This window comes from Tinamus guttatus, unplaced genomic scaffold, assembly GCF_059628265.1.
Source record: "Tinamus guttatus ecotype Peru unplaced genomic scaffold, ASM5962826v1 Tinamus_guttatus_pri_ptg000244l, whole genome shotgun sequence".
Classification (NCBI taxonomy): Eukaryota; Metazoa; Chordata; class Aves; order Tinamiformes; family Tinamidae; genus Tinamus; species Tinamus guttatus.
Window position 1 is genome coordinate 642,391 of NW_028288778.1, and position 72,089 is coordinate 714,479.

Genomic DNA, 72,089 nt, shown 5'->3' on the forward strand with positions numbered 1-72,089 from the left:
TCAAATGGCAAAGGGAAAGTACATCCAGGAAGGAAAGGACAAAGCTGAGAGAGAAACAACACAAAACAATCTGGGGGAAAAGAAGAAGAAAAGAGAAAGGAGAAAGGAAAAAACCCGAGTCAGGGCACGCTGCTGGCAAACACAACTTGAGTTCCACAACACGATCTCCGTGCAGGATAGAGCGGAGCTGGCCCTTTCCAGCTGCGCATCCCGGCCTTCTCCCAGCGCCAGGGCGGAATCACTCACACTCACCCTGGAGAAGGGGCGGCAGTTGAGCAGGAGGGATAAATCCCCCCGCTCGGCAGCGAGGGGCAAGCGGGGTGTCAGGGAACCAGGGCTCGCAAGCTCGCTCCGAAAGCGCAGAGGTGTCGGGAATGAAAAAACAATCTGTTGGAGGAAAGAGATTCCAGAGGGGCTGCAGGGCACAGTAATAGGGTGCAAATTTTTGAATACCTCATGGTTTATGGGCAGTTTCTAATGCTTCTGCCGAGAAACATTACAGCATTTCCATTGGCTCTGATCTTTATTTTCAGTTTTATTACCCACCGCATAACAGGTTTCTTCAAGAGAGAAAGAAAGAAAGCAGATCCCTCCGTAAACAGAAGCAACTCCGACTCCCGAGCGCTTCACGTGGCGACGGTTCCTGCGCGCGGGGAGCTCCGGGGCAGCCCCTCCGCGCCGGGCGCGCGGCGGCATCGCGGGGCCCCTTCCTGCCAAGGGACACTGAATCCAAAGGGGACACCACAGCGCCCAACGCTGCGCTACAAGGGCTGCAAACTTCCCATTTCCATGGCAGATGGGATTAACAAGTCAATTAACCTACAGAGTTACGGTACTGTTAATTGCAAGAAATCAGCACGAAGCGCAAGCTATTTTGCTCTGTGGGGAGAAGGAAAGGCTGCTGCAAAAGGTGCCGCATCAAACAATCTCCAACAAGCAGCCTTCTCCTCGGCAGAAACTGGATTCCTCTGCTGCCTTTTCTAAAATGCAAACAGAATATTGAACTCAATTTGCAGTTCAGAGGGGGCAACAAACCTTCCTGTGTTCCCTGCACTGGAAGAGCCTGACAACAGCTGCAGCCACACTGAAATGTTTAATTTTACTTAAAACATTCTCTCAGGCCTACGTATTATTTGAAGTATAATGTACAGAATTATCTAATGAATTCTCAAATCAAATACTCTCATTTTGCTGCAGGCCATTTCCCGAGAACAAACTAAAGGCACACAGGCTTCTTTCTGTGCCTGAATGTTGAATTTAAACAGATGTCCAGTGGACATCAGCTTCTTTCAGATTACCTCTCCCATTCATTCTTCTGTATCTCTGGCCAGTGCAAACCCCCTTAAATTAAAAACAAACAGAGAAGCAAGATAACAAGAAATATGGCAGGACTACCGAGAACAAAAAGGCCGGCGAGGAGGGCGGCTGCGCGGCCGCGCTCAGAACGCTGCCGAGCGGCAGCATCTGGCTCCGATTAGGTAACAAGCTGGAGCATCTGCAAACTTGTCAGTCCTCAGCCCACAACAAAGTCCAGCACGCTGATCTCTGCTTAAACGGGAACTAGCTGTTACATTTTATAAGACAAACATTATCTGCTCCCAATGCAGGACGCCTTTTTATTAAAAGCTGCCTATAAGGGAAATTAAATGTGCTTGTTACACTTTACTTTTCATCTCAAGGAAAAAGCTATTCAGTTTAGAGTTCATCTGTCAGTAACCTCCTTTTTATTCGTTTTTCCTCTGTGAAATCACTGCAAGAGCCGTGGTGATTTCACAGCCCTCAGCAAGCATCCAATGGGAACCTCATGCACTTCCATAAAATTTCCTCTTTTTCCTAAATAAGCAAAACAAGATTTAAAAGAGAACTTTATGTAGTAGATTGTGAATAGTGAGAAAAGAAAACTGCAATTGTAATTGCCTGGGACACAAAGTACCAAAAACCCATGCTGGCCAGAACCCCTGGGTTGGAGAGCTCCCTTCACCTCAGCACATGTTCAGGCCAGAGCCAAAACCAGCTTGTGTAGAGAGATGAGATGAGCTAAGAGCTTTCAGTACAGTCCTGGTGACAGAAAAAAAATCATTTTCACTTCACATTTACTTGCTTTGCTAAATTTCACAATATTTGAATTAAAATTCAGTCATCTCTAAGTACTTATTTATTGTGCACTAAGACAGTTTTCATATTTTGCTATTTTTTCCCCCTCTTTTTCTTCGTACGTTGATCTTCGGGGCTCTCCGTGTGATTGAATGACAGCTACAACTCTCAATGGCTTTCTCATAATGTAAATGTACTTATACTTCTCTTTTGAAAAATGGAAAGAGATCACTATGAGCACCGTGCATACCAGTATTAGACCAAAGTCCAAGATAACTGAGGAAGAACTCAATTTTAAAACCTAGAAAGGCAAATTGCTATTCAACCTTGCAGTTATTTTTAAGCATCTAAAAGAAAGCACCTCCACAAGATATTTTCCTGTAAAACCAAGCATTATTCCAAACAGTATTACAGACTTAGTTGGCATATTTCTCTAGTGCAGCTTTGGGAACCTGTCAGAAAATCATACAATTTTAAAATTTCTGTCTGAGCATTTAGCCTCTGAAAATCCTGAGCTCAACGCCGGGTGCGCGCAGGGACCAACGTGCGCAAGCAGCAAGCGTGGCCGCGGCGCAGGGGGTTCCGGCAGCGGGCAGGCACTGCCGCAGCCGCGAGCAGAGGGAGAAAAAATATTTTGTCCAAATCTGAGATTTTAAACCTCTGAAATAGGCACTTCAGGAAGAAAACATGCAGTTTGCTATACAGATTTTTTTTTTAAAGCCTTGTTAAGAAATCTGCCCTATTTATGAGTTGCGAAATACAAACCATGTTATCAACAATCTTAAGGAAATGGATTGATGTTAAGTGATACTTCAGAATTTGCCCCGTAGCAAAGCTACTGCACCATTACAGGAAGATAAGCAGAAAATCCTTCTCGCAAATAAAGGAGACCTCTCTGATATTTTATAAACCATGCAAGATGATTTTGAAAGCCCCTCACATAACATATGAATTGGAAAATTTCCATTGTACAGCAGCATTCAGGACTTTCTATAAAACAATACATATTAAAAAAAATCTTAATGAAGATAACTATTGTGAAATGTTGTTACATAAGCTACAGCTTACAGTCTTGTTAGTAACACAACCGACAGGGCGCCAGCCCCAGCACCGCCGGGACCCCCGTGCTGCCCCGCGCACCGAGGAGCGGGCGCCCTGCGGAGCACCCAGAAAACCTCTCACCCGCAAAGCCGGGGGACGCAGAAGCGACGGAGGCTTGGGGAGAACCAGAACAGACTGCAGAGAAACCCCACGAGACTCAGGATGCGGGAGAGCACCAAGGCCTCCTCGGAAGCCACCCTGCACGCGCACGGCACCCGCTGCTGCGCGGACGCTCGCGCCGCGGAGCCGCCTCTGCTCGCGCGGCTGCAGGAGGCCTCTGGCTGCTCCCGTTGGGCTCCCCATCCCGGGGCTCCGGGCAGCCCGTGCTTCCCACCAGGCCGGGCCCAGCGCCATCTCCGCCGCAGTCACCACCCCCACGTCCCCTCGCAGGGACTTTCCTAACTACTCAGGACGCCGCTGAGCACGCTGAGCTCCCTCGTTCTGCTCCCCACCGGGTTCCTGCTAGCACAGCTCCCCACACACCCCAACCGGCGCTCGGCCCCGCTGGAGCTCCCGGACAACCTTCCTGCCGGGGCAGAGCCAGCGCCGCCCGCCGGCTCCGGCTCCTCCACGAAGGGCCGTGCATCGCAAAAGCATCGTGGTTTGCCCGTTATTATGATTTATTATTATTTCTATTACAGCAACACCTGGAGGCCCCTGCCCAGGTGCTTTCTGCTGGGCACAGTACCGAAGGCACAGGAACACCCCAATCTAAAAGCTTCAACTCCCTCTAAAGGGCTCCAGACCCGCACTCCCTGGGCATCTCCTCGCTCGAGCCATTCATCACTGCGACCATCTAAAGGGCACGTCCCAACCCTAATCGCTTTTCCACTGTAATACAGACTTAGGATTTTCCCAGCACCTCTATCTGCAGTTCGAAGTACAACTCTAAAATCAACACAGCAACAGGCTGCAATGTCAGCTGTGCAAAACTTACAGCCAGGTTTTTAACAGTATTTTGGGTCCAAGGAAATCCAGAGATAATTAAAAACATCAAGGCAGTATTAACCGGACTGCAGCAAAGTATGTAATCAAGCAAAGATAACTAATTCTTGTATGTGATTCCCTCTTCCTTAACCGAAAACAAAGTGGGAAACAGCTGTTCTAACCGGGAAAGAAAGCACTCAAACAACCGAGAAGCACTACGGATCTGCACGGATGCGCGGTGTGAGCCGGAAACACAGGAGAGGTGCACGGACAGCGCGCAGCGTCCCCGAAAGCAAGGGGGGAAATAGCCACCCCTATCTCCAACAGCAGCTGGGGATGGTTCACAACAGATTTTTTTCTATAATAAAATTCCCTTATGTTTCTTTACTTGGAAAACTCAGTTTATAGGTCAGTTAACAAGTATTAAAACCACAAGAGAACATGAAACGCACCACCTTTTCCTTTTGATCCCTTTCCCTTTTGGATGAAAGTTTTGAAGTTTTGAATATAAAACCCCTGAATTTTTGTTATGTTTTATGCCTCCACAAAGGCATTAAAACCCGAATTTGTGGGCTGAAGAAATATCCCTTAACTAGTGGGGAATTAAAGCAAGCTGTCCGGCCGCAGCACACCTGCGGGCCAGGTGCGCGGGGCCCGAGCTCCCCAAATGGAACACCTCATTTACAAAACAAATCTGTCCAGAAAATTACCTGCCTCTCTTGATGGCTGCAAATGGTTTTCATCAGCCTGCCCTGAACTGTACTGCGTTCTCTCTCCAAATTTACAGCATCGGCCATAAGAGTCATTGCAGGAGAAAAAGGAATAGCCGCAATGTTTAAAAGCCATTAAATAAATAGAGGGTCCCCACGGAGAGTGGCCAGTGCCTTGGGTGTCCATTCGTTAAGGTAGTTTCCTGCTGAGCACACTGCATAACCCACCACCAAGCACAGAATTGCCTTGGCTTAAAGGTTTTAAAGGCCCTGTTCTCTTGCAGGATGCTTCGGTTCTGAAATCTATCAAAGGAATCTCAAAACAAATTACATGGTAAATTATTATCTCTGTTCTGGCCTCCTCTCTACACCCCACTGTTCAGCATGAATGACGATGGCAGAGCGGCTTGTGAAAGGCTGCAAGATAAGCAGATTACAGAATGTCAGGTGCCTCGGGCTACTCTACATTTCACAGCCAAACTTCTCCGGCCAAATCAGTTCATCTCACTAATATGGGTCACAGGCTATTTCAATTAATGCACCTCTAATGACTAACATTTGTTCCTTAATGGGAAAGGAATAAATACGGAGATGCACAAAGCAGCCACATAAAGCACAATCCCCTCCCCACGCTTCTCATCACTATCACTGCATTTAGCTTCTCTCACCAACTCACAGAAATGGAGAAAATAGGCTTGGAAGGAATAGAGAATTTCTTTCAGACAGAAACCTTTTATGTAGCTTTCCTATCATTACCAACGCATTTCTGGCAGCTTTCAGTGTCCTCCAGATCCCAGTGTACTGAATAACAAGACCTGATATGAAAACAGAATGCAGAAAACAAATTAGCATTTTGAAAATAAAAAGCATGGCTTTTAATCCTATTAAGATCAGGGCTTCTTTTTTAAGTTCTCTGAAAGATATACTGATGTTTCCATTAACATAAATGCTGAAATCAGCATTTCCTTTGAAAGAAGTTGTTAATATTTGGAAATGGTAGGATTTCCAATCCTAGATTTGATTGTTATTCTATGCTACCCTGCAAGTGCCAAGGTCATGGGGAGATTCACCTGCACACTGAGCTAAATGAATGCACTCGGCCACAATACATGTATAATTTAACATTCTCCTCTCAAGTACCACCATGCATTCCTAAAAATATTTTATTACAATAACAAATTGGTTTCAAAATCATGCATTATGTATTTTGAAATTAGGTCTGCCAACGAAACCTGTATATACAAACATATAAGCAAGCATGCAGGACAGCATGAACACAAATATTACAGGTTCTAGAGGAGCTGAAAGGAACAATTAACTCCTCCTGTAACTCCAAAAATTCCTTTTTTTATTGCTTTCACGTGCATAGGTAAAAAGAACAAAACAATCGCCATGAAATGCATTCAGAAATGGAGCAGCGTGTCCCTCCCCGGGTGTCTCTACAGCAGGGCACGGCCGCTGCGGGCGCGCGGCACACGGCAGCGCCGGGGACGTTCGGGAAAGCGAGACAGAGCTCCTCCAATATGGGAACGAGCATTAGTTACATTTCAAAACTTGACCAATAAAACATTTTAAATGCCTTTTCTTCCTATCGCGCTCCTCCAAATATTTAAAATGAATTTATTTTTAAAATCCTGTTAAATGCTTGATAAACCACAGTCCTCTGCCATTTCTATTTCAGTTAGTTAGCTGAAGAGTTAAAAATTTCATAATATTGTTGAATTTTCAGTAGAAAATGTTGCAATGTTAATGCACTTCCATGATAGAAGCTTGTTTCTGATTTGCAAGTTTCATTTTAAGTTAAATATACATTGATAAAGCATCCTTTTACAGCTGAAATATTCTTTTTTCTCATGCAAAATAAGCATGTTTCTTGGTCAAGTGACATTTTGTTAAAATGGACTTGAGGTAGCTATTTATGAATAATTAAGATTAAAATGTTTCTGTGATTCCCTCAATGCTTTTTTATTTTAAAACATTTATATCATGTCAGAAAGGACTTATTCTTCCAAAGGTAACTTTCCATTAAAATAATGGAGAAAATGACATTTCTAATTTTGATAATAACCCTGAGTTCTTAACTAAATTCAAAGCCTTTTGGTGCAGAAATATGACTTTTTTTTTCTTTTTTTTTTTAAAGCACTGATACTGTTCTGTGACTTTTTTGCAGTGGTGTTAAAATATTTCACTTGGAGTTTTATTTTAATAAAACATTACAAAAAAGCTCGGCTGAATTTCCATTTTAACACAGCAACCCAGACTAAATCTCTCAAATTTTACTTTGAATTATGTATCTCACTATTATAATTATTTGCTTTTCTGCTAATCACGGTAAAAAAGAGAAGCTGGGAGACATCCCCATTAATTATACTTTGTTCCATTTTAAACACCAGGAAATATTTTCAAGAATAACTTGGGAATGTGTGTTCAAACCGGACATATGTTATTTCATTTTTGCTCCAGGAAGCCTAGCTACAGCATGTCCTGTAAGCCTGTGCTTCGCAATAGGAAATGCAGAGCACATTGAAAACTTTAGTTTTCCTATACAAGATTTTAATTAAGGAAACATTTGATAAAATTAGAATCTTTACACTTTCCTTCTGGAATACAAGTGCAGGCGTTATGCTCAGATACTGTTTCTGTATAATTTCGTTTAGATGTTCTGATATGACTACACATACAGCGTTTTCAGGAGTGGAATTATGAGAAATAATTATCTCTAATCTAATCAGTAGTATCTGAAAATGGTAAATGTTAGCAGCCTAATTTGTGATTTCTTAAAAAGCCTTTTGTATCACTATTTAGACTGACATATTGAAGCTTTGCTTTTAAAGCAATAATTACGAAATTGTTGTCAGAAATTAAATGTCACTGACAATTTTAAACAATTATAAATGCTCTTCCCCTTTCTTTTCTGAGTTTGAGAATGACAAAAAAAAAGGGAAATCTAAACTACTACTTAGAGAAGGGAATGAGAGTTTCTGCTGCTGCTCCTTTTTTTTTTTTTTTTTGGAGTAAAATAGAGCTGTGATTCATATAGGTAATAAGGAAGCCCCACGCCACAGATTTTTAAATGCCCCTGTTTGTAATCCAGAGGTTAAATGATTAAACCCATTCCTGCACTTTTCAGTTCATCTGCAGATACGTGTCCCTGAATTTAGCTGAGGGCAATTTTAAGCTGAATAGGAACTGCTCTTTTATTTGTTATTAAAGTCTGTTGCTATCTTTCAAAATTGTTTATTACACATATCTGAACACATACACGTATTAGGAAAATGCACGGAAATAAATACAAGATTATAAAAAACTACGCATTTCCTATTAAAAAAAAAAAAATCACCCAATGCTCATTTTTTTGCAAGATTGCTTTCTGAACAAAAATTAAAAACGGCAATAAATTAAATGCTTGAGCATAAAACACAGCAACAGCCTCCTGCGAGCGCTGCCGGCAGCGGCGACGGGGCCCTGTGCGGGGAGGCCGGGGCGCTCCGGGGCCGCACGATGGGCACGAGGATGGGCGGACGCGCGTTCGCGCGTCCGCCCATCCTCGTGCCCATCGTGCGGCCCCGGAGCGCCCCGGCCTCCCCGCACAGGGCAGCACCATCCCAGGGCATCACCACGGACTGGGAAGGCACATTGCAAAGCGACTCTTGCTTTAAAAATATACGCCTATATATATACTTTTGAGAAAGCATGCAGGACATATAGGATTCGTGAAGCTTTCCCTCTTGATCGCTAATCATTCCTCCTAAAAAACGCCGGGGCGCCTGGGCGAGAATATCGCGGTTTGCGTATTGCTGCACTGTTTGTCATGAACGTGATGTTATTCCGAATGCAAGAATTTAGACTGCAGGCAGATTATGATATTAGAGCAGGCTGCTGACCGCAATCCCTCCTGTTCCATGCGGTGCTCGGGCTGGCACAGAAAGCCTCCGGAAGCTAAAATGGAAGGAGGTTTCCAGGCATTCTCCCCCTTTGGGATTGCGGACTGGCTCGGGAGCTGCGTGACACGGAGAACCTGCCGCCTCCTAACAGGATTAAAGGCCGCGAGAAAAACACAAATCAAAAGCACGCTGGTGTTGCTCAGCACAGCTCTGTGCTGCTCGCAGCATCGCTGTGGCCGCCGCGGTTCAACACTGCGAACGCGAGGCGCCTGCTCCGAACCCGGCTCGAGGTGGAGGCAGCGCGGGGCGACGGGACCCGCGGCCTCGGCAGATCCCCGGGGGAAGGAGGGAACTGCTTGGCACCCAGGCCGACGGCAGGACCGGCAGAGCTCGCTCTTGGTGTGATGGTGCCTCCTGCTCCGGATGCACGCCTTGCTTCTCTCCTTTAAATTTGCTACCTGTTAAACGTAGATATACCCGTCACTTATCCACTGCGTTGAAGGAGTGAACCAGGATCCGTATTTTAACGCAACAGTAACAAAACCGTGACACTTCGCTGTGCCGCGTTCAGCAGAGCTCCAGGCCCCGCCAGTCCGGCGGCCCACGAGGCTCCCCGCGGCTCCAGGCAGCCCGTCCCGCGGCCGGCCCTCCTCCGGACGAGGATCCCCTTCCCGAAGCCAAGGGGCAGCGAGGCCCCGCCAGGAGAGCGGCCAAGGGACAGGCTGCGAGGGCCCGTCGCGACAACAGCAGCCACCAGCACCAAACCCTGCGCGCACAAACACGCTCCGTCAGCGGCGCACGGATCCCGGCCAAGGACAACAACCCACAACCTGCTCCCTATCTCTGGAGGGTCTCCAACGCCCCCGGCCCGGGCACCGAGCCGGCCCGGCCGCCCCGCGAGAGGCTCCCGGGACACGGCCGCGCGCAGGCACCGCTGCTCTGTGACACGGCCGCGCCGGCCAAGGCCGCCCGCCCAACCGCCTCCGACGAGTAGCGATAGGTACAACCCATCCAAGAGGCTACCTGCCCGATGCAAAACCGAAACAGGGCTTTGCTAGTCAGAGTTCTGGAAAAACACAGATCACTTCATACAAATCTATTGTTCTGTAGTAAACTTTGAAAATAAAAAGGCCAGAATCAAAATGTGCTTTCAAGAGATAACATACACTACGATGAGAGTGAAAAATTGCTGCTGGACAAGTTATGGGAAGGTGGACTCCATAAAACGAACGTTTTATCCTCTCTAACGTAACGACCAAATGGCGGTCGTTCATTTTCTTGATATCTAGTAGACCATTTAAATCATACATTTTCTTCTTAGTTTCCTTCCTGCCTTATGCTCTCCCCACCCTATTAGCACTGGAAAACAACCTTTGCACAACTGACCCTTGGCCATCGTTGACATTTTGTTGCTTTGTATTCACAGGTATCCGATTTTTGAAAAAGACTGATTTAATTGTTTCGACAAATTTTATTCTTCAAGCATTAAAAGAAGGAAAGTCAGATTTATGATTTACATACTAACAATGAGTAAGAAGAAGGTTTCTTGACGTACAACATTTTTACGCAAAATCAACACAATGGCTTTTAGGAAAACTGAATCTCAAAGCAGCCAGAGCAGCCTCCATTCAGGGCGCGGGAGGTGCAGAAACGGCTGTTGTTGCTCTGCCTTTTTATCTGCGGTCCTTATCCGGGAAGCCCTTTCCCAGGATAGCAGTTGAGGAAAGTTTGCTTCCCTCTCTTCATTTCAGAACCACTCGCTCTCGTGTTTGATGTGTTTTGGGTGAAATGTCAGGCAATTATGGTGATGTACTCGCTTTTATACGACCCTCTCTCTTCCCTGGACGGCTTTTAGAGGCGGCGGCTCCGCTCTCCTCGCGCGCGTGGGGCAGCGGGCGCGGGGCGGGAGGGCAGCCCGGCCGTCGCTCACCCTCCCGCGAGGCTCGCGCCCACGGTAAATCCCGAGCGCAGCCATTCTGCAAATGATCACACGCATTTTAAACAGCAGTTGAGGGGGATTCAGCCTGCACAGCCCTCAGTAGGGGCCCACACCAAATTACTTTCCTTTTACTGTTTCTTTTATATGTTTATTGGGGTTGATTCATTACCCAGCACAGAGTCTATAGGAACAACCATTTTTCAATGTAACAGGTTTACAGTAAAATTAGATTATGGTTTTATAAATCCCTAGGATGAAAAAGCATACATCCCATAGATGCAGAAGAGGGACATCCTGCCCACAGTGTCCGCCTTTATAAGGAGTAACTACACTTTGAATTCCCTCCTTCTTAAACAGTGCAGTTAAAGAGCTTTTTCCTGACAAACTACTGGCAAGTGATTGCCACTACATCTTCCTTTATCCTCTTTAGTGTATTTATTTAGTCCCCCGAGATCCCTTTCTCTTTCAAAAGGAGGGCTAAGAGAGCCGGCAGCTGTTAGGGCTATTGTCCGGGCGAGCGGGCGGCGCGGAGCGACACCGGAGCGGGGACACGCGGAGGAGCGGGGACACGTGGAGCGACACCGGAGCAGGGACACGCGGAGGAGCGGCGACACGCGGAGGAGCGGGGACACGCGGAGCAACATCGGAGCGGGGACACGCGGAGGAGCGGGGACACGCGGAGGAGCGGGGACACGCGGAGCGACACCGGAGCGGGGACACACGGAAGAGCAGGGACACACGGAGCGACACCGGAGCGGGGACACGCGGAGCGACACCGGAGCGGGGACACGCGGAGGAGCGGGGACACGCGGAGCGACACCACAGCATGGACTGCGGGGGAAGGAGCGCAGGATCGGGCCTGGAAGGAATTCCCATGGCCTGGATGGAATACGCCACCCGCACGGACACAGCGAGCGGGGTCCTGGGAAGCCACGGGGCTGCGTTCTTTGCCGTTTTTAAAGAAACGCGCTGTTTTCTCTCGACGTTGTTCAAAAACAATTCCCATTTAAGCAGTGACAGGCAGGGCTCCGTAATCTGTACATACAATTTAATCCTTTAAAGAATCAGCAGAACCCACATCAATCAAGCCTTCATCAACTTGTAAAAACAATATTTTGATTCAATCAGATTCAAAGCCCCGAAATTCCCAGCTAATTAATGCAGGGTCACTCGAAGGCTGTGAAGCAATGGCTAGCAGAGTGGTCAAATATTTACCCCTCAACACAGTAGACATTAGGGCAACCAAAGGACCTGAAGAGTGGGCAAGAATAGATAATGTGCCTCTCTCTGCAGCAGGTTTCATTCACTACAAGTATTTGGATAAAGAATTATTACAAAGGAGAGGAAAAAAGGAAAGCGAAGTCTCTGCCATAAGCAACATTCTCACATCCTGCTCAAGGGCTGTTAAATGGTCAGTGACCCAGGCAACATCCCTCTCATTTTTTTGGTTTTTAACATGCATGTCTCCAGACAGTTGAGCTGCCTCGGTTACAGACCTTCCCCACAACATTCAGAATAAATTACCTTATAAAAATGTAGACAGCAAAAAACTACCAAAGAGTCAAAACCACTCAGACCTCTTGGCCTACTTTGTATTCCTAGAAATGTGTCTTGAATTCCACCTTCTCTCTCTCTTTTTTTTTTTTTTTTCCTAATATTGTTAAAATCTCGTGCTGCCTTTCGGCATGCTCTGTGCACAGGGCACACCTTCCTGGCCCGCGGGGCTGGACACGCTGCGCCCGGCTCTGCCGCGGCTGAGCTGGGAGAGAGGGAGCCTCTCCTTCCCTATTCATTTGATGGAGGTTACGTTTAGCCTTATGAAAAAATACTTTTTTTCTGAGTATTCTCCTCAAAAGTTTAAAATCTTTTCTTCTTTTTGAATTGCACTCAGAGTAACAGTCACAGCATGATTACTGCACGACATTAATATATATAGATAGATATACATGTATCAAGGCCCCATGCGCTGATACATCTGCAGCTGGGTGTCTGCTTTGACCCCATGTGCGCGAAGACACACGGCGTTCACCCATTGTGTGTGTGCAACAGAAACAAAGGCAGCACGTCAGACACAGAAAAATAACAATACATCAGGAGCGCTGGTCTCCATGACACCTGAGCGCCGGAAAACAGCCCCTTCCTGACGAGTACGGCACATTTCCTGGGGAGGGGCTCCCGCCAGGCTGCACGCCCGCGGCCATCCCGGCACGGCCCGCAGCAGCGGGTACCGGCGGTGCCAAGGAAGCGCCGCGGAGCCCCGTTCCCCTTCAGGCCACCGGGTTCTTGGCACTTACCTTTTCTGCATGTGCGCTCTAAAATCACACATGGAACAAAATGGATTACATCTCACATATATGAGTACCATTTTTGTTTCTGTCCTTAAATTCATCATACTGAGATAAGCATTTGGGATAGATAAGCTTTAGGCTAATAACTAGGCAATTAATATGCACTTTTCCTTCTTTAAGAAAGTTTTCAAAAAGTTTAAGAGCAACTATTTAATAATTCACAATTTTCCCATTGCTTATGTTTTGAGACAGCCTGAGAAGGCATAATACACCCAGAAGAATTTTTAAAAAGCAATTTTGTAGAACCCATGCTGATGGTATTTCACTTGAACAACTGTCAGGGCTTGTTTACACCAAAATGTATTTTAGAAGGATGTTCTCTCCCAGCCTACTGTAATAACAGTAGTAGCAGTAGCAGTAATAATAATAATAATAATAAAGAAAAACATAGGGATCCAGATAATACCACCTGAGAAGAATATGTTTCAAGAAATCATCACTGTTTACCTAATCTTACTGTCATCTGCACAGCAAAGACCAGACAAATAACCCTGAGCTGAAGAAGTAAAGTTATTTGTTTTCTGACGCATCTCTTAAAATGAAGAGAAAAAAATTACAATACCAGCTTAAAAAGTTAGGCATAAAAAACCCCTCTTCTTTTACTTAAAATATTACAACTACTCAATGTCATAAAGCAAACATATGAAATCTTACTTGCTTTCTAATGACTAATATGACCTTCTTGTATTCTGCACTTGGCAAACCACCAGCAAAGACACCAGCCTGGTCTGCTTCGAGACTCCCGCTCACTCTGAGCCTTAGTGCAGCCCTGACGCGTGCAGGAGCCTAAAATTATTCAGCCCTGCAAACCCGTGCCTGCATATGTCACTTTGGCACGAGGCTGACCTTTTCAGCAGGCTGGTCACTCTGACACATGGTGGAGGAAAAAGAAACGGAGCCACCTGCTCCATCCCATGCATCGCGGGCTGCGCGTTTTGCATTAGAGCTGGTGGAAGAATAAATATATTGACTCGCGGTAGCAAAACTGCATTGCGTTCAGTTTGCCTCTGTGTTCCAACTAGAAAAAAAATGCAAACAGTTCAAGTTACTAGGTGAGGAAGAGACAGAAGCAGCGTCCTGTAAACACACACACGCTGTGCAATCCTATTCCTTCCCCGTGGTTACCCTGCCAGGTGTTTTCAGACCGAGGGGTCATCCTCGGCGGCCTACCCTGGCTCAGCACCCTGCCTGTGCTCCCTGCCCGTGCTCCCTGCCCGGCTCCGCAGGCTCCGCGCTTGCCAGCAGCTTCCACTGGAAGCCGCACGCTGCCTGCGGGGCCGCGGGCACGCGGAGGCCGGCACGCCGCTCGGCACGCCGCTGCCGGGGACTGCGCAGGGCTCGTGCCAGCAGGCCCCGAGAAGCACAGAATAGATGTGAACCCTGCACGGCAGCGAGGAGAGACGAGAAAGGAGCCCACGCCATCCCGGGACATTCCATGCCACCATGGAGACCTTCCTGCCTTCTCCTCCAATTTGCCAAACTGCGGCTGCTCAAGAACCAGTGCCGGCCAGCGCGGCAGGCGCCATTCCCACATTACTGAGTTTATTTGCACAAGGAACTGATAAACATACTGATACACACACAGTCTGATGTAGGGACAGAAAAATAAATCATTTCATCTGTTGGCAACCACAACACGCACTAACCTGCAACACTGACACAATTCAGGTCACTGCCAAAGCTCTGGACACAATATATTTACTACGCACACAGTTACTTTCAAGCAGCTTATAAAACACTGGGAATTGTGTATTTATATAAATATATGTATATATTTATCATTCTTCTCGGTGGATTTCAAATATATTCCCTTTTGCTATCAGACTGTGAGTGTCAAATTCCAGATGAAAAGGTGCCCCTTTTCACATGTCCTTTAAAGAGCACTTGGACAAGTGTCATCCGCAGAGCCAAGTGTGCCCTGCACTGCAATGGGTGCCAAGCACTCGGCTTCTCCCAGGTGAGAAATGTCTGCTTTGTAGTTCTTGGCACCAATATAATCAACACAGTAAACAATGATGCATAATAGCAAATTGTCTTGTAATTAGTACCCCTTTTGGACAGCTTTACTGTTCCGGCTTCACTTTAGGTATGAGTTGGGCATCCTCTCCGTAACCATCGGTACCTGCACACGGTTTGGGAGGGGCGCAGACACCGGCAGCCTGTGCTGCCCCACGAAGCAGCGCAGCAGGACGGGCCTTTGTGAGCTTCAAAATAAGACAGAACAGCTGCAATAAACGGAAGATAAGTTTACCAAGTATCCTGCACATCAACAGGAACGTTACCTTACAAATCAAGTTTTTTGTTTTCTAACACTTTTGCTGCTGGTGTTGGAATGCAGTGAAATGAAGGAAGCCCAAGAACTCTGTGGGTGAAACCTGCTCCCGAGGAGAAGGCTCTGCTCCAGCCCTGCCGTTCCCCTGTCCCGAGCTCCTCCGGGCGCCAGGAGGCCGCGCGGCGGCTCCCCGCGGGGACGGTGCGGGGACGGTGCGGGGACGCGCGGGAGCCCGTGGCCCCGCTGCTGGCGCTGCCTCCCGCCACCCTGCCCGCCCGCCCCTCCACCGCAGCTCTCCGCAGAGCTTCCGTCCCCCGTCACCGCACCTCCCGCTTCCTCCTGCGTCTGTAATCAGCAGTTCACTTCATCTTTATTCCCGCTGACATCCATCATGGATTTAATATCAGAAATTCCTCTGGAAATTAGTTTTTTCCTTATTGCCTAAAAGAGAACTGACTCTTCTTCACCAGAATTAAAGAGCTCAAAGGAAGAGCCACGTAGGCACACGCCAAGACCAAGCAACTGTCATTACCGTACGGCCTTCCTCATTTTTCTCTTTATTACGCTCTATATATGATATCTAAGAGTAGACTGCAAGCTCTCTGGAGCAGGACTTGGCTTTTCTAAATGCTCCAGTAAAACAAATTACATAATAAAAATAACTGATGTTTGGATTGTAATTGGTCACAAGAATTTGCAAATCAGTAAGATAAAACTAGAACAGCTCTATAAATCAGCAGATGATGAATTAGCCCAGAGTCAAAGAAGCTGAGCAGTCTCTGTCAGTATGTCACACACCACATATATTTATAGGTTAGAGGCACTCTGCCTTCTTAGGAAAATTCTCAGATTTTTTTTTTAATTCTAATCTCCACAAGCAAAAGACTCAAAACAGGGGAAAAAAAAAAAAAAAAGGATCATCAGAGCAAGGTGTCTAGAAAGCGGTCACAGAGGTGCTTAGAGGCAACATTTAATTTATTTATATAGGGTCAATCTTTGATTGACAGAATTGATATACAATGTTATTTCCTCATTACTGCTTCAGTTGCCATGACAAAAAATAATTTGTCATTCAAAGCAAATCAGAATCAAGTTAAATACTAATATTGCCAAGGCTAAAACTTGAAAACCAAATCAAACAACTGCAGTGGAAAAAAACCAACAAACCCCACCACACCTCGAATGCAGCTGACGGCTCCTGTCCCCAGCGCAGCCTCCACCGCACAGCGGGTTCAGGGGCTGGCACTGCCGCGGGTGCCCGCGAGGCTCCCGGCGCCGGGACGGGGCGCGACGCTCTGCCAGCCGCAGCACCGGAGCGACGCTGCGGAGCGCCGAGCGGCTCCGCCGGCCCCGCGAGCCCAGGACGAGGGGAACACGGGGGCCACCCGCGACCCGCCCCGGCTCCCGCACGCTGTTCGGGTTATCTACGCTGCTATCTGGAATGGAGAAGCAGACGCATCTTCCCCAGCAAGCAAACCGGACCACCGTGGAGACCAAAACAAAGTTAGCTCCAACCTGCACCACCATCTCCTGCGCCAAGGAGGGAGCGACAGGTCCCAGACGCTTCTTATTTACCTAATAGACTATCGAAAGTATCAAGGGAGCCATTCCATTCAGCTGGGTCAATCTGAGATATGTAAATATGTAATTAAATTTGGTAAATATGTACAGTATTTAGAGCATGTGGAGAGAGATTCTTCGGTGGAAAGGGGCACTCCTTTCCAACAGGTTTATACTACGCCAGGTAAATTAAACTTCTTTGCAACGCGATACTGAAAGCTGAAATTCTGCAGGAAAACAAAGCTCCCCTCTCTTGCTAACTACCGGCAGTAAACACTGCTGAGCTTTCAGCATTCTAATTGTGTTTATTAATTAAGTGTATTTCAATAACACAAAAGCTACAGGGTTTTATGCAATATCTAATTTGAAGGTCAGAAATAAGGTTGGATTTTACAGGGCTAACGATGCGAATTTCCCTGGGCTGAGCAGCCGCTGTTGAGGAAACAGGCTTATTAAAGAGTTCTCTAAGAAAAGGCAGGATACAGACTTGCTCAACACAGACTCTTAAGAGAACATTTTGAAATAAATATATTTTTCATGTCAGCACTCATTTTTGTATGAGAATCTCTTCCTCCAACAAATGCCTTATTAACAACTAATGGCAGGCAGGGGTGGGAGACTCAGGAAATCAGCACATTTCAAGGTTTAGTGCTGAAGAGGTTTTCAGCCATGGCAAAAGCTCTGGAGGTTTCATTTAACAGAAAATTCCTCTTTAGTCCAAGTTCACACCTCACATAGTATCAAAGTGCTATGCAATGAGAAACACATTAGACCACACTTATTTATATTACACCCTAAACAGCAAGTCCAAGTAATTTAGAATTTCTGCAGCTAGAAGGAAAAAACCCTCCGAGAGGAGTTTTTGAGTGTGGAAGCGAGCGCTGCCGGGCTGCGAGGGCCACCCGCTTCCCGCGGACGGACGGATGGACGGACGGACGGACAACACGGCGCGGGAGCAGCACGAGGAGCCCTCCCCGCTCCCCAGGCTGGAGGGTCCCGGCTCAGCTTCCCTTAGCGAAGCAGCAGAAGGGGTCCCTTGAGCAGAGCGGAGCCGGCGGCCGGCAGAAAGGCGGGTTGGCGGGTGCCTGCGCGGGCCCCGCAGCCCCACGAGCTCCAGCCGAGGCTGCACAAACAGAGGCTCCTGCAGCCAGGCCGGGCCTGCCGCTCCGAGGAGCGGCCCCCGACCGGGAGCTCGCTGCCCGCATCGTGATTATGAGGGTTCGTTTCTTAAAATTCATGAGCACGTAAATGTAGCTTCACATTTTCCCATTTTAAAAATTAAAAGACAGAGCGTTAAGTGTCTGCCCACCCAGAACTGAGATATGCAATAGCTTCATTCATCCTTGATAAAAGCAGGTACTGACACAGGTATGCAAACAGTATGTTTATATTTTATAAAACACCACCAATACCGGTATGATTTTAAATATAGTAATTTTTTAAAATCTTATTTCTCCTCTTTAAATATGAAATAGGAAAACAATTTAAAAGTTACTTTATGTCAATAATGTGTAGATTCCTTTGTCAATCAAAAGGCTCTTTTTATATAAATTATGAAAGACAAACATCCATTTTTCAGATGGATGCACAAATACTGTGTACTTACTACTGTTTTTAACCAGAAAAGAATCTACTTTCTCGAAAGCTCGTTTTATGCTAAAAGCTGGCACAACACTCCACTTGAACAACCACAAAGAAGTTGCATTTTAAAATAAAGTTTGTAACATACATAAAACCAAAGTATACATACGAAAATCAAAATAGCAAAAATCAAAAACACGTAGGCAAATATGGATACAAAAATGAAGCTCTAGGTGGTAGACATGAATATTTTTGAAAGAAATGGTGGAAAACGATTCAGAAAGGGCTCAAAGAAACACTGTGACTATTTTGAAGACAAACAGAAAAGACTGAAAAAAAAGCAACAACGAAACCCCTCAAATATAGAGAAGGGAGCATTTCAATGATTTTCCTGGCATTACCAATCATTCTGTTACATCCTGGAAAGTCAAGGAGCTTGGCAACCCCCCTCGCCGCGGTGAAGGGCTCTCTCCAGGCTCCCTCTCATCGCTCCGGGGAAGCTGGGCCAGGCTGTGGGCCCGGGAGCGGACCCGCCGGCGGGGCAGGTCCCGCGGCCCCCGCGTTGCTCCCTCCCGCCTGCGCTCCCCGCAGCGCCGGAGCTCCCCGCGCCGCGGGATTTACACCCGGCCAAGGCCAAGGGCAGCTCAGGAAAACGCCACCTGCTACGTGACGCCGGACCCTGGGGATTCCACGGCTTGGGGACGCGCGGAGCAGCAGCACAGAGCGTTTCAATGATTTTCCCGTGCTCTGCACCCCCTCGAGCCCCGAGGCAGCAGGGTCAATGCGGGCTGGGGCCCGGCTGGACCCCGCGTCTTCCCAGCCCGTGCCCAATGCGAAGGCAACGCTGCGCTTTCATTTCAAGTGCCGTGCTATGTCAGCATGGGGAAAATGGGGGCAACCTAGTATCAAAATCATAATAAAATCAGCTCTTGCAATCAGACCCGACCCTTCAGCCAGCTGCTGTTTTCCATTAGAATCTTCTCTTAGATCATGAGATCAAGTTATACAAAGAAATTCAGCTTTCTTCTGCCTCCATTTTCAACAGATAATAATGAACAGCATCTTACGTTTGCATAATATCTTTAGTTGTGTGTCAGAAAAGAATAAAGTACTCTTTCTAACAAAAGCCTGGTTAGAGTAGAAGACAGAGGAATCAAGCAAAAAAAGTCTTATGAACTAGTACTGAATTTCAACATTCTACTTGCTTATCAGAGAGTATAAATAATTCAGACTTGAAAATCTTATTTTCCGAGATGTTTACTGACACAGCAGAAATCCCTGTTAGAGGTGACTGACATGGCATGCAAATGCACACCCAAAAAGGCGAGCGCGCTCACCGCGAGGAGGGACATCCAAGGGGAGAGCAGCTATCGAAACACGTTTTCACGAATTAACTACCCTGTAATTAACAGCTCTGCTACTGAAGCCTCTCACTGCAAGTCTGTCCACTGGCAAACGTGCCCTGGAGGAGCAGCGTGCAGGGTGAGGAGCAGTGTGCAGCGTCATTCCTCCTCTGCCACTGCTTTGAAAGCTCTGAGCAGAAAAGGACTAAGACAGACAGGCCAAGGTAGGGAGACAAAACTCTCCAGGTCTTTTAACCTTGTCTTGCGGAAAGGGGCTTTGTGCTTCTATGAGCATGAACCACCCCATCTACACAGCAAATACGTGCGTGGCAGGGCAGCGCGGGCCGGGCCCGGCAGCGGCGGAGCCGGGAGCACAGGGAGCCGGGAGTGCAAACGTGAGGACCGGGAGCGCGGGGAGCCGGAGCTGCACGCAGTGCTGCCCAGGCCCAGAGCTGGCCACGCTCACAGCAGCAGTCGCCTGTATTTAGGGCTTGGGCTTGCAGGAACCATCTCCTCTCATCAAGGCAAAAAGTCATCAAAATAAGGACATAAAGATATTTGTGTGATTTCCACAAATACAAAAAGCAGCAGAGATGATGCTAAGTTTCGGTCTCGTTCTGCATGCAGCCGTGGACGCTGCGGTGCGAGTCTCCAACTGCAGTGACCTTGTCTCGTGCTTCCCTCTCAATCAAGCACCAAAGGGAACCTCAGCCCGGCCCCTCGGACCGAAGCCGGTGAAGCCCACGCACAGGCCAGGGCAGCTGCGCTCCTTGGTTGTCAAGTTCTGGCACAAAACTACAGGCAAGAGGAAACCCAGCAGCAGGGGCGTGAAGGACCCCACCAAAAGGAGCCACGACCAAGCCGCAAGCTCCTGCGGAACCCCAGAAGGGGCACACAGACATCCTCCAGCTTCGTTCCAGCATCTGATTTACCACAGCAACTTAAATATTTCTAGTAACAATTACACCTTTTAAAGCGAAGCAAGTGTTGAGTGGAAAGGTTTGTTACTTAATATAAAAAAGGTTTAGGGAAAGACATAAAAGCTACATGAAATTTTAAATGCAATTATCTTAGATTAGAATACTTGGCTTGAAAGATCTTGAGGGTATTGTTTTTGATAAGACAGAGTCACTTGACAAGGCCTGTCACCACTCCAGGTCTCTCTGTTGTCAACTAAAGATGAAAGGACATCACAAAGAATTAACTTCAGCTTTTAAACATTTTGAAAATGTCAAAGAGGTCATAGCTGATCTATTTCCTTATACAGCATATTCACTTGATGAAATTTGTGGTAACAATGTGTTTTTACTTTTCATTCAAATTGGTCTAAAATCCCGGTAATTGATCCCAGCCTAATGAGAGCTGACACGGGGCCGGCGCGATTGGCTGAGCTTTGTATCAATCACAGCTGCCGCGGGTCCACGCTGGGCACATTACACTTTCTAATGGCACTAATTGGTGGCCATGGAAAAAACCTGCTAAATCTCTTAGTGTACTTTCCAGAACCATTTATTTGGTTTCCAGTTACACTAAAGCCAATTTAAGCCCTCTTATAACTAACACCTTCCTACATATAGGACCTATTGTTCATGCCTTCTTACAAGCCATCTAAATAGTCCTTAAAATATTCAGTGAGATGACTCTAAATTAAAAATCGGTCCAACCTGTGAAAGAGCAGGAGTAAAAGTAGAAGCTAAATATTTGTATTGACCTTTTAGGAGCATTAGTCAAGTCAGTAAAATATCTTAGAGCCATCTTATTATGCATATAGTGACTAAAATTTTAAATCTCATTTAAAGTAACATGTGACCACGTTTGCTAGAAGGTGAGTTTATTTCCAGAGCACATTAGCATCTCTAAATACAAAACTTAGCCGTTAAAACAGTGAAATCCTCTTCCATCAGGCTAATTCTTTCTTTTCCCCCACCCATGACTTGGAGAGAAAGGTCAACCCGCTGTCACTTGCCTCGAACGGCTGCTCGGGGACAGCGCGCACCGAGCGCGAGACGCCCAAGCGACCGGCCATTTTCTGCATCAACTGCATTAATCATAAACCCTCCATCTTGAGCCCGAGCAAGAGATTAGTGCACAGCAGTAGGGAGAGAAAGTTCCCTCTCTGCTCAAACCTGAAGAACACTTTTCCGCAGATTTGTGCGCATTCCTTATATTGTGGAAAAGGGTAACGATATTAACTGTAATTCATAAAATAAACTGCCGAGGAAAAAGGTATTTAGCTACAGACAAAATTGCACAGCTGAAATCTTTTTTCAGGATAAACAACTGGATGGCAGAGAAGAATCAAGTCCAGTGAACACTAATGTAGGGATGGATGCAGGATGATGCTGCATACCTTTTCTTTCTGCCCATACAGACTTAGCTATATTTTCCTACACACACATATACACCAGACTGTCCCCAAATAGTACATGCATTCTACTAAGCAATTTTTATTTGCAAGTGAAACAAACATGACCTGTGCTTTTTTCCTTTTTTAATATATAGAAAAAGGTAGAGAGAGAGAATGTACAGTCAGGAAAACATCTCAATAAAGCTATAGCCTGTATTTGCCATTATCTGACAAAAAAGAGAAATAATTCACCAAATTGCTCGAGTATTTCTTTAAAATACTTGGCAAGCTGAATAGGATCACATCGTCTATACAGACATGGCTTGCCGGAGCTCTGTTCAACGACCCGTGATCAGCAGACAGCTGCAGCACCGCAGAGGGGTTTCCGGAGCGAGAAGGAGCCGCTCTCCTCAGGACGCGCCGCGTCGCCCCACGCGCTGTGCCGGGCTCTGTCCAGTCGGAAGCGCCTCCTGGTATTTCAGGACATTTCGCCTTTGCCACAGGTAAACCTGGCCCCAGTTCAGTTAGTCCCTGGCACAAGCAGCATGTAGGCACATAATGACGGGTAGGGACCATCTCAGCGCTCTGCGGTCAGACAAACCCCCTCGTCCAGGTGAAGCCCCTGCTTGGACACGCTGCGGAGCGCGGGCACGCGGCAGCCTGCCCACCCCTCCTCACGTGCGCGTTCCCCACGCCGATGCAGACGGTGCCCGGGGAGGCTGCCACGCGAAGCAGCAAGGACCTCACACGCAGTCTGCGCAACCCGGCTGCGAGGCATCTCCCCTCATTTCAGTGATCCCTAAACGCAGGTGTCAAGTAACGCAGTCGAGGTGACCAAGAGCGAACGGTAGAGCAGAGAAAGGGATGGGTCAAGGGCAACATTCCCAATGCCTCGAAAATCCAACTGCACCAAAACACTGACCTCAGTGGTCAACACTTCGTCCAAAACAAGAAATGGAGAGAAACAGATAAACAAACATTCGCCTGAACAGTGCTCATATGTATTTTCCTGAAAATTAACATACAAAAGGCGTAATTTGCAAACTGCCCCGTGCTGAGGGCGCGTGGAGCAGCGGCCCCGCGTCAGGAAGGAACATGCAGAGCACGAGAGGCGCCTGCTGCCCCGCCGGGCCAGGCTGCAGCGCAGGAAGCGCCGCCGAAGCCGTTCCTGCTGCGCAGGCGGGCGCCAGCCTGGAGGACCAGGGAGGTGCTGCGCACGCGGAAAAGAGCCTTGGCAAACGGTTAACCAGGCCTCCAAGGAGGCCTCGTCCAGCAGCAAGGAACTGCTCTCAAATGCTATCAGAAACGTTCTTACTTGATGCTTCAAAATTTTCTACTAGTCTCTCAAAAAAAAGAGCAAAACTCTTAATGGTGGAAAAAACAAGTCTCTCCACAAAGCACCAAGGTCCTCTTACCTTTGTCATTTTCTTTTCAGACCAAAATATATTGCACAGACTTTGCAAGCATTGTGGAACAGCAACTTCTACAAAAGGAGGAGGAAAACCACAGAAGAATATAATTTCTTCAATCAAATTATATTTAATGGCAATAATATGCATTTTCTATTTCCAGTCCTAGGATAAAAAGTCAGGTAAAATAATGTAGAGGCATTTCACATACTGCAGGTGAACTCTGAAGCCCCTATTTTCTAATTAAAAGGGTTTGAGGTTAATCAGTTTAAAATTGCATTGATTTATATAATCATTTTGATTCAGTGAGGGAATAAATTGAAATGAATTATGAGGTACATCTTAAATATACCTTCCATTTTACTGCTTGCTTAAGGTTTGTGTAATACAAGTAAAAGTAATATACCCCCTGAAGTCTCATGAGTCTGTGACACTGCCAATGCCAACAGGCAAAGCTGATTCTTCAAAATAATACTTAGGTCAAAGACAGGCGTGAAAGAAATAATGACAATTAATAGAAAATGGAAAATACTAAAATTGTTTATATTATTGTTTAGTATGTTGCTTGATTCTGAAAAACTCGATATGAGAACAAAATTAGTCTAGAGCAACACAGGAATCACGGAGCTGCTCCCACTTCGTCCGCTCTCCCCACATTTGCCGCTCTTTGCTTGCTGTGTCTCATCAAAATGCTACCAGAGAAGAGAGACCCTTTTTGCAGCAGCACACGTCTACACTCACACCAAATGGTCAGATCCCAGCTCCCCGGAGCGCTGGCAGAACCTGGTCGCCAAGGGCACGAACGCTGCGCAGCCCCGGAGCCGGGGGGTGCTGGTCGGCACGCGCGCGTCCCCGCCGCTCCGGGCACCACCTGGGCAGCACCAGGTCTCCCTCCTGAGCGAGCTCCCACGGCACCCTGCTCCGTTCTCACATACACATCCAGGCACCAACAGCCTCAGAACCTTCCTGCGGGTCGGCCACGTGCAGCAGTGCCAGCCCCTGCTGCCCAGTACCACGCAGTCCCCTTCAACAGCGCAGATCGGGGCTCACGGGTATGAAATCCGCGCTCTTCTCTACCCAGCGTTACCTGCTGAAGCACCTTTGCCCTCGGTCCCTGATGCCGCGCGAACGGCAGAACCGGGCTGCACTTCCAACGCGGAGCACCCTCCACGGGAGGGCTCACGCTCCCTAGGCCTGGGGCTTCAGCGCTCGTTTTCTCAGTATTAATATTAATTGTGTTTGAAGACAAACTCTGTAAAGATAAAAAGGGGGAGGGGGGCGGCAGATAAACCCCTCGGAGAAGCTGCACTGCTCTGAGCAGCACGATTTCTACGCGCCGCCCAACACATTTGAATTCCCATAGTTGCCTTTTGCTCAGTCTGACATTTTTGCTCCATCTGCTTCTACTTTTGCAAGCAACGGGGAGGGATTCTTGCACACAAACCCAAGCAAATTCCAGTAATACCACCCAAACTCATACAAGCTGGACAAGACCCCGGGCACTTGGGATCCTCCTCCTGGGTGTCGGCTCCATGCAAACACCTTCACGTTGACAACCAGTAGTTTCTTTGAGCATATTGTGCTTTTAACTGGGTTGCTCGTGGAAAAAGGAGACAGTAGGCATTAAAATGACTTGTCGGAAAAGCATATTATATTTTTAAAGTGCAACATATTTTTTTCTCCAATTCAAAACAGCAAATGTTAAAGACTCTTCCTAGTGCATGTTAGTGACAGGCAAAGCTCCCAGAGGGGTGACTGCCTTCAAAGACAGGTAAATGAGGGCCCATATAAAACAGCCAAGTATTGATGTTGTAGTAAAATTCAAGAAAAACACATTGGCAGACAAGTAAATTTGTCACTAATAATTTAATGTAATTTCCCTAAAATGGAGGTAATAGGTACTCAGGGAATACACCTCCAGGGTTTACATCCAATGTGCATGTGGAAAATTGTGAAATAATATTTTTTCTTAAATGTAGATGCTCTGGCTGACATGTTAGTTTATGAAGAAAATTGTTCTCTTGAAATGATCAAGAGGAGGGAAAAATATAAGTCTCCCTGCATATACAACTTGTATCCTCTAAAACCACCCCCAAAATGACAACTCAGATACAGAGGCTGCTGAATGCCGAGATCATTTGTTTGTGTTTTAGGTCCCCCTTTAAAATGATGGACTACAATTACCAAATAGTAATGAACCAATCATGTTGCAAACACTATTTCCTGTGTCATTCTGAGTTATAGAATCTAATATCAAGCTCATTTAAAATATTCCAAAATTGCTTATTTTTCTCTGCAGTGAAGTGACAGCTCAAATTGCGTTTAGTAGCAACCATAAGAGCATGAGCAAATCAAGTATAAAAATTTCATTTTCTCTAAGTGTTAATGCAATATTTTTAGCTCAACTCCTAGGCTGGTTCACTTTCCACCACACAGGATGGTGCTGGATGCTGCTTAAGCACCATTATCAATTATAACACATTTTTTGTAAGTTTTAAACAATGCTTAACCCAAGCAGGTAAAGTTCAGAGAGAGCAAAAAGAGAGAAAACAATCACTCCTACTTCTTCAAACAAACAGGATGATTTCCAGCTATAAACTGCATTTGCACTGTAGACAGAGCAGCGTGAGTATGAAAAAGGCCTGCAGTTTTCTAGAACAATAGGGAAAACACCTAGAACAAAGCAGAATGCAGCTGCCCTCAGCCCCTAAGCTCAGAAACAGAACAGAGTAGGGAACGCAGCCCAGGAAAAGGAATAGGACTTGATATGAAAAACAAAACTACAGAGTATCTATCATTTCATGTAAAATTAAGAGCGTCCACAGTGAGGAACGAATTACAGGCAAACACGCCAGGCGGGTGTCCCACTGCCACGGACACCCTGCGCAGCTGCGGGGAGCAGCCCGAGCCCGGCCGCAGCAGGACACACTGAGGCATCTCCAGCTGCAAACGCACCTCCGTGTTCCCCAGGAAGTCGGTGTTTTTCCCAACACCAATGTGCTGTATGATACTCATACTCTCCATTCTTATTTTTCTTGTCTGCACATTCAGACATGCTACCCACACGCACTGGCTTCTAGTTACACACACAGTATATATTCATGGCAGACAGTTGTTCAAAAAACTCAATTTTATTGGTATATGCATCTACAGAAGGGGAGAAAAAAGGAAAAAATGGGACCATGCACAGCCTACAGCATCAGCTGCCAAAACCCCGACACCATTAGCAGGTATAATCCCAATGCAGGCATGCTCATGGGAGAAACCTGGCAACCTGTTGGAATAGGTCTCAAAACGTATGCTGTAATTTATTTTAAATGGGCATGAAAACAAAAAGGAGCTTAAGAGTTACATATTCACCTCTCACTTCTCTATTCTGAAATTTCCTTACTCTTTTTCTGAAGGTTTTAAGAAAATGTTGAGTTAAAGTCAACAGTGTTTTCCTGTTGCTGCTGTCTGGCCATGAACATTGTGCCCAATTCCACTGTGCCCTTCGTACAGTACAAGCTCTTTTACAGTAAGCATGCTGCTAGTAATTAAAAATAATAACAACCCCTGAAACGTACTTGGATTTGAGTACACTGTGTGTGACTGGCAAGGTCTGTGTTCACTGAAAATGCAAGGTTTTGGAGATGAACTTCTGCAAAAGGGTGGGAGGGGAAGGTATGGTGCTTACTTATTTACTTGCTAATCACAAGCTTCACACTTTGAGAAGAGCGAGCCCATGCTGTCTTTCATACATAACTTTTACACAACGTTTTTTAAGAGCGGATCACAAAATGCTTCCCGGTGACAGCGGCACCACGGTCCTATTTAACAGAGAAAGGAGGCACGAGCTGGTGGAGCGACCTGCGTAGCGCGGCAGCGGCAGGGCTCACGTCCCGCCGGTGCACGCAGCGCTCCGCACGCGCAGCCGTCACGCACAGCCGGAGCGCACTCCAGAGAGACTCATTGCACGGGCTTCGCTTTAGTGCTTTTGCTTAGGTTTTTGTGTATTTTCAGGTTATTCTGAATCAGAAAAGTTGGGCTGCACATAGTATCCATAGAAGACGTAGAAATAACAAAGGTAAAGCAGGCCACAACAGATGCCTTAGCACTCGAAGAGAACAGTGCACTACTGCACTGCTAACTGCTGAGGCCAATTTCCAGCAGCATCTCTCTAAGACGACTGAACAGGGCCTCAAATCCTGTCCAGTGAGCTTGTGGTAAAAACTAAAGAAAACTTCTCAACAAAACTCTACCTTTTTCCCAACAAATCACAACATTATCCTTCTCAAGAATTGTTTATAGTCAGTAAAAATATAATTAGAAAGGATAGATGCAGCTCTTGCTGTTATTACCACACATACCCAGACAGTAATTACCTGTATTTTATAGATAGCATACATACCACAAAGGAAAAAACAGCGACATGAACTGTCAATATGTATTTAAATCCTTCTATCCCGTTTTGATGACAGTGAATACAGTATTAGTTTGACTTTTTGTGGTCACGAGGCACTCACATAAACACAAACATCCCCAAATAAGCAAACATCTAGAAAAATATCTCCCTTAAGAGTTTTCACTTCACTCTTCTTGTCTCTACTATGAAAGCAATACGGAAGACACGAGATATAGAAAGAAATTACCAGATTTTGCAAATATTAATAGGCAGGAAGGTGCACAGTTATAGCAAAAATATGTCCTCCCTACAGCTGCCTGGGCCAACCTTCATCCACTCAAGAAGTACAGTTTTTTCCACACACTTTCATCACATTTTAATTACATTTTTGCAACAACAGATTAATAGGAAAATTGAAAGATGCAAAATCTGGCATGTGCTCTTGTGCTTTTAATTTTCCAGTTTTCTTTGCTAGCTCTTTTTCAAAGTTACTCTTAGTATTTCTTTAGCATTAAGATCTTTCCTGACCTTCTGGATCTTTCTGCCACTGCTTTCTCTGCGTGCTAGTCCTGACCATCATCGCCAGTCAGAGCAAGTCAGGTCCTCTCTTCAACAGAACTGCAGCAGGAATACACCAGAACACAACAACTCCTCAACTACTAAAAGTCAAAAATATTAGAAAAGAATGTAATTTGGAAAAAAAAATAATATCAACTATCATTTAAAATAATCCCTTTACAAGGGACAAGCTTTTTACTGTTAATACTTTAGAATCTAAACTTTATCATTGACAAAAAATTTTAAAAAAGAGGCATTTTAGATTAATAAACACCTATGCAGAATATTTAGTTTCTGTTCCTTGTATTTAGTTGGCTATCCTCGGCTTTTCTATAGCAGATTGTACATGAATCCCTTCCAGAAATGAAAGTTGTGAAATGGCAGCATCGTGATACAAGCCGACAAAAGCCAGGAAATTGGAAGTTCAGGCTGCGGCGTCATCCTTAATTTGCACCACCGCCGAGATGGGGAAAGCAGAGACACCGAGTTAAAGACAGTAACGGACTTAACTTTAATTTCCTGGCTGTTATCACCTCAAAGAGGATCGCTGCTGTCATTTAAATATAACAGGGGCAAGCAAAGGAGCAGTAAATGAGCCAGCCTTGCTTCCCCGCGCTGGTGCGGCGGCAGGAGGCCGGCCCGGCCAGGACGTGGCCGCACGGAACGGCCCGCGGAAACGCTCCCATCGCTGCGGGCGCCCACCTGCGCCAGCACCTGCAGACCCTGCCCACAGGGCAGCTGCATCGGCCCCCGGCTCGCCGGGCAGCCCCGCACGGAGCCAGCCCGCAGGTCCCCGTGTGCCCCGCACGCTGCAAGGTGCTGCGGCAGCCGAGCAGACGTCGAGCCCCGCACGCACCACGCAGGGAGCGGCGCTCCCACACGCGCACGGCCCCCGCGCAGCCGCTGCCTCCCGGCACCACGCGCACCCCAGAGCCAGGGCAGCGCGCGCATTCCGAGCCCAGGCAGCTCACGGCCGCACCTCTGCGATCAGCACGCTGAAACACCCTCTGTGCATCCTTAAAAAAAGTTATTTATTATGTGAGAAAGCTACGGAGAGCAACTGGACCTTTTTAACACCCACGTTCTACAGACTTCCTGTGAGTCAGTGGGTTGTCGCGCTCTCCTGGAGACAGGCAGAGAGGGCTTGCAAGAAACACCCGTGTCTGGAATAACCCACCACTGGTGGGCCAGCCCCAGGCAAGATACCCTGTGGTCCTGAAAACAGCGTACATAAACAGCCATCTGATGGGCAGCATTTTAGAGTATTATGGTCTGGAACAGAGCTAAGAGCATCAACATGAAAATGCAATTAATAGCCAGGATATTTTATTTATTTACTTTATTCATAGAGCATTTCAATATCTAGGTCTCACCAAAGAATGAACAGTGTTTGATTTTCAAAGGAAAAGTTATTGAAATTGATTCTGATACAGCTATGAAACATTCTAAGAGAAAATTTTGTATCTGATCATTAAAAGCTTAAACAACAGACTCGGGAGGGCTGATTTTCCACGGGCTTCCTGTAAGAGCAGCAGCCGCGGCGCAGCTTCAGCAGCGCCAGCACAGGCAGAGCAGCTCGGGCAGCCCCTGATTTACCTCCCTCTCCTGCACGGAAGTGCTGACATACATCTCGACGCGCAGCACGACATATCAATGTTTACTAGACCATTTACTCCATAGGTAATTGTACAATTTCCACTGAAAGACAATTCTCCTGCCTTGCTGAAAGAATACTTTTAGTAATGGATGGCACTTGAATAATTAATTATTCCTTACCAGCTCACCAGTCTCAGGCTGAGAATTTAGTTTCCCTCCTCCTCCAAACACTGCTTTGAAATTTTCAGCACTTTTGTTACTAAGTTGAACATCTTAGTCCTACAGCTGAAGTTCTGTCTTTCAGAGGCCAAAAACATTTGTCCACAATTACAGGGATGTGGAACAGCCTATAATTTCTATGTTGAAGAAACTTTTAGAAATGTCACCACTTTGTGCTGGATGGAGCCATTCAGTTTGAATGTTGCCATGAGCCCAAGATGCACCAAGCCGCAGGATGCTTAGGTGAACTTGTCAGTCAGCTCCAGTTCCTACTTGGTAATATATAATCAATAATGCAACAGGCTATTTAATCACTAGCAGACAATCCCTTGTCTTCACAGCACACTGACAGCAGTAAATCACATTTTAAGATACCTGCCTCTGCTTCCACTGCATCAGGAAGAGATGCTCTGCTCAGGTGCATTCAGCTCTGTTTTACACACTGCATCGTGACACCTGAGAGCCTAGAGATCAGCTCTTCCCAAGCACCCTGGTTCCTGCCTTCTCAGCTGCAAGCAAAAGTGCCATCGGAAGGGACGTCTCTGCCCCCCTTCCTAACGAGGCTGATGGTTCTAGCGAACCGCCGCGTTGCTATTTAGCCATCAGGACTCCAGGAGACACGCGCAGATAAGGACGTGGTCTCACAGCATGTATATGTCAACTGTCACTTCTCATGTCACAACTGCCGCACTAGTGTATTTGTCAAGATTGTGCTTCAAGAAGTATGTGTCTTATGTATTCCAAAGTTTAGTATTTAAATACCTAGTTCTGCTGAAACATTAATGACAAAAGCTCAGAGAGCACTTTTGCTTCACGTGCCACTTGTTGTGCCACATAAGGTCATTCAGATAGAGAGCGGAGGCTGCCAGGTATTTTCACATTTGGGAATACACACCTTCACACCGACCGAGTCTCGAAAGGCAGCGAACACGGACAAAGCGCACCCTGGAGCGGGGGCTGCGCTGGACCCTGTGAAGGGAGGGCAGCCGCAGTGACCGCCGGAGCGAGCGGCGCCGCTGAGCGCAGCGGGCAGGGCCAAGCCCCGGAGCTCCCCGGCGCCCGCCGAGGCCACCCACGGAGCGACGCGACGGGCACGGCCCAGCTCCCGTCGCCTCCTCGCCTGCGTCGCTGCCACTTGTTTCCAGCTGCTCCCATGGAGCAGAAGGCTAAAGCAACGGTAGGTGCCCACGTCAGCACCTCCCTCTTTCAAAAAAGAAAACCCAAAAAGTGAACACACCAACATTTATTCCTCAGCAATACTGGTCAAAGTGGAAGAATGCAAAAATACAAGAACTTTCCAAGGACAAGATTGTTCTGTGCCGTGTCCCACAAGCACGGGGATCCAGCACCGCGGCGCCTTCAGCATCCAGCTCGTATCAGCAAAGCAGCGTTCTAGATATTTCCAGCAAGCCTACAGGAAACAGCGGTTTTATCAATTAACTATTATGATCAAAGCCTATTAGAAGCATTAATGTGGCTTCCAACTTCAATATCGAAAATAGGGAGTCAAAGGAGATTACAGACAAACCAAAATAAAATTGCCGGGGGTGGGGGAGTACAAAATGGCTGTGGGCACCAGAACAAAGATACAAGAAAGGAGCTCAGCTCAAATCAAGAACGTGTCTTAGCCCATTAACAGAAGGCAAAAATAAAACCCACGTAATTATTTCTACCAAGTAATTATAACTGACATTTCAAGTAGCATAGTCGTATTTCGTTTCAGATGTTGAACCGAGAAACATAGTGTAAAAATTAATTGCTTCTATATTCAGCTAGAGAGCAAAGACAAACCATAGATTACGTTTGGAAAACCACAACATCTGGTTATAGGAACATCCTATTAAGGGGAGAATTTTGACCGACTGATTTTGTTCCGTCATTGCAAACGGAAACAGGAGAGAGGTGCTCCGAGCGTGGCTAGTCCTGGAGCAGCTGCCCATGGCTGCGTGGAGCGGGGCAGCGCACAGGGCACCCCGCGCCTGGGCTGCCCCCCGGCCCGGCCAGACCCACGGCCCTGCCCGGGGAACAGGGGCACCCAGGGCAAGTCCTGCGACCAGGCAGGACTCAGCCCCAGCCTGGGTAATCCCATGGAAACAGAGCTCAGGAGAAGACCGGAGGGCACCCTGGCTCAGCCACACGAGGCGGGTGACAAACGTCTTCCAAAGGGGAAGCCAAGAGGATGCAACGATGACAGGGCTCGCACATCACTCACCTCCACAACTAAGAATACCCTACAGAACGATTAAAAAACGTCCATGGAAATTATAGCAACAAAATAACCTGCACGATTCTTACTTCCAATTCACTCATCATCATAACTCAATTCACTAAGAGCTCAAAGAAACTTTGAGTGGTTTCCTTGCTAGAGCTGCTCATCTTTAAAAGGAATAATTGTTTTCTGACATAACAGGAGTGCAGCTAACTGCCACTATTTTTCTATGTAATTTCCCCCAAGTTTTTTTTTTCCAAAGAAGTAAGATAAAACGAGACAAGATGTTCAGAAAGGGTTGCTAGCAGGACAGGAGCTGGTACAGGCTTGGTGGAAGAGAACAGGCACCAACAGGAAAGGGACTCAAAGTCAAGTCTAGTGAACGCACAGGAACGAACGGGAGCTGCTCCTGGCTGCGAAACGTTGCATCTACGCCAGCTGTTTGCAACCTTCAGTGTGTGCACTCTGTGCACTGCTACTAGAAGGAATATGGAGAATAGAACAACAACAACCAAAAAAAAAAAAAAAAAAAAAAAAGCCTCTTGCCAGAAGCTGCCGCCATTGCATTCATTTATCTTTTATGCTGTAAATTTTAATTTTAGCAACATTTTGCTTTTTTACATGAGGAAATGTCTACTACAGCACCAGCACAGAGAAGTTAAAATAGACCAGCACCCAACAGTACATAAACTGTTTCATACTTTCATGCTTAACATCTTCACCCTTAATTGATTCTAGTTAAACACAAAACATAATTTTGCTACCGATTTTTTTCTGGCTATGTGCATTTTCAGTATCATCTGTGAATTTTCTATATCATTGGAAACAAAGGATTAGTTCCAAAATTAAAAATAAGAATTTAGAGGTTATTAAAGAAATCTGAATTGTGGAATTATCCAAACAATAAAAAATCCCAAGGTAAACTTTTGTTTCCGTCAAATCCAGTGGCAAGACTTCTCCTCACTCCGTTAGTGCCAGCCCAGCGTTCATTCCCTCCATCTCCTTCAGTTTTATGGCCATGTCCCTGGCAGAGTGGAAGGGACAGCGCCTCCGACCTCGCTCCAGGACAAAGGGAGCACACACACACCCCGAGGATTTACTGAAATCTGTTCAGATTGGACCCCGAAGGTTAAAAAGGGATTTTCCCCATCTTTAAATATTTATTTTTTCCACCCAAATCAACCAAAGAAATTATGCCTCATTCAGGATTCTGTAAAAGCCAAGCCTCAAGTGTGAAAGTTCAGCTCTTTCTGCTGACATCAGTCCTTTATATTGATTTATATATTTTTAATGGAAACAAACAAACAGAAAAAGCTTCCTCTATTCATTTTTGGATCAAAGTTTTGCTTCAATATGAAGAAAGAATTCTTGGGCACACAAAATGTACGTTTCATCCTCAAAGAAAAATGCTGCAACAAAGAATGCAGAAGATATTTGATACAGTATGAATTTGCAAAAATATGATCACAAAGGAAAGCTTTGCAGTTGTAAATTAACAGATAACGCCATGCTGTTGCTCTCAGAACTACGCTAATCTCCACAGATTTTATGTGGGCAAAAGAATACTTTTTAAGGAATAATATAAATGATCCGGGTTTCTCTTCTGTGTGCATTATAGAATACAGATGAATTTACATCCTTGAATATTGCTCACTTCCTAATTCAAGACACCTAAACAGGTCTTCTACAAATGATATATATATAATCATTTATAAGACAGTATATACGTACATATATCAAAAGCACATATACCTACAAGTACTCTGAAGAACTGCTATTAAAAAAAAAAAAAAAAAAAAAAAGCTGTTTTTCCTTTCTGACAAACGGGCATGAAATAACAGGCTGACATCTGCCTCTGCAGGTCATTCCAGTCAGGCTGCTGCATGTCAGAATTCAAACTGCTCCATCCATCAATGGCAGACCAAAAATTAACGTAGCTTGGAAACTCTGCAGCAAGACAGTAACAGCCCAATTTAAAGTCTGACCTTCGGAGAACGGTGGGGTAAGATGGAAAAATTATTTCATGCCCCGCACCAAAGCCAACACCACAGTTCACAGGGATTTTGCTTTTTTTTTTTTTTTTCCTCATATATATAGGTCTCCAATATACAGCTGTTAAACTTATGTTAGATAAGGAAAGCATTTCACAGGCTTTAAATTTATAACGCAGTATCAACTACATTTACAAAGGTGCATTTTCATTAAACTCAGAATTTTAATTTCTCTGAATTAAAACTGATTTATACTGGTTAACATTAAGAAAAAAATACATAAGATATTCAAATTATAAAAAACACTATTTGAGGTAAAGGTATTAAGGTAAAACCTTAGCTTATCAACTTGAAAAACCTGATTTAAATTGACTGCATATTTTGCCAAACAGAACTGCAAGTCAAATTAAACACAAGGGCTAGCACACAAAATGCCGAGACAACTCTTCACTCAAAATTCCAATATTAAATGATTTTATAAGGAGCTGATCAAAACATATCGGGCAATTTAATCAGAGAGCCGCATACATTAGCAACACTTAAGAGAACACCAGCAGAAGTTGCAGAAATGCCTTTTTCCTTCTAGACTCCATACCAGTACACAACCGAGACCAACTCATTTGTTAAATCACCTTTTAACAGCCACGTTGGCTCCTCGACGGGCTAACGGAACTGGAACCTTAATAACGCAGAATTCAGAAGCCGGTCACTGGCGTAAGCAGGGGAACAGCCTCCTGTTCCCAGCCCCGCAGAGCCCACCAGGAGCGGAGCTAAAGGCAGAGCTACGAGAGGAAGCAAGCGCCAAATCACACCTAGCTCATGGGAAGGAGCATTTCAAGGGAAAGCAATGGAAGGTCCTCCATAGAGAGGAAACACTAGGCCGTAAAAAGCCCTTGATCTGCTCAAAAAATCCATAACAAGGACCAATATCCAGGAGCTGAAGCTCAGGAAACTTAAATAAGGCAGTATACATTTAACAGTTTTCTCCAAATAAAGCATGTAGTTATTATTCACTGAGAAATTGTGACATTATTTCATTAAACTAATGGAAATTAGTTGCTTCGTTATTTTCCACAGGATTGATGCACTTGATACACAGAACTGAGAAATTATGTACTAGTCCCTAAACTTAACAGTTTACCGTCAGCTTACAGTCTTTTACTAATGAATTTGATTTCATGAATTGCAATTATTTCAAGGAAAAAAAAAGTCTTTATCCATTCACATTGATCATTACACTAAATTAAGTTAATATGGAAAACCTTCCCCTTATCTTGAAACAACCAAAGCCTCCGTCATTTAAAGGAAACTCTTGCAACTACAGCTAAACCTCTGCGCACGCTACAACTTACTGCAGCTTTCACAAAAAAAACCTTGAAAAACTGTTTGACTTTGCTGCACTGTTGCACAAGGGTCTTGCTTTAAAGGAACACAGAACAAGGACAGCAGTAATCGCTTACAGTTCTAAGTTATTTTATTTATAGGATTGTTCGGATTTTAACGAAGAGTAAACCGGCAAGGCAAAACTCTGAATTTTATCTCTTATTTTCTCCTGTTTTTCTAAAGGACAAATGACAGCTGCTTCACAAACATTTCTGAACTTACTCCCAATCTCTAACAGCCATTAACACCACAATGCTCCAGACCCTGCGGTGAGTTTTTAAGAATGCTGACGGACAACCTTCCCTAGCAAGATATCTGCTTTTATGAAGTCCCAGATGCTTTAAACTAATATGTTCATAAAGCTACGGAAGGGAGAAGACAGAAATGAGGAGGGAGGAAAGGGGCCGAGAAGCAGCCGCCCCGGCGGCGATGCAGGAGCCCGGCCGCGCTGCCAGGCGCACTGCGCCCACGGACGCTTCTCGCAGGGACGTCTACAAACACGTCGTGTTTGTTTATAAAATAACACCTCTTAATACAACTAACGGATTATAAATATTATGACTGGGAGTACTCAGAAGCGAACTGAAATGCACACAAAAGGCAGATGCCCGAGAACAACTTCAATTCAAACAAAAAATACACGAGACGGCCTATTTTGCATGTCTCAGTATCACCACACACATTAGCAGCAGAAAACAATCCTGGATACTACACGGAAGGGTTCACAATTGAAAACATGTTTGTTTTGTCTCCACCTGCATTATTTTAGCTCTCATTCTTTACATTATTAGTATGATATCAATGTGCTATTTTTAAGCATAAATCCATTCTGGAGCAACAAATGGAAGATTAACCATGCAAACCTACAGGGAACAACAATAAAAGTGTATATACACTAACCTACATTAATATTCATCTCTCATAATAATTAAGTTATGACTACATTACAAAAAAAGATTAAAATTATGTCATTAGAAACTTTAAGCTGAGACTTGAAAGTTGAGGGGGAAAAAGAATCGGGGGGAAGCATAGATCTTTCTCACTAAGTATCAGATAAGAGACCTCTAGCAGGGCATTATGATGAAAAAAGTGACAGCACAAAAGTGCAGCACAGAAGTACTGCAAAGATGTAAAGGACAGAAAATGTGCAGAGATATAGAAGCCCAGAAATATATGCTAGTTACCATTACCATCTCTGGGATTCTAATGAAGATCACAGATAACAAGCATTGGACCAGCAATGGTAGCTTTGTGCCAAAAAATGCACGGCAGAGAGAAGAGAATGACCAGACCAGGAAAACCACGAGGAAGGAAACATGCTGTGTGGAGCTGGAGTTCCACTAATGGGCAGAAATGCACAAAACACCATTTCTGATGCAAAAACTACCAAAATGCACAACATTCACATTTTCCTCTTGTCCTGGTCATACATTTACTTCATTTTATAAGAGCAAGAGAGTCACACAAGAGACAGAATCACAGATACGACTTCACTAGAATTGCCAGAATGCAACTTGCTCCTTGCAAAATATCAGAGTACAGGATCAGGTCACAGCAACCAAGATCATTCCAAAGGAGAACGTCCTCCTACTCGAGGAGGCGCAGCCTGTTCCTACCAACCCTGCCCACGAGATGCGAACAGCCTCCCAGAGACGGTGTTTCCCAACCTAATCCACTCAACTCTCCCGCAGCACCGACATGGGCCGCTTGGAGCTACCGCGGCTGCACCCAGCCGGGAGCAGGAGCCGGAGCAGGAGCACGAGCGCAGCCGGCAAAGAAAGGGGGGGTTGCAGGGGTTTTACTAAGGACAGGCACAGTTTATCAGCTGCTACGTTCACCTCTGAACTGTGCATGCAGCACATCTGTTACGAATGTGCATGCACTTGATTTCTGTGGAGCAGCCCTGCCTGATGCATGGGATGTGCAAACTGCATCTATGCAGGTTGAAGTATTCTTCAGTGTTTGATTCTTCTTCTTGACAGAGAGCAGGGCTTCCACTGAAAGCTCATTTAATACAAATAATGCAATGCAAATGAACCTGAATCAGAAAAATTAGATTGATGGAAGTAGCTCGGTCGCTGTAATTACACAAGGTGTATTATTTCCTAAATTCTCTTTGCATTAAATATATACCATACATTTACCAAACATAATTAGCGGTTTAGATGACAAGCATTTTATTTCCCCAGCAATAAAAACCCTCCACAATGGTATGTACCTCTGAAATGCAACATGAACATTTTCTTACTACCACTGTTTACTCCTCTGAGAAAACTCCATGGCATCCTTCCATCTAAGGGGGAACACCAACCGGGCATTCGCAAAGCAGCAGATGAAAAGACAGCTAGGTCAGTCTTCCGTGGGTTTCACGAGCATTCAATCAAAGCTTCTCAGGCTGTTCGGCAAATAAATCATATTTGAAAGGAGAAAAATTGACCATATCCCCGGTACAGCTTTACTTCCTTTATAATTCCCGTTTTATTTTTTCAAATATAGAAATAAATTAATGAATAAACAGCTATAGAAAAAGTATTTTAAAAATTGTCATAAAATAAAAAGTGGTCTTTGGGCATTCTAGATGAAGAAAGGGGCTTTCGGAAAGAGACAAACTAAGCATATTCAACGAAAAAAGGACATGACCACTTCTTTTTATCTAGATCTACTTCTCTACTTTTCTTTGCCCTCTGATAATTTACCTCTGTGTAAACCTAATTCAGAGGAGCACCTATGTAAAACCACACACACATGCAAAAAGGTGATACTGCCTTGAGCTGAGGCACGAGACTCATATAAGACACTGTTCTCACATCTGTGCTGATACTCTTGTAGCTTTTTGACTGACAGCCTGACTTAAATTAGAATTTTCTATCCTCAACTTGCATTTCAACTTAGTATCAGTGTGTTTTCTAAATGATTCTTGTGTTTTATTATAAAAGTAGATCTTTTAGCCCAAGATTGTAACAATCGGTACTATAGATTATAGCTTCGTAATTGTTCCAAATATGAGTTAAATACATGAGACTTCTTCTACAAGCTCTATTCATTTTTAAATCTACTCACTACCAAAGTTGTGGTGACCGAAAATGCCCCGTTCATCGCACAATGTACAGAATCACTGCTTAGATCATAGGCACTTTGGAAAAGGGACAAAATACTCAAAACAAAATGCACTCCTATGTATTTACACAAGTAATATTTAAAACAGCATTAAATTACTGAACAATCAAAACATTTCAGGCCTAATTACCTCATTGTTGCCTATCTCATACCTCCTGTGAAACGCCTAAGGCGAGCAGCCTGCCTCAAGGCCCAACAACCCCAGTCTGTGCAGCGCACGCGGCGCTTCCCCGCTGCGACGCCCTCGATTCCCTTCTGCTTCCTTCCCCACTCACTGCTGTCAGCAGACTCCAGCTTCAAGTGCACAAACAAGCACTGCAAAAGCGACTGCTTTTACCTTCTAACTCAAAACTACCCATCTTGATACAAGCGCTTTGATTTCATTTCTCTCTGCTTCATGCCACTGGGGCACTTTCAAAGTTTCTATTTTATACATTCAAATCTTGATGCTTCACAGCTACTTCACTTACAGAAAAACTCAGCCAGGAAGGTATTTTATTTCAGTTTTGTTTGTTTTAAATTCCAAAGAGCAAAGCAAGTTAACCAAGTATAAGCACTTGTTTTTACCCAGAGAAGACTTGGGGTCAGAAGAAGCTTGAAATTTTGCAGGTCGTTTGCTCTGGGATGGCTCTCACAGAGTCCAGTTTGACTGAGGAGATGGGAAATAGTGTGTGCTGCTTAGGCTTCCCAGACACATGCACACATAACATGTATGGAACGTGCCCTATACCTTACCCATTAAATTGTAATTTGCTCCCATTAATGTCACAAACCCACAGGACAAGGGTTGATTTTCCTCATGCATCCACGCTTTCGGAGCAGCCAACTGCTGCTTTCTCCAGGCTTCCCAGCCAATCCCGGCTCCACGAAGCGCGGGGGCTGCCGGCTCCCGCGTGGTCCCAGGCCCGCAGCAATTCGCCCCAGAAAGCCGCTATTTACAGGTCGTGATGTAACTTACTAAACACACAGGCACATTAAAAGCTATTAAACATTTTCATTAGCACATCTGTACAATTATGAAACACTTTATTTTTTTCCCCTGAAATTAAATACGACGGCATCAGCCCCGCTGACTTTCTCTATAGGACAATGAAAACATTTACAATGCAGCGAAGACAATGACTTTTCTTCTCCCTTTCAGTATCTGAACACTTGTTTGCCACTTTGGGGGGGTAATGGAGTTTCACTTAGTTTTAGGGGTTTTTTCCTATACTAACAGAGAAAATAGCTATATCAAAATAATGGTAGAAAGCACTTTCAGTTTTCTCTTCAGGTCCCCAAGGATTACGTGGGGACCTCAAGTCAAAAACCTTCACTTTAGAACAATAAATAAATAAACCCGCTAAAGCCTTCCCAAGGCTGGCCAACTGTAGCATAAGTAATGCAAAAGGCTGAGAGATGCCAGATAAATTTGATTACTATAAAAGATGGGAATATGTTTCTTTCCTCAGAGAATTCACAAAAAGGGGTCAAAAACAAAGCAGCACTGAAAGTGAACAACTTCATTTTTCTGGCAACTCAATGCGAAAACACAATACAATGTTACAGAAACATTTTATCACATTGGTGCAGGCACTTCTTAATATTCTATTTCTGAAAAGGCAGAATAAGGAAGATGGAGTCCAAGCAAAATGGGACACTCCTTTCCTTTAGGAAGAGCATTCCTGACCAGTATGTCTAAAGGTCTAAGAACTGCTGTTCAACTCTTACACCTGTTACCAGGCTCAGAGCATCTACTACATATTAAAAAAAAAAAAAAAAAAGCAACCACCAGAGAAAAGAAACCCTTCATTTCATACCCTTATGCTGCCTGTTTGCACCGATTCCTGGATCGTATGCTTAAGTATGCTTAAGGGCACTGAGGACCCACCACACTTCCTCGTTACGGGAAAAGACCAAGTCCTGACTCGCTGTTAATTGCTACAGCCCTGAGTAATGATTACGTGTAGAGATCCCCTGTTCACTGTTTATTTTTCAGCTTAAAGACAATCCTTCCGTCACACTGCTCCATTTTTCTTCCACGAACATGCAAGTTCTCACCAGTTGCATTACGATGGCACTGGTAGCTCGCTATCCTCTCTGGAATCACTTTTTCTTCACGCTCCGTGCAGGGGCACTTGGCTTTTTCACGCCCATGCCACATGGGTGGCTCCCAGGCACCCACCACCTCAGGGCCCTCGAGCCCTGACCCTCCACGCCGCAGCAGGAGCCTCCCGCCACCGCTAGCGCCAGGGGGGTCCTCAGCGGCGCACGGCCCCCAGCACTGGGTGCGCAGCAGCGCACACCCGATGCTTAAAGAAGGGCTACCCACGAGCACTAGAGAAAAGAAACCAAAAGGTTCATCTTTGGCTGTGAGGAACAAGGAACTTGCACTCAGGCCAGTAATTCCACTTTTAGCACACAAAAACTCTATTCACACTACACTTTTCGTACAAACTTCATCTTCTCCATTGGAAATAAATATTTTCCACTACGGCATTGCACAAGTTTCTCTGCAGAACTCCAAACAGAGCAAGTTTAAAGCACTTTTTTAGTAATATTTCTTTTTAATCTTAAAAGGAAAATCCTACTTTTTCCAGTACAGTCCACTCTTTGCAAAATTCATTCTATTCTCCTTTCTTTAATTCCTTCCTTTAAAACACTCTAATATTCCTCTTTCCGAAATTTAAGGATATCAATCTGGAAGAAAAAACCCTACAACAATGTGGCAGTTCCCCAAAATTCTGGATGAAAAACCATCTCCCTTACTTGAAACAAATAATCCATTTTAGTATTTCTTTTCATTTTCAATACAATTGTTTCCATTCCAATACATTATATCCTTTCTATATCCTACCTCTTCCTCCAAGATCATTTTCATTTTCCTTCTTTCCTTCTTGAAAGCTGCAAATTACTCGTTCAGTTTTGAAAGTGTCTGAGCTATCCTTAACCCTGGCCTACCATTCTTCTACTTCCTTTTATTCCTGGGACTGTGGAATCTTTAGCCATTTAACTTCCATGATTTTCTAATGACTCCAGCGTGATTTTGTTCCCTTCCATTTGATCCCTTCCCCACATACCGCCTCCTTGCGCACTGTCCTTTTTCCCTGTTAATTGGTGATTACCCGTTCCTGTTGGTCCGGAGCAGGGTGGGGGTGCACAGGGGTTGCTTTTTGCAATGCTCTTCCTGCAGCCAGGTTGACAGCCCATTCCAACAGGCTTTTCCTTCAGCTTGGGATGTAAATTCTAGATAGCATTTTACACTTAAATCACGTTTTCAGACTTTTCAGCACCCGAGTTCTTACATTCATCAGCCTAAATAATTTTACCAACTAATTTATTTTTGAAGTTTGCCCTTTATGAAATAAAGCAGAATAAAAAAAAGTAGATTTCCCACACTATTTCATTTAAAACAAATAGAGGGGTTTGTTTTCTGCTATAAACAGCTCATTTACAAAGTTCCTGACACTCACACAAGTGAGGACTGAAACATCTGCCAAGAAGCTAGGCTACGTAACTGTCAGATGAAGGAAACTAGAGGCTTATCACAGGGAGTAAAAACTCTTTTTCCTTTGTTAGCAGCATTTGTTTTTCATGCTAGAAAATTAAAGTCACAATTCCTAGTATTATTTCTATTATGTTCTTAGAGCTTTATATCCACAACCAAATTCAGTCAAAATCAATTCAGAAGTCAGTAACAGATGCTTTGCATCAACCATGTTGAGTCTTTTTGCATGAAATAAATCTAAAAGCAAATGATGAATCATTTGCTCTATCCATGGTATTGCTTTTTTACACCAATCTGCCACCTAACTGCCATGCAACTTTCAGCTTAGCCACTACTTCTATCTTTTCTGCAGCACATGCATTCCAGGATGATGCACTTCCAGTAAAGCAAAGCCTACTTAGTATCTGTAATAATGTTAAAAAAAAAAAATACACGTTATCTGAATTTGCAGATAACAAAACAGCATAAACATAACACCTTCAACATCAACACTATCATCTGGGATGAAGAACCAATTCCTCATAAGAACACAACATATTTTATCACACAAAATAAATTCTGAAACAAGATTCAGGAATTAGAAAGGAGTAACTGCCATTTCTTGAATTCAATAGATTTTAAGGCAGACAGTAAATGACAGATTAGCAGACCAAGACACAAAGAGACTGCATAATCTGACCAAAGACTTAAGGCAGAACCAGAGAAGAACAAATTGGGGATCCTCACTGGGGGAAGAGAAAAGGGGGAATATAAAGCATTTGGAATATGAAGGTATGAGCCAGTATTAACGAACTTAAGTTATTATTCATTACTTCACTATTTGCATGATAAGAAAATATGTAAGAAGAGTAAGAAGAGGGCAATACTAACCATCTTGAGAACAGATGACGGCTTTAAAAACCATCTACACACTGTTACTACAGCCTCTTTTTTGTTCTAACTACTTAAACAACTGTGTGCACGAGCACAGTAGAAAAACAAAGCTGTGAGGAATTACATGTTACTAGAGAACAGAAACACAACATGAAAATAATAAAAAAACCACAGCGAAGAATAAATGAAGATTTATGAAAGAGCTTTTAATTTCATCCAACTATTTTCTCCTTTGGAAGGAATTTGACATCACGATATATGAATTATTTCCTTCCAGTATTGTTTTCGAAATAAATAAAAATCTGCCCATTAGCAATTTACAAACTCAAAAGTTATAGAGAAGGACTAGAAACATAAATACACAAATATTCAATGCAAAACAGGACTATAACTTCCTTCCTCTGTTGAGGGATCACTTTTGGTATGCTTATAAAACAAAGATGCAAGAATCTATTACACTTTGTAATAATCTTTGTACTTCAGTGGCGTAATTAGTTTATTTTTTACACTAACAGTTACTGAACAAGCAGATGAAACCTGCCACTGGATCCTGCAGCCCAGGACAGCACCTGGTGGGCAGCGCTTTGACCGCCTAAATGAACAAAGGGCTCTCTGGGTTTTAATAACATTAATCCATTTCTGAATCATAAATGACACAGAAATCCTTTTGCAGCTTTGAGATTTCCAAGATTTCACGGGAGGGAGGGAAGAGTATTTCCATCCAGCAGAACATTATTCATCATGATTATTTTGTCTTTAAAGAAAGGAATGCATTTGATTCATGTTTGACAGGGATGCCCTATCAGGGTCAAATTTGGGGATTTTCTGCCCTAGGAACACTCTTACCATGAGGATCACAGCAGACCACAGCAGATGTTCATACTCTAACACGTCTCAAACACTACATAGGAAAAATGAGAAAGAAGACTGAAGAGTAGGACAACGTTCAAGTGATCAGCAAGACCGCTAACGAAACGACACTAAAAACTGTCTGACATTGCTAGACTACAATTTCTTACGGTTTTAAAGAATTTTAATGGATTTTATTTCCATTTAGATTTTAAAAGTTAATTAATATACAATTTCTGATGTGACCAAAAGACTATAATGAAGTGTATATTCATGTAGCAGGGAGGTAAGATTAATAAAAAGAAAAAAGAGCAGCCAATGTTTTCAGGAAAAAGCCTAAGCAGAATTTGATTTTTTTGACCTTTACTTATCATGGGAAAACACTTCAAGCTAAATAATTCTAAGTTTTTCCCTGAGCACACCAAATATTTATAAATGTTTTAGCTACAGACAGGAAAAGTTCTCATCTGAGAGGGTGCTCACTTATCTAGACACGGTTCTTGCCCTGAGTCACACAATTCTGTACACTGTATATGTACGTCCTCACCTAGGCACGCACTCCCTAAATAAATTTTCAGAAGTACAATTCCAGACTGACCCAGATTTATTCAAACTGAAAGGCTAGGAAATACAGATGCTTCAGTTACCAGGACAATGCTGTCCTTGCATGCACGCTTCCATGTAAGTAGTCCATCTGTCCTACAAGACCATTAAGTGCCGGAAAAAAAACCCTGGATATCTCAGAAAATCCAATAACATGCTGATAACTCTGTCCAAGACTTTGTACTATACACCTATCATGCAAATACATGACAAACCCCACAAAACTCTGATATCCTACTGCACAAGCAGTTAACGAGAAAAAGACCAACTACACCAGACTTCACAGTTTTGGTTTGGGGTTTTTTGACAAGAGAGAAGGAGGAAAAAAGAAGAAAACCCACACACATCAAGAAGCATAGCTTCCAGATTGCCCTTTAGACAAGAATCTACTCTGATTTGCACCAGCTTTCTACATCTCCAGGTGCCCTCAACCTGGCCTTTTACCCAAGCCTTTTCAGATCTGCCTTTTTTCTCAGATTTGATCTTCTCCCTACCCATAACACTGTCTCTCCTGATGTCCTGCCCAGCCAGGCCCAATCTTCCAGGGTCCCTCGTCTGGGACTCGCACGTGGTCTACGCTGGTAATGGAGATTTACTGAGTGAGTCTTGGTCTCCTGAATCTCCAATTGATGAGTCTCACCTCCACTCCAGATCCAAAACCCAACTGGACCTCTCAATTACTTCAGTGCACTCCTGAACACTCTTCTTTGGAATCTTATCATTCAGGCCTTCAAAAGTCTCCCTTCTTTACGGAATTTGAAAGCACTCCCATCATATCAGATTCCCAACAGGTCATCATGTAAACTTATGCTGCTTAGACTCCAAAAATCCAGAAAGCTTCTTAAGGATATTTATTGATGCAGTACCTTAGGACTTTTTTTTTTTCCCCTAAAAAACCCATGTTTCTGATAAAGACATGCCTTTCAAACAGACACAAACTAGAAGCCGGAAATATTACAACAAAAACCTTCCCACAGCAGCGGCTGCAGAGGCCGCACTGGCTGTATTGGCTCCCAGCACCAGACAGGAGTTTTTCATTCCATACCTCATTTACAACTTGCTGCAGCAATTTCACAGATCTCTACATATAACTAATACAGAGAAAGGCCTTCTAAATTATTTGTTGCAAAATTGAAGTGGTTTTGGCCAAAATTTGACTCTGCAATTAGTTCTCCATAGAACTGATGCCAGAATAAAACTATACTTAGTAGTAGGAAACAAAGAAAAATCTTATATTTTTATACATAATACTGCATATTGTATCTAGATTCATCAAAATTAAACCGATTACATCAAACTTACTGCAGAAACACTATCGCATAGCAAGCAACCAGTCAATGCAAATATTTGTTTCAGTATTTTAAACACGTATTTATATCCCTTATTCTCAGAAATTAACCTCCCAGGACAGTGTAAGAGCCTGAAACAAACCTTTTCCTTACAAAAACATTTATTCACCCACATATTCTGTAGCCAGTAACACAGGCAGAACAGTTACTGCTGCAACTACCTCAAAAATTACACAGATTATTCATGATCGTTAAAGCTATTACTGTTTGTACGGTCTTTAAAACACTCACACATTCTGAAAATACGCAACAACTTTTGTGTTAAATCACCCTGTTGCCACAATTCATACAGGCTGTGTGCGACTGAAAATGCAAAATGGAGAGCTTTTATGTAAAATTCATTTAAATGCTTCTAAAAACTTGGATTTGAAATTCAGCTTGGAAACATAAAAGGAAGAGGTTTTCTCACCATGTCAGAAGGACTTCTGGACTGAAGTATGTCATATCGCTTCCGGGCTTTGATTCAGTAATTCCGCTTGTTGTTCAGGATTAATCCAGAAAGCACCTAGTTAAAAAACAAAAACAAAACAAAAATCATTTTCTTCCTCTCATATAAACAGCATACCTGCCCATATCTGCCTCCACAATCTATATTTCTGCATGCATTGGGGAGTGGAGAAGGAAAGCTACCAGGCAAGCGGACCTCTTCTCTTACTCCTTAATATAGAGATTGAGAAATAGGTACTAGGTCATAACAAAAGCTGGAGATGGAAGAATATCCTCTAAGAAAACATCAGTTAATATTTTGAGAAAGATAAGGCCCAAAGGCCAGTCATTATAAATTAGAGGAAAGAAGCAATAAATATAGACAAACATATTCCTGTCCTTTTCTGTGTGTATAAAACCAGTATTTTTAGTTTTGTTTTTAAATCTGCCAGGCAGGGCATAACTAACCACAAGGGAGGGAAAAAAAAAAAAAAAAAAAGCTAACTTTGAAATACTTGTCACATATTCACATATTAAAACAACCTTTGCCAAGTAGACAAATCTAAAAGAAAATGAACAGTGGGGTTTGCAGAGTAAGATGACCCAAAACAGCTACCAGAATCAACCATACAGTTTTAAATAACCCAAGCTTTCCTGTCATCTATAAGTAATGCACAATATCAGGTTTTAATCTCAATTCACACCCAAGATTTTGTCTAACAGTGCAAAGAGACATCACTTGCAACCAACATGACATTCTGCTCTAGAGCAAAGCCCTCTCTGCTCTGGGCTGGATGCCTAGCATTTCGCTGCTCCTTTGACCTTGGCTGTAAAATACGCTGTCATTCTTCTGTGATCTTTCCAAACCGAAGGGGAAAAAATATAGCAGGAGAGAGAGGTCATGTATAATGAGCAGCATTCCCATCAGGCAGTTCCCAGCACAAAAAGGGAGCGGGGGAACTGCAGACAAGATCTCGAGTCATCCCTGGCCTGGTGCAGTTACACGGATTCTTCGACCTCCCAGGCACTGCGTTCAACCTGCTAATACAGTGTTACACGGTGCACGACTGAAGGAATCGCAGTGCTAAGCAGAAAGGCAGAGCCTTAAAACACAAACAAAAAAGCAGAGACAAGAGGAAGGTTTTTACGGATCTAGAAACAAAATCCAGGAAGCAAAGTGAAATGAATCGAGAGGAGAGGAGAGAGAAAAAAAAAAACACACCCAGAAAATCCTGCATGGTGATTTTAAGCAAGATGCATTTAGATTGGCGAGAGGAAGAAAAGGGAAGGTGATGGAGGTGAGCATGTCACGGTTCCACACACTGGCAACAGCCACCATATACAACAGCATCCAGCGCAGGACTGTCCTACCCCATGCCAGCCCTCAGCTGGATGCCTCAAGAGGGGGATGTGATCAGAGACGCCAACCGGGATTCGATTTTCCCCTTTTCCACGCAGAATGTTTTAAAATGAACACTGGTGAAGAACTCTCACCACACCTGCAGCTGTACCACTGTAATGAGGAAAGTGGAAAATACCTTTCAGAAGAAGGCCTTAGAAACAACGAGGAAGTCTACTCCATAACATTCCCTAGTATCAACAGTCAAATACAGAGATACATAACACTGACTTCATTTTCTATACAGGAAAAACAAACAGACAGCAGTGCTACGCCTTCTCTAAAAGGCCCCGACACACCAGGACGCTCTACAGCCAACCCTGCCTTTCAGTCAACACCACAACACTCCGGTAAGGCTGGGCCTTTCAGTAATTTCATATGAAGTAAATGAATGGACACGCTCCAATGATCATTTGAATATTCCTATTATTTTAATATGCTGAAACACACGTAAGAGAGAAGAAATTGGTAAGTCTCATGAATCAGATGTCATGAATGTTTTGGTGAGCAACACACTATAACAACATGAAGAAGGCTATAAAGTCCAAGACCATCCAGCAAGACCTTGCAGAAAGCTTCCCAAATTACTCATCCATCTACAACGAAACAACCAGCCACATGATGAAAGACTTTACTAAAGATGAACTAATATGAATGGTTATCAAGTTACATTCATGCAGTAAGCACATAAATCTCCCTACGTACATTCGCAGCAAAGTTTCTAGGAAATAGCAGTCTCGGTAAAGCCCCTACTGCTGCAGTATCATCAGATGAAAAAGCAAAGGCAACTCCCCGACTCCTGGCGAACGTGAAACAAAGAGGGTCTGGTGAGGAAACAGGCACGGCTGCTCCGGAGCCGCCTCCGCAGAGGCTCCGCAGGCTCCCCGAGCCGAAGGGGAAAGGCGCCCTGCCAAGGGCATCGGGCTCTACGGAAACGTCCGGAGAGCAGCAGCGCGAAGAAGAATCCGCAACCCCAGCCCCTTCCGGACTCGCTGCCCCAGCCTTCTCCCCCCACAGCTAATCCGCTGTGGGCGTCAGCAAACGGACAAGAACAAACTAAACGTGGGGCTAAAGAGGAGCTGAGGAACCAGCGTGCAGACACAATGGCAAATCCACACCAAGAATGCTACAGCTACCTGTATAATTTCTGCCGTAGTATCATCTGCCGAACCCTGAACTGTAAATGCTCACATGAACATAGCAAGAAAGCATGTCCACGTCAACCATACTGCAAAGATCTATAACTCTAAAAAGTTCAGTTTGCATTGGGAACCCCTGCACTCTCCAATCAATAAAATATTGAGCAATAATATGCTAGAAATATTCTTTAAAGATTTAATCCAGAATTGGGAATCATGGAGCCTATACATTTTCTATACCTATTCAAGAAATGAAAATTTCATTAAAGTGTTAACTAAAAATTCTAACTCAAAGGATCATGTTCTGAATGCCACAAATTGCATAGAAAAAAATATACTTGTCTGCATGTCTGTAAAGTATTTCTCAGGTTACAAAATCAAATCTGATGACACTGAAAGTCTTTCAGGAACAAAGACAGACAAGTAAAACCACCACCAGATCTCTCTAATTCCCTGCAAAAATGTCAACAGCAAAATAACTGCATCTCTTCCATAGCAGAATATTAAATAGTTCATTAATATCCATTTTCACTTTTTATCTTTTCAGAGGCTACTCAAATTGTTTCTGTTTGATTTTACATGAGTGAAACTCCTCCCAAATGAAACAGGTACAAGTATCTTGGAAGAACATTCAAGTGTACATCATTCAAGACTTTGGCAGTCCCTATCTCTGTGAAACAACAATAGCATCCCACTAATAACAATGACTTGCTTAACTATTCATTTTTGTAAATAATGGAAGTGAAAATTATCTAGTGATGGATTTACACTTTTACAATGCATCTCAGGGATGAAAATGAATAGGGAAGCAGAAATTATGTATATTACAATGGGTGACACACACAACTTAAGATTCTAGCTAGCTCCACAGAAGAACACAAGCTGGAAAACGTGGCACTACAATTTTTAACATTTTACCTTTTGTTTAACATTACTGTGAGGTATCTTATATGTATTATTTGTATTATACTAGCACTTAAAGACCTCAATTAAAATCCGAACACCATTATATTAGGCACAAATAGTATGAAAATTACAACAGATGTCATAGCCATTTTAATTCCAAACAACCACAATAAATTACCTATTTCTCAGATATGCCTAGCTTTATATTGCAGTTACCCACAGAATTTAATACATTAGTTCATACATTCGGGGGAGCGCTGAAAGGATTACCTAGGCAGTCTTTTCAGTCAGCCTTTCTCCTTTGAAAAGCCCATTAGTATTTCCAGGGCAGGCGCACAGGCTGGAGAGCCAAAGCCTGGAGACACAGGGCTCCTTTTCCTTGTCCCCTTCCTCGGCACCCTGCAAGCCGGCCACAGAACCGCAAGACCCTGTGGACCAGAGGCTGGAAAAACCCTGCTCCCCCAAGGCCCAAGACAGCCATTTACTGAGAATTCCCACGTTAGGTCTTCTCACAGCTCCACCTCTTTAGCAAATTCCTTCTTTTATTTTAATATAACAATGACTTACTAAATATAGCAATTTACACTAGTCTAGGCTATCACTTTACTATTAATATATTTGCAAATTGAACAACTGTTAAGTCTGAGAACAACATTCGGGCTACTAGAAAGTTAATCCGAGGTACAGATGTGCTGTGCACATAGACTGTGCCGGTTGGATAACTCAGTACTAACTTGCTTCATCTTAAAGACAACTCTTCAAATCAGCACAGATGCTGAAAAACAAGATTATTTTGAGCCAGGAAACTGACAAAGGTGACAACTTTTCTGGTAACAAAAACAATTACTAAGTTTCTATCTTTGCAGAATTAGCTTTCAGTGAAGTAACAAAGTACAAGTGTTTACACTGTGGCTATTAGTTCTCAAGCACTGTGTTTATTATAAACAGTACGTCAAACACAGGACCTTTAAAAGACAATATATAAATATTTTAAATCATAAAATATAGGTGTTGGCTTTTTTTTTGTACTATGTCCAGAAAATCTGCACAAACACATCAAATTCTCCACCTAGGGAATTTACTTTATTGTTACGTTTGCATTTAAAACAAATGTACATGACCTATTTTGGGGTTAATATAACTAAAAGGAGCCTATTTGTTGTTTATTATTTATAGAAGATTCACTTCAGATTAGGCCTTCCGCAGACGTGTTTATTTGTGTGGCATCACAAAGCCTCTCCAGATATCCCCCAGCACTAAAACAGATGAGAAAATGACAAGTTAGGATGTATCCCAGCACACACAGTATTTTATAAAAGCTAAGATTAAAAGCTGTTTTTTTCCTCTTCAGAAAGGCCACATGAAAGAGCTAGTACCATGGCTAATGCATTGACCTTCTGTGTCTGATAATGACAAGTTCAAGTTCCTAGAGTTGGATAAGATGTGGAACTAAAGTAAGTGCACTCAAGCAACGAGGTCTGCCGCTCTGTTAGAGCCCTGCTCACAGAACTAGCCTGGGAGAAAGAACCAAGGAAACAGTTTAGATTTCTTTTTTCTTTTCTCTTTTTTTTTTTTAATAACCAAGGGGTTTTTCTATACTATCAGCATGTCTTGTAACTTCCTTCTTCAGAGGGTCTTCGATTTAAAAGCACTGATTCATTTATTCTTAATGGCACACTTGATATTATTTCATGGAAGCATAAGAAGTTAAATTAACGAAAAACAGTGATGTAAATTGCTCATGTTCGATTTTTCTGTATATTTTTGGCTTTTTCTCTAGTAAACCAGGAAAGAATGAAAGACACCAAAATTACACATACAAAATATAGGCCATCTCCTCCCAAACCTTGCCTCACAAACTCTTACAAAATCAGAAAACCATTTTTACACAGGCAAACTTCCTAATATTAGGTCTGCTGGCAATCTATCTTAAGCCTCCATCACTTGAAGGAAGCCTTTTCCTTTCATTTGCAAAGGAGGGCAGCACAGGTGGGCCAAGCACTTCTCCCTATGGCCAACCCAGGGCACCTCCGCTCAGCCAAAACCTTAATTCCGTGCGGTCATTAACCTGCACGGTCACGACTGCCGTCGGTGCAAGGGCACAGTTCTGCAGGGGATTTTGTCTGAGCCCTTCGAGGGAAGCGAAGCCACCTACAGCACAGAAAACAGAGTTACCATCACCAAACCGGGCACCAAAGTCCACCTGGAAAAACCGCGAGCCAAGAACCACTGAAGAAATAAGAAGCTCTTTTCTCCAAACTAGCACTACTACTACTAACACAGAGCAGAACGTACTACCAATACGTGCATAAGGCCATGTGCTTTAATGTATTTTATATATTCAAATATATTTTGCTGCCACACATAGATATCATAACTGCTACATCTCTACATAGGTTAAAGAAGGCAAATAACAGTGCCTTAAAAATAAACTAAAAGCTAGAAGTCAGTTTGGTGTGAAGCAGCAACTGCAACACCAGTTTTTAGCCACAAATCATATTTTACACAGAAAAAAAGAATTACACAATCAAGGGCTCAAGAATTGAAAAACTGCCAGAATTGAACTTGTCCAGGAAGAAAGATTAAGGTCAGAGACACCTATTAAGGGGGTGTGCGGCACCCCCGGCCGGGCGGGCGCGCTCCGGGTCCTGCCGTGGGTCGCGTCCCTCGCACGAGGCCCCGGAGGGCGGGGCCGCCCCGCGCGCGGGCCGGGGGCCGCCGGCCCTGCCCGCTCCGGCTGGGGCGCTGCGGGCAGAACCGGGGGGGAAACGCGCTCCCCGAAACGCTCCCTCTGCGCAACTTACTGCCAGCGCCGGGCGCGGGGGCCAGGCCGAGGCGGGTACCGGCCGCACGAGGCCAGCGCCGGGCTCGCTGCTCCGAGGGGCTCTCGCGCCCCGAGCCCGGCCGGGCCGCAGCAGCAGCGCCTCGAGGCGGCGCAGAGCCCCGCGGGCAGCCCCGAGCGGAGCCGCCGCCGCGGCCGCCCAGGGCCGCCTCATGTGGGCGCCGCACGTGCGGGAGCGCGGGGGCTGCCGGGAAGGGCGGGGCCGGGGCGGGGCCGGGGCGAGGCGCGGCGGCGCGGGCTGCACCTGAGGGAGCCGCCATGTTGGCGCTGCGCGGGGGTGCCCAAATGGCGGCCCGAGGCGGGCGGGAGCGCAGGGCGCCGGGCAGGGCTGGCAGCTGCGGGGCCTCCAGGCGCGCCGGAGCCCGTGGCCTCGTGTCAGGGTGGCATTGCCACCCGGAGGGCATCGCGCGGCTGGTCCCCGCCCCGGCACCTCCGCGTGTGTGGCCAGCAGTGAGCACTCACAGCCCGGTGCCTTCGTGCTTTGCAATAACGACGTCTTCCCAGGGCTTCACTAATTCCAGTTATCAAAGCGGCTTTCTCTCTAGACAAAGGCTGCTGCTTCTGTGCCGGGGAGTGATGTTAAGATGCTAAATGAGGTGCGGGATCACAGCGCCTGCCCGAACAAAAGGATGAGTCAAACGCAGGCACTTGTGATGTCTGCACCGGATCAAGGCGAAGGGAAGGAGCCGCCGAGAAGAAAGGCGGCATCTCCAGCACGTGCTCCCGTGATCAACGGGCACTGCAACGTGGAGGAAATTGCAGGAAAAACGCGTCTCGGCAAATAGCCCCTTTGTCTTAAGAAAAAAAAAATCACAAGTATCTAACTTTCCGTGGTGGTTCAGAAAAGGAAAAAGTCCTGGAAATGTGTAAAATTGACAATAAACTATAATGATATCTTTGGAGATGGAAAAGTCTGCAGTGTAACTTATTTATTTAGATAAATGCTAAAGTGTATGTTATTTATTCAGAAGTCAGTGAATGATTTCTGCTATTAAGATATTTAAAGAACTTTTAACACATACATTATTTGTTAACATGCCTAAATACTCCTTACGTGAATACATAGTCTTTAAAAAGCATATTGTTTTCTCAATAAACTGGATATGCTGGATATTTTGGGAATGATGCGTGCAGTATGTTAAGTAAATAGATATTTGGATAATTTTCAAGTCAGTGTTTAAAACAAATAGTAACAATCTTTAGAAAAGTAGTTATTTTGCATCTCTGGTGCATATTGCTTTCAGTTTAATCCCCTGGGCTTTTCTGTTTCCTCCAAAATACCTGGTGTAACTTTTTCATTGCTTTGTCTGTTCTGAGGCATGCAGTGAGTTTCTGATTTCTCAACAAATCTGTTAAGAAGGAAGACCAGCATGGGAAATTTCGGCTAATTTGGGATTTTTTTTTGCTCCCTCTTCACTTTGCACACAATATTTCCCAAATAACATCATAATATTTTGTTTTCCTTCTTCCTCTCTCTACATGTCCTTATCTTTAAGCTGTCACGTTTCTTCTGCAGTCCTGCCCCAACATTTAATAATTGTATCTGCAGTTTACAAATAAGCATCAGCATTAGACGAAACTTAAACCATGTTAGCTGCATGTGGTTAAAGATAAATGATTTCAGCTGGATGGCACAGGAGAGATGCAAATCTATGCTTTGTCTGTCTTGCTTTGTCTGTCTTATTTGTTAATAATTATTTTCCCTTCCCATACACGCAGCTTTCCTTTATTACATTCCCTTAATATTTATTCTTTCTTTTAGATGGAGATGCTTGACAAAATCTGCAGCGTATTTTTAAGTTACATAATCCATGCATTTGTGTGATGTAGAAAATGTCGCTTTGTGTTTAGACACAAATTCACGAGTTTCATTTCCTCAGAGGGCATTGAAAAATTTTAATTTTGAATCAGGTCCTTGCATTCAAAGTTACTACAAAAACTTTAAATATTGGAAACTTGATGCAGTGTCTTTGAGTGCAGTAAAATGCAGAAGCTGGTCTTCAAGCCTGCACACTAAACTTGCACACTGAGTTTCTGTGATTGTATACAAAATTCAAGTAATTGCAGGAAAAAAAAAATGGCTATTTATTATAAGCCAGGCCAGTCACCTGCATATATAAGAATGAGCAATTTGTAGAAACAGCTGCTGAAGTCGAACAAGCAAATCATGTCTAAAAGGCACATTTGAACCTACATCATGTTAAAGACATCTTTTATAAAAACCAGTCCTTGCCAAGCTGGTACGTGGCTTTAAAACACCTCTGAGCTATTGTTCGCCCCGCGCACAGCCCGGTCCACCAAGATGGTTTTATTGCCAGAGTATATCAGGTCAGAGACGGCTTCTGTTGTCAGATCAGCCACTACCTACCCCAATTGCCTTTGGCAAATCATTTAACCTTTCTGTATTAATGCTTTCCTGCCTGTAGAATAATACTTCATCAGGGTAGGGAGGAGTTTAGCCTATTAATTAATAAAAATAACTATCGATTCCTCCTGCTTTTATCCCAGTGTCCATTTGCTAAGCCAAATTCGACTGAGAAATAAAAGAACACATTACATTACGTTAGCTAGAAAAGAGTTAATTTTCCACATAAGTTTCTACATAAGTAGGTGTTTTCTTCTGAGCAGATTTCTACCCTATGTACATTAATGACTGCACAAATTAGGCAGAAGAACAAGGCTCACAGTTTTCTTGTACCTCGTGAATAACAACAACAAAAAGAGAAGCAGCAGGCTTTGTCTTGAACTGACAACGTGCATGTTTTAGAATACTTCCATAAGTTTTAATGAGCTAAATTATTTAAAAATATATATTGTGAAAATTGTTCTTGATCTGAAACCTTACATGCCATGCTTCAGCCTAAAACAAATTTTACTGCCTAGATATAAAGCCTGGGAAACAGAATTTATAATGGAAATACTGACAGAACATTAGCTACACTGTAGTGTGCTAACGGGTACCACTATAATACAGTCTATTCCAGAATAATTTTTCTTTTTATTATTTCATTAAGTTGTATCTCACTAAAGTTCCTCCTAGGATCTCTCTGCAGCACCAAATTTTTCATTGAGAAAACTATAAATCATAGGCCTAAATTACAATTTAATTATAAACGCCTTCTCTTCTAATGCTGCCTGGGACCTTTTACCCTCCTACATAATTCTAAAAAATGACCCCTGTCATAATTTCCTTCACTAGAATAATATGCAGAGATCTAATCCTGAATCCTGCTGTCTTATAATTTAATATAAGAGGTAATTATTATTCAAAAGATAATGTTGCAGATATTGAAAATATTCCAAAGTTTAAGTCTAAAAAAACCTTGACTCGATATGTAAAAGCCTCTTATTTGACTCTTGCAGAAATGGAAATAAATAAAAAGGTGTTAAGATTTTATGCAAAGTACTAGGAGTATTATTTGAACCTGGAATTTGTCTACTATAATTTCTATAACCTTTGAACTACAGAGAAAACACACACACACACACAGTGAAACTAGGAAGACACCAGATAATTTATTATTGATTTCTTCTTTTTGCCATGGGATAGATACAAAGTTTTAGATTGTTATTACCTAGTGGAAAAAGAGATTTCAGATGGCTTCATATTTCTGAATGCAGGGAACGTTACATAAGCCATGCCCGCCTAGCCTGAAAAATACTAAAAAACCTCCCTCAAACTTCACTTAAATTAATCATATCAAAGACATTGTCTGTTATGTTAATCCAAAATATTCCTGCAAAGGAGGAATTAAATAATTCTAAAATTTTAAGGAATTAGTAGATTTATTTTCCCAAGTCAGAAAAGCAGGGAATAACAGCATTATGTGAATTCATCTTGCACAAGAGCCAGTGAATTTAATCTCGGAGCAAGAACACAGCTATTATAGCCTGTCTCTATTCACTTTACAAAGGAAGACTTTGACCTTAAAACCCTTTTTTCTAAAAGTGGGATTTCATCAATTAAAACCTGTTTTCTCCTCAGTTAACCCTTACGGTGTGCAAGAATATCTGCCGGAGAGCTGATGGGATAGGTGGAGCCAAGGCAGGGATGAGCATGGGGGAAAGCGGGAACTAGCGGAATCCCAGGCTCAACAGAACTGAAATTCTCTGCGCTGCCTTTGCTCGGCGATGGATTCAGGGAGCACGCCCCATTTTTCCAGGTAAATGAGTTACCAGGAGAGCTTCCCTGCTGCTCCCCACGCACAGCTCCATCAGCGGGAACAAATAAAAGAGCCGAACTGACAGATTCACCACACTGAAGAGGTAGAGGCCAGGGAGGTTATCGGGAAATGGGGTTCACAAGAGGTAATTATAGCCCGTGCTCACCCTGCCTAGGTGAGGGAGAACATCACTATACAGCTCAATAAAAATCAAACTATATAGCGCAGCAGCACCAGTTTACTACCCTTTTTGTTTTTGCTTTGGGAGCAGTTCGTTTAAGACGTAATAAATCGAAGTTTCTTCCTGTCCTCCCGTAAACCCAGGGACGGTGCCGGTGAGGCGCTCCTGGTTACGGAGGAGGCGGAGGGCGCCGGCGGGGACGCCGTCCCGCACCGCGAGGCTGCAGGGAGCCCCCGGGGCGCAGGCGAGCGGAGCGGGGAGCAGGGCCGCGGTGCGACCTCCTGGAGCAGAGACGGAACTTTGCCTGCAACAAAGTCATAATGAGTAGCGAATGCCATTGACTGCCTGTGTCTGACTGGATTGCTTCACGGGATGGGAAGATTTAAGGATCTCAGAGGATTCTTGAGAGATGTTAGACTGTACTTTTAAATGAACAAACAAAACCACATTAGATGGACACGGTTGGCTGGAAAACACTGCCAGGAGGTGATTTTCTCACTTGAGGAGCCAATAAAACACAGCAGTTAAACAGTTTTGAAGGGGTCCAACTACCACCAAGTCAGGATGGGTTCTTGTGAGGGACAATGTAGAGCACCGAGCAGGACGGAGTGCAGCAATGCAAATAATAGTGTTATGTTTCCATTTCCCACAAAAATCTTCTCAGCACAGCAGTGCAAAGGCTCGGGCATTTAGAGAATCTGCTGGCTTCGATGAAGCCTCTAAGAACTTCAGTCTGCAGCAGCACTAGCCGTCTTCCATACTGGGGAGAAATCAGCCCACGGATTCAAAGGAGATTAGGAAGCAGCTCTCTGAGCCATTTCCTAAGGAATCCAGGCTGGAAATGTTGAATCCTTGAACGCTGCCCTTGCGTAAGCAGCATCTCTTCATGGCATGGACTCGGTGAGTTGTTTCTGCACCAGTTGCTGTTCAAAGCTCCCCGACGGGCTGGGACCCTGAGCGCGCGCGGCCGGCTCAAGGGCTCCCTGCCCGGCCCAGGACCCCGGCCCACGTGAAGGATTAGTTCTGCTGGGTCCAAACGGCTGTGCAGTGTCTGTGCTGCAAGTCGACTGCACAGCGAAAGCCTTGATCAGCCTGGGTAAGAACTGTGCTGTGTTAGAAGTAAAAAACTGAGTTCAGATGTACATTACATTCCATCTGCTTTACATTTACTTTAAAAATTGTGTTTTCAAAGAGCTACTGGAATATATAAGAAAACACAGATTTTATTTCTGCCCAGGCGTTTCCTTCTGCCATTTCTGCTTGGCACAGCTGGCCAGCAGGATCGGCGCCGCGCGCAGGCGGGGGTACCCCGCACCGGTGCTGCTCAGGGACGACCGTTGACAGGCTGCTCTGTGTCCCCGCTGCTGCTGGCACCCCTGTGTGCTGGACAGGGCTCCTGAAACGCCGCCGAGGGCCCAGACGTAGCTTCCTTGCCAAGGGAACTCGTCTCAGGTGTATGAGGATTTTTATCTGCGCTTTGTGCAGTTGTGATTTTTATTTCACCAAATCCACTTTATTATGCCATTGTGGTTTTCTACACATTAAAATCATTTTAGTTCTCAAAGCAGAAAATGGCTTAAGGTTTGAAGCCCGTGTCAGGGCAGGCGGCCAAGAAGCCGTTACTGGTGAATGTGGACACGTGCCGCTGGCGTCGCGGGCTTCCCCGAGAGCGCAGTCCTTGTGCCCGGCCCTGCAGGGTTCCTCCCAGGGCTGCTCAGGCCATCTCGCCCATTCCTCAGGTTAGCTCCAGCCCCTGAACGTACCCGGTACCCCCGCGTTCTGGTTGCCCCGCTCCAGCCCCGCTCATCAGGCCCGGCAGCGCAGCAAGGGCGACAGAGGCTCCCGCGGGCCGCGGCGGCCCCGCTCCGCGCTGCACCGCCGGGTCCCGCGGGCTTCGCGGCGGGAGGCACCCTGGGTTTCTGACCACTCACTTAGGAGATTCTCCCGGTTTCACTTCTTTCCCATGAACGTGGTGTCTGGAGCCTGCTGGGCCACCAGGCCACCACGTGTCCCCACCACGTGTCCCCAGCCAGGCCGAGAGCAAAGCGCCGAGCGCAGCTCAGCAGGGGCTGCCTTCGGGGTACGGGGACGTCAGCATTAAACAATTACTGGCTTGAAGTCAGGCAGTAAAATTTGTTTACGAGGTAAACTTTAACAAGAAGCAAAGGGTGCGGGTTGTTTATACGCAAAGCCGGGCTGTAAAAGGCAGGAACACGTGGGCCTGGCGGGGCCGGGGGGCACGTCCTGCCGGAGCGGGGACAGCGCAGCGGGGACACAGGCCTGGGCACCACGCGGCTCCTCTCACAGCTCCCCAAGGGAGCCACCACCCCGGGAGGTGGCGGCCACGCCAAGGGATGGTGCAAACCCCCGGGGACGGTGCCAACCCCAGGGACGGTGCAAACCCCGAGGGATGACACAAACCCCTAGGGACGGGGCAAACCCCGAGGGACGGTGCCAACCCCCAGGGACAGTGTTCAGCCCTGTCCCAGGCCTGTCACCAGGCCGGGTGCAGACAGGGGCTGCGGTGGGGACCGGCCTCGCTGGGTGCACACCAAGCCCCGAGAGGAAAGGCGGCTCCATGGCCCCACGGGCACCCCGGGTTTGGGGGCTGCGCTGGGTTTAGGGGCTGTGCCGGACAAGCTGGTGCTGGCACCGCTGCCGCCTTCGCTCGCGGCCAGCCCTCGCCCTCGGGCTCGCTGGGCACCGTGGGGACGGGCGTTACGATGGGCCGTGCCATCCCCTGGCATGCTGCGAGGAGGGACAGGCACCTCAGCTGCGCCGAGCCGCAACAACAAAGAAATAAAAAAGAAATCTGGAAAATAAAGAAGTATTCGCATTGTTTTGACTGGACAAAAAAGAAAAAAAAAAAACCTTTAAAAGTGAGCATCTCCCTGCTGCAAAGTGACTATTGCCCTGCTGCAAAGCGCTGAGGTGAAAAGGGAGGTCTGACCGTGCCGGTCCCCCAGGATCTCCGCGCGTGAGCGTGTTTCGGTGGTGGTTGCCTTGTGGTTCAGTTGTTCACTACCGCTTCCCAGAGCCCTGTATTTTCCTGAAGCGTAAGTACAGGCCCACCAATTCGCTGACAAGCTGATCTATTGGCTCCGGGACACGGAGGGGAATTATGCGCCCGCCGCCCTGATGCTCTCCTTTGTTTAGAAAAAGAAGAGAGAAAGAGAGCGAGTGAAAAAAAAATCCTCAATCGTTTAGTACAAGTCATTTTACATGCTGGGATAATGAAGTATAAAAATGCCTTCAAAGGGCTGATTTCCTACTTTTAACTCACTACCAGCCGAGCTCTTTGTGAGGCCCTCTGGAACATGCATTCCCAGCCCCACTCAAACAAAAGAGCTGCGAATTCATTAAACTATTTAATTATGCCTTTTTATTTTTCTCCATTAGCAAGCCCTGCCAGTACAAAGTAAATAAAGCCACCATGGTCTTTCCCCAGCAGACACACTGACTGTTTTTATTCTTTATTCAGTTTCCAATAGAAAGGGCTATTTTCCCCCTCCTCCCATTCTTGGCGAGGTTCCTAATACGAGCGCTGCAAACAGAAGCATCCAACTGTACCGGGCGCGCGGGCCGCGGCGCGCGGCGCGCTCAGCATTGCGAGCACATCCCCGCGACGCCGTTCAAAGCGCCGCGGCCGACGGCAGCCAAACAGCACTTTACAGCCAGGCGCGGAAAAGATATTAGCTTTTTTTTTATACTCTAGTAAATTTGCTTTTTACATCTATTTCTTTTCAGAAGGGCTTGTTATTGAGCTTACTGTCCACAAATTCCATTGATCTCAGGCTGTGACTCAATCCATATGCTCACGCTTTGACACCAGCACAGCAAGCAAGCGATACAAATCCTGTTCAGGCTACAAACTTATTGATTTTATAGATTTCCCCCAAAGTTGTGATAATGATATATCATTGTTAAATTTGGTAGAACAAACTGCTTTCCCAATCTGTCAATGCGAGCATGAAAACCAATTCACAGCCTTGTTTAGAAGGCTTTCCCCTCAGAAGAATAACTACTGCTAGCGGAAGCGGATCACCAACGCGGCGCCGCTGGCACCGCCGTGATGGATGTCACCTTTCCAGCTGCCCTTTGCTGACCCGCAGCCCGCTGGGTTCCCAGACGTCGCTCCCGCTTATGAGAACCACCCTTATTTTTCAGCAGCATTTTTCAAATTCATTATTTAAAACTTGCAGTACATGCAAACCATAATAATAGCCTTTAAACATATTTCCTTTAAATATTTTAGATGCAATGAGGATGCATTAAGACAACATGAAAACTATTGATTTGGAGAAATCACTTTTGTTTGGCGTGTTCCTGCGCTGGCGCGAGGGACCCAGCTACGCTGCTCCCTTCCATGAGAGGGAGGCAGAACACGGGGCTTGGAGGGGGCCCCCCTTCCTGCTCCATCCATCCCAGCTCCCGTGGGCACAGGGAAACCCAGCGCCGCACCAGGAGCGCTGGCCCCTGCAGCACGGCTGGGACTTTTCCTCCTGCTGCCCGAGAAGAGCCTTGATCAGACGCTCATCTCCCACTCAGCAAACGAGGGTCCCATTCCAAAAGTGCTAGAAAAAAAGAAATTGGAGCTGTTCCTCGGGTTGGAGGCACGTGCAAAGTTCCTCTGTCCTTCTGTGCCTATCACACCACAGAAATGTGCTCAACAAAATGTGTGCCTGGGCGGTGCAGAAGATGCACGGGAAATCAACAGGACTTGTGTTCCGAACCCGCACGAAAGGGCTCCAGCACCCGCCTTGCTGAGACACAGAGCACGCGTTCATGGGCACCCTCTGCTCAGGCGCGCAAGTGTTCGCAGTGCTCCAAAGGGAGGTTTATAATTCATGAGCAAACAACAAAACTGGCCTCAGAAACTGAAGCCAATTGAGAAGAGAACGACAACGTTAGAAAACAAAGATTGGGAAATCCATACGACTAACTAATGCCTCCTTGATGCCTTCTCCTTCCCGCCACAGCCTTCCATTTTGCATTTCTCCAATACTGACTCTGTATTTTTCATATTCACCCAACACATGTCTCATCAGGATGACAAAAAGCAGGCGGCCTCCTCCAGCACGATGCCATCGGCTCAACACCCCCCGCGGTGGCGGCGCTTCCCGGGGCTCCCCGGGTCTTGTTGGTGATCTTGGCAGTGAGATCTCCCTACTTCTGGCACTACATCCCCAACTATTCCACTATATTCCTGGCACAACAGCTCTCAAACAGATTTCGAAGCGGTGAATGTCTCCCAGCGATGTCTTCCCTCTCGCTTTTGATTTAATTCATGGTGAGAGCTGCTGAACTCCCTTACCTGCTGTGGCTCCTGTCTGAACTTTCTGATGCCCTTTGCAAATCTGTCTTTCTGAAAAGCCCTTCTGAACTGCAGGGCACTGCACATTTGCGGGCCTGTCTGCCGCCCCCCTGTCCCCTCGCAGCTGCAGCGGGCAGGACCGGCCCCGGGCGCTCTCCGTGCGGCCCCGCGGCGCCAGGGCCCCGCTGGGGCAGGAGGTGCCCTCGGCCCACGTCCTCCTGCAGACAAATCCGCTCCTCTCGCTGCACAGGGGCAGGAGCCGCCGCAGCATGTCGAGCATCCGGGTGGTTTTTGCTTGGAGACGGTGAAGACCTTAACAAGGACAAGCGCTGTCATTACTCCCATTTCCATGACGAGGGAGACTGTGGGACTCCCCAAAGATCCCGTTAAAGCCGGGGTGACACCCAGTGCCTGGATGCTCCTTCCCAGCGTTGTGTTCTAACGCTCAAGGGCCACTGCCTGCTTTCCTTTCCTACAGACGTGTTTGCAGAGGGCCCATCCCGCAGCCAGAAGAAACGGGCTGCAGGAGCTGCTGGCGGCTGCACGGTGGCCTCCAGAGGCCGTGCAAGAAGAGCACCCAGCAGCCACCCCCATGCAGCTCCCTCGTGTCGGGAACAGCCACCTCGCCGCGGCCCGGGGACGCTCCCCACTGCTCCGGCTCGCGTGGCCTTTCCTGCCGCGTTCCCTATAACCCCTGCAGCTCCCCAGAAGGGACAGAGCTGTTCTTGCTACTCTTGGAAACTCCTGCTCAGGGTAACACAGCACGGAGGAGGGTTAGCAGGACTCGGAGGTCCCGGGTGAGGAGAGCAGAGCTGCTCACTGCCCGGCAAAGCCGAGCGGGCGCTTCCGGGCGCGCGGGCAGCGCGGCGAGTTTGAGAGCTTTGGAAATTAGCGTAATTCCTTTCTTGCCCCCAAAAGCGACACGTCTGGACAATTTACAGAACTCCAGCTTTCGATTAACATCGCTTTAAAAACAAGTGCTTTCTTCCTTGCTTCCCACTCTTTCTCACTTCCCTCTCCACCCCCAAAAAGAGAGAAAAGGACAGGGGAGAAAAAGAAAAAAAAAAGCCCTTCCTGATAATTGCACTGGTCCAAATGTGCAGGGCTTTCATACAGAATGATGGCTTCCCTTGTCTCCTGCATTTGTTCATCTCCTTTGGGAGGAGCAATTTACAGAAAGCATTATCGATTTTTGCCATAATAGGTACAGAGATGCCTCACTGTCCCTGCTCAGCCAGCTCACTCTCTGCATCACAACTGTCAGGCCAGTTTGTGAAGCCCGTCATTATTTTTTTTCAAGTAAATCCATCACAGGAGTGGGGGAAAAGTGATGAAAATAAAATTATTTTCACCTTGCCATAAAAAAGAATGGCCATGTTCCCTAACAGAAATAAGTGCAAATGCTGTCACCAAAGAGAGAGGAAGGGAAATTCAAAGCGTCTAAGAGGCGGCTGGCGGGGGCCGGCGGGGGGGCGCGGAGGCAGCCGGCAGCTCATTTACTTTGAGCACATTCTGGAATTTTCCTGCGAAAAGCCGCTATTTACAACTCTTCCAGGCGTCCTCCGCCTTCTCGTTTTCCGCGAGCGCTGGAAGCGATACTTTATACGGGTGTTTGCTTTGGCTTTCGGGGTGTCGAGGAGCCTGCGGGTGCCGCGAGGCAGCTGTTAAATGTTGCGGGCCCGCGGGATCTGCCTCGCGCCTCCGCGACTCGAGACCACCCACGTGCGGCAGCCCCCGCTGCGCCGGGCGCGGGGCCGGGCTGTGCTGCGCGCGGGGCCGGGCTGCACCCCGCGTCGTGCATGGGGCTGGTCTGCACCCCGCGTCGTGCACGGGCCCGGTCCCTGCACCCCGCGTCGTGCATGGGGCTGGTCTGCACCCCGCGTCGTGCACGGGCCCGGTCCCTGCACCCCGCGTCGTGCACGGGCCCGGTCCCTGCACCCCGCGTCGTGCTCGCCGGCTCTGCCCGCTGCGCTCTGCTCCTCCTGCCCTGCTGGACACTGAGGGAGCCACGCTATGGAGAACGACTCTTGGAAAGCCCATCCCAAGGCAGCGCCCCGCTTGCAGCGGCGTTACCGCCTCTCCTGGAGCCTTTGGGTTCGTCCCTCCCCTCGATTCCGTTTCGCAGCACCCTGTGTTGGTCACACCATGTCTTCAAGGCCAGAGCCCCTCGCGGCCTATTCCAGCAGCCTGGGCTGCTTTTAACTCCCCAGGTCAGCCTTGTCTGGGGCCCAGCAGGTCTGATCCAAGAGTTGGCTCTGGATCTAATTCCCAGCTCCTTGGGTCATTAGCCATGCGGTGGCTGCTGGCCCTTTCATGGCCCAGGACGGCCGGGCACGGGCAGCGGCTCCATAGCCCATGCGCTCTCTGCCCGGGCACGCGTCGTTCTGGAGCCTTTGCCCCAGCTCTGCTCTGCTCTGCTGATATTTATCTGTTCCCCACCAGACGCGTTTAATTTAAACGCTCTATGCTAAGAAGCAAAATGCACATAAGCCAAGCGGCCGGCGCTCTGTGGGCACAGCTCTGCTTGCGCCAGGTCACCTCCCTGGTGACCGGCACGTCGCGCAGAGCCGCTGCAGGCCGAGGGCGCCGCGCCCCGCCACCCGGAAAATCAGAGACCTCCCTGATTCCGCACGGGAAGCAAAAGACCAACTTTCTAACATAGATCGAGCACATCAAGGAATTTTAGCTAGTTTATTAAATGCAGGGAACGGCTATTACTGCTATTTATCTAATATGCTCTGCTGTGCAAACACCAGGCACAATTTCAATAGCAGGGTAATTCTGTCAGTGAATTACCATCCTAAGGGAGAAATTAGTGTAAATTAGTTTAGTTTGTTCTTTTGCTTTAACAAGTACATTGTAGATTGTAATTGTTTTTAAATCTCCGCTCTTCGGTACACGTGCGCTGTGTCAGAGCAGGTGGCTACCTTATGTGTCTCTCATTTAGCCAATATTGTGCTCCACTTAATTCATACATATGTTCAGACACATGCACACACCCCCAGAACAGATGTGTGCACCAAGCGCACGGCCACATATGTGACTGCTGTTTAATGTAACAACTACAGTAAAAACACGAGGCCTGGAAAAGTTTGGGAAAAAAGAAAGAGCCCGCAGAGAAATAACCTTCACTTTACTTTTTAATTTTAAACTACATTAAATTAACCATGATCACAAGGCAAGTATGTGCGGAAACCGGACTAGCTCCAGCTTTTGTCACCTCCGTGTTTGCGCTGGGGAGCGAACGGCTGCCGCTCGCTGTAACCTGCCCCGCGCCGACAGCACCACGGGCAGCTTCGCCCCCCAAAATCACTGTATAAAAATGGAACTTCCTACCAAACAGGGCCAGGTATGCTGACTTTAGTGACAAAATAGCTCTTTACCCATTTTTAGCCCTCCAGGATCCATCAGGTCACGGTCTGATTCCAGGGAGATGCTTATGTCAGAGAACTCACATGTCCGTGACGGGGTGGCATCTGCCCGTACCAACCCGAACTGCTGCTGGAGATGCTTGAATCACATCAAACAAACACAACGTTCTCCATTCTTACAAGTCTCACAGGAAAAATGGCTAAAGCATGTTGTATTAAGTGCTTGCACTTGGCTGACTAGGCTGATTCTTGTACGTGGCACGAGTTTCCTCGTGGAGACGACTGCAGCATGGCTGCACAAGGAGCTCCTGTACGGGCTCCTCTCCAAGGGACCTTCTTAATCCATCTCCCCTCATCTTTCCAAGGGTTATATTCACTTTAACTGGACAATAATTGCTGGAAGCACTTACAGCTTTTTGTAGAAAGAAGCAGCCTAGCTACTTTCCTTTGTGTTCTTTTACGCTCTTCGGTTCTGTGAACGGGAACCCACCAGTTGGCCAACTCCGTGCCTGAACACCTTGGTTTGAAGTCTGACGTCTTCACGCCAGAGTTTTTTCTTACAATTTAATCATGCTGTTAGCATTACGCAAATACTAATATGACAGGAAATGAACAGAACTGCTCATCTTAGAGGAGTTAACATAAAATCGAGAGTGTAAATTTAAATGGATGTGTAAAAGTGCACATAAGACAAATGATGCTCCCTCTTGTAAGATAAAATGCATCGAACTGCTTGTGGTTTTGATGGCCCATAGAGTAAGAGATGGAGAAAAGGCAAAAGAAACAACTTACATTTTTGATGGAATTAAGATAGGAAAGGAGTAAATGTAAGAAAGTGGGTTATTTGTGGAAAAACGCGCTCTGGCTTGAATGCTGGGAGAGAAGCGAAGTCTGCTGCGTTTCTTTGTGTTCAGCCTCTGGCTGTCCAGCTGGTTGCCAGATCGTGGGGAACACAGGCCTCTGAAAGGTGGAAAAAGATCTGAAATATGAAGCACTGCTGTTTTACTGCTAATTCAATAGGAAAAAAACCCTATAAAATATTAAAGAAAGTATTTAAAAATATATTAAACACAATTTGTACCGTAATAGCTTAACCTGACATCAAAATGCAGCTTATAGCTTGTTTGTGCCGAGTTTCATAGTGTGGTGAACAGACGAACGGGCAGAACGCTCCACACAGCCTGCAGCGTTCGACAAAATAGGATTTGGGCTTCGTTAAAACAAATTCCAGGTGGAAAATTGGGCATGCTGATAAAAGCAGTGCAGGAAAGAGTGTTAGCTCTGATAGGGTAGGATGGGTATTGAATTCACTCTTAGCATTACAGGACTTAATTAAAGAGGTTGACCTGAGGACCCCAAGCAGTGACAAGCGAAGATAGCCATTTCTGTTACAATGTGGTGTTACTAAAGTTAATTCTTTTTAATATGACTCAAACCGGAATGTATATAGAATATCCTAATTCAAGAGGAACGTGGGGCACAAACTGCATCGCTGCTTACCCGAGAAAACAAAGAATACACATGTTCGGATAACACGAATTATCTCATCCAATCAAGAGCAATTTTTAATTATGAAAAATGATGTTTTTATGTAATTTCCTGTAGTCATAAAAGCATATTTCCAATGTCCATTCTTCCTCAGGAAAAAATCAAAAATGACAGTGAGAGCACTCAGAAACACTCCTGAACTGGTTTGTAGGGTGGTCTGTGGTTCAGGATGCTAACAACCCCCCATCAGAAAATGTCCTCAGAACCAGCATGGAAAGATCAGTCTTGGAACAAAAAGGCGGAGATTAACACAAACTCCAAATGCTAACTGTTCTCTGAGTTATTTTATGGCCTGCATGCAGTCATACGGATGATGTGATACCTGTGCTCAGTCAGCACTGGCCCCTGCCCGGCTCCCGCGCCCTCTCGTGCACAGCGTTGCTCAAGGTACCAGCAAGCTGCCCAGAGCCAGCTCTGCGTCAGGGATGGGACCTTGCTCAGGGAAGATTTATGGCGAGGAAGTGACTCCCTCTCGTCATTGCGCCCCTACAGAAGTCGAGTACTACTGAAACTGTATTTCTCAGCCCTCTCTAAATTACTGGGGCAAATGGAGCAAAACTGGTTCTGCTGGGTGGCCTAAACACCCGCTTCCAGCAGCCACCACAAAGGGACACCCGGGAAGAGGGTAGAACGGGGCCAGGCGAGCAGCGACACTGCTCCGGCGGCGCCGGCTCCGCGGCAGCGGGGACCCCGGCCCGGGGGGGCTGCGCTCCTGCTTGGTGCCTCCTGAGCGGGTTCTGTGCCTTGTCCCGTGTCCTTGTGCGGGCGCCCGTGCACCCACCTAACCTCCAGTATCCGCATGTTGTGGGGACGGAGGGCAAGGAGGAAACTTCAGCACTGGATTCTCCACCTTTACCTTCATTTGCAGCGTGATTGAGCAGGTTGCTGCTTTGAAAGGACAGGGCATGTCTTTGTGATGACACCTAATCAATGCTACATCTCTGAGCGCCAGCTACTCCCGACCAGACCGGTGCGTTTGTGTCGGTGAAAGCGCTCACCTGCAGCGACTTTGTCATTCCTGAAGTCCCCTCTTCTGGTCTCGCTGTCCAGTGGGTTGTTCCCTGGTTAATGAACACTCTGCATAGTTTAACACGTGATGAGTTTTCTAGCACGCCTTTGTGGTGTCTGCCAGATTTCCTACTTAGTTCAATTCTGTTTTCCATTTTTCCACTATTAACACACAGTCCATTGCAAACTGTTTCTATAGGCTAGATCAGTAACAAGAAGGCAGGCGCTGTCAGTGTCTTGACACGATGGCAAAGCAGCTCGTTCCCCTCCGAAAGCCTCAGGCAAGGCGCCATCGTGCCCGCTTTGCGGCCGTGCCCTTGGCCCCGCAGGGCTCTCCTGCGCGGCGCGGGCGCTGCAGGGTCCTCCGCGCTCGCGGCTCCTCCTCGCCGTGCTGCAGGAGCTGCCGTGCGGGTCATGCAGGGGGTCCAGCCGAACGCCTCGGAAAGTAACTGCGGGCTCAGTGTGCTGCCTCGGCTGGCGACGGGTAGGAGCCCCTTCTAGAGCCGCAGGAAGGTGACTCCTGCTCCGCCAGCAGTGGCGTGTTCGAGGCTACGTGTTTATCCTTATGTCATGTTTATATCGGGGCGTCATGTGCAAGCGTGGTCCCAATGGAAGAAATGACAGCAACTGCCTTAAAGAACTAACAAGTTAAGTGTCAGGCTGCAATAATGGCTAAAATTAACAAGTGGGTCTGCCCGAGTGACAGGGGCGAGCGTGCGGTGGCCACAACGGGTCCAAGCAGCGGCATAGCCCGTTCCCGGCCACGGACTGCAGGCTGCTTTCTTGGAAGGAGACATGCGAAGGGAGGGAGGGCAGGGATGCTGGGGACTTGGAGTGCTTTTCTCACTCTTTAGTGACAGTATGGGAGAAGGCGCAAAAATACTCATCAGAAAGGCAAGTAATCAGCGAGGGTGAAAGCGAGGGCCGGCAGCCCGGCCAGGCTGTGCTGGGGATGGAGCTGGGGCAAAGCTACGGGGCCTGCGAAGACGGTGAACTCCTGGGCACGGGGCAGCGCCGAAGGGGCTGCCGAGAGGAGCGGAGCGAGGCCGCACGGGGCAGGGAACAGGGCTCGTTGCGGGGACGAGCGCCGCCGTCCTGGGGACAGGTCGGGGACCTGGCGTGAGCCGCATTTACAGCCTGGACACAAAGCACAGCCGGACGGCGCGTCAAAGCTAGAGCCGGGCCCCCGACACAGAGCCAGGGCGCCTTGAGGGAACACGGGACGAAACAGCAGTAACGGGGCAAGAAGTTCCGCTGAGTACAAAATTGCTGCCTCCGCCTTGCCAGGAGCACAGAGCCCCGCAAACGGGAGCACCTTGGTCTCCGCAGCCTTTGGAGGCCTCGGCAGGTCAGCGCGGAGCGAGCATCAAGTGCTTAATGGGGAGATGCCCCAGCAGGTCGGGGCCGAGCGGGGATCGCGGTCCAGCTCCACGCCACGCACCAGGGCCGCCATCAGAGCCCTTCTGACGACAAGGACAGCAGTTGGAAACCCAACGGGAAGCGGCCCAGCAGAGCTGGCGAGGACGAGGAGCGGCTCCCGCAGCAGGACCAGCCCCGCAGCCCGCGGCCGGGCAGAGGCGCCTCCCGCTATAGGTGTCGCTGCGGCCCCGCGAGCACCTGGCACGCGGCACGCGGCGCCGGAGCCGCCGCGCGAGAGCAGCGCGCGCAAATTAGCGATGTCAGCCTGTCTGCGGATATCAAGCTAATTTGAAAGGGCTTTAATTTTCTTAAAGGATAAAAAAAGGTTTCTTTGCTAGATTAAACTTGCAATTGTCATTCATATATTGTTTATAAGGTACTCATCTCCTCACTCTGTATTTTTTTGTTTTTGATTTTGTATACTAGTTAGCAGTGAAGACTTGTCTGCGTATATCAGAAGGAATAAAGAGAGAAATGTCCTTAACTGTCAGTTTTAATAAGAGGAGTCAACATGCCTCTATTCAGGTTAAATATTGCCCTGTCACATTTCAATAGAGTCAACAGATTTTTTAAAGAAAAGTCAAAAGCACTGTGTTTGCAAAAAATAATAATAAAAACCCCTACCCCCCACCTCCTTGTCAGCGAGTGTCAAAGCCCTTCTTTCTTTGGGGGGGCGTGGAAACAGGACAGAAAATTCTTTTGTAAAACGTGAAAAATTACTACTCATAATTGGCACTGACATGAAAAAGGTTGGGTTTTTTTGTTAGAAAAACAAAGAAAATCTCTAATTTAATAATCACCTGCAAAGTGTTATTGTGATGGGAACAAAAAACACACAATCAAAGTCATCTCTTTTAAGTAAGTATAGTGTTTTTAAGCAATCACGGCACTTGAGCACAGCTCGCGCACAGGAGCCGCTGATGTGCAGAGTCTAGGACGACGCTGCGGATTCCCAGAGTAAAGTTTCTCAGCTCACGAGTGGCAGCGCGGCAGGGGAGCGGGAGGGGAGCGGGAGGGGAGCGGGAGGACGCGCGGGGAGAAGCGGCCGCAGAGCCAGGGAGGAGGAGGAGAGCGGGCAGCGGCGGGAGCAGGGCGAGCGGCGGAGCCGCGGCCTCGAGCGGCGCCTCTGCAGCCTCGTGCCGCGGGGGACGCCGGCTGCGCCCCGTGTCCCGAGGGCTCCTCCGCGCCGCGCTGCCCCTCGGCCCGGGCACGGCCGGCAGGGCAGCTCCGCGAGGGCGGCGGGGCGCGGAGGAGCCCTCGGGAGCTGCAGTCCCGGCCTCGATGGAGACGCTGAGATGGAGATTCCGCAGGGAAGTTCGCGGCACGTCTAACGCACGGCTAAGCTCAGGCACAGGTGAGATGCTTCCAGCTTTGTAGTTTATGTAAATGCAGCAAATTTTGGAGAAATGGGAATCGTTCAATCCCTCTCACTCACTACCCACTATCTCCCAGCAGCTGAGGACGCTTCACACCTGAGTGTTCTCAATTTCTGCAGGACCCAATGTCCTTGCTGAGCTTATACCCAAATGTCACAAGAAGTTAATTTTTCTGGGTGTTTCACTTTAAATTTAGCCTTTCTGGTGCTTTCCTGAAGCAGACATTGCTAGTGTGACTTCTTCCAAACAAACAGCCAGTATTCCGAAGCTCGTCTTGGTAAGACAGGAGTCATTAATCCGTAAAAGACTCCGGGTGTACGGTAGCCTGAAGGGCGTAACGCTGGAAGCCAGTGATGCCTTCTGACACACAAAAGTGGTTCCAAATTTGCAGTCATTATCCAAATAAACCAAATAAGTCACAAGCAATCAAACACTTGCCTCGTGAGAAAAATCCGAATTAGTTTCTCCAAACCCTTGTTGTCGCAGGTAGCTCCCGTCTCACTCTGCCGCGGGTCCAGGGCCGCTCTGTGGCCCAGTTTGGCTCGATGGCCGTGGCGCAGGAGAGCCGCGCGCCCGCAGGGTGCCGGGCTGTGAGCAACGCTGGGCTCTGCCGTCGCGCTTAAACCCTCATGCTTAAACCCTAATTTTTTTCTCGTTAACCGCTCAGAAAGTGGCAGCCCAGTGGCCCTGGTGCCCAAAGAAGCAGCGCCGTCGTCCCCACTTGTTTTCACAGGCACGGCAAGGAGGACGGCGCTGGCCGGGCCATGTCCTCGCACCGCGGGAGCAGCTCCCATCGGCTACTGCACAGCGGATCCGCTCACCCCGCTCCCATTGCGGAGCAGGGCTCTCCCCGTCCTGCTCCAC